The following is a 72,089-nucleotide window of genomic DNA, read 5'->3' as shown; positions in this document are numbered from 1 at the left end:
AAGTCTCAGAACTGACACAGGCAAGAAGAGCCTAAGGAGGCATCACTAAATGTAATGTGCTACACTGAGTGGAATGGAAACAGAAGAAGGACATTGGGGAAAAAAATCTAAAGAAATCTGAATAAAGTATGGACTGTATTTAATAATATAGCAATGTTAGTACATTAACTGGGTATGCAGGAATTCTCTGTACTATCGTTGCAGTAAGTTTGTAAATCTAAAACTGATCTGGAATAAAAACTATTAAAAATATGAAGAACCACCCATAAATATAACAAATGCTCAATTTCAGCAATCATTAGAAGAATGCAAACTAATGCTGTGAGACAAGATGACTGTCCACCTAAGAACAGCTTAAGAAAGACAGGATGACAAGGTTTGATGAGGATGTGGAACGGAGGGAAAACTCATGAACCACTTTGAGAGTTTTTCTGTCAAATCTCTTTGGAAAACAGAGATATCCATTAAAGCTGAATATATGAACATCATATAAAGCAGCATTAATATGTTTGCCAAAGAGATATTCCTAGGAGCACTGCAGAATAGGCTCAGATTGAAAAAGCATGCAAATTTCAATCAGACTACAGCAGAAAAATAAATTATGACATAATCACACGATGGAATACATTACAATAAAAATGAGCTACAACTGCAATAAAAATCCTATGTGGTGAACAATGCTGATCAAAAGGAATCAGACACCAAAACGTGCATTCGTTATACTTCCATTTCTAAAATAGGCAAAGCAAATGTGTAGGACATGATCTTTGGAGTGGCGGTCACTTGAGTGTTCAGAGGCACTGGCAGTAGTCTGTGTGGTGGTCTAAGTCAGCTTATGCGAGTGTATTAGAGAAAAGTTCACTGACCTAGACTTAGGGTCAGTTCCTACTGATGCTCTAGTTTGTCCTACATAGTGTTATGCTCTTGTCTGTGTGATGGAGCCTCAAAGGATTTCTTCAAACTTTAGAGGCAGTTGCCTAAATTCATTTTAAGTACCAGCTAATATTTATTGCATATTTATTGCATGGTGCCTTCGCTGGTTCATCCCATTTAAATTCATGACAGTCCTATGAAGTGGATATTATCCTAATTTTATGAATAGGAGGAGTTAAATAATATGCATAAAATGCAGCTCATGAGTTACAAAACAAATATGCATGTGTTCGCTGTATCACTTCCTAAATAAAACTTGCCATTGCATTTCGAGAAAACAGTATTAATTGGAAGTTTCTGTGCTGAAACACAAGTGATGCCTAAATTTATCAGATTAATATTGTTTCTGATTTCACACATAATAGCTCTGAGAATCCTTGCCAGTTGCCCCTTTTCATTCAGAAAGGAACGCAGCAGACACGATGCCTGTCCCTATGGAATTTTCAGTATTGTGGGGAACACAGAAATTATGTGTGATAAGAAAAATATAGATGTTGTATTTCTGACTTCTCTGTCACAAACAGTTTATGGACATTAGAGAGAAAAGCATCTAAAATTATTGAAAATGGATGCTTTGCAAATGGACCCACATTTTTCTATGAACTAAAAGTCTCATTTCAAAAGTTATAATGATAGATATGCAGGGAGGAGGTAGCTGAGCCCTACCAGTCATTTTATAATATCATAAAACGTGCTTTGCTTTATTGCTGTCATTAGCATAAATCAATGTACCATGATGATTATCTATAGAGGAACTTTTCATATCATTTAATGCGAGTGTAAAAAAAAAAAAGCTGTTTTAATTTTACTGTTTGCTCCCCTAGTGTGAAAGAGGAGAGTTGAATTCCTTTAAAAACCTTAATGCCACCAAGAAGGCTTAGGATAAGGTAAATAAGTCATTGTCATCACATCATGAATTTATTTAAATTGTAACATTTTGGTAGATATTTACCCCAGGATTGGGGGTGGGAAGCACAAAATGGCTAGTGAGGAATTTTCCACCTTCTTTTTATTGAAGAACTTATTTAATCATCAATATTTGTATAAACTCTATTGTTATTGGCATCTATATAGAAGCTCTGCTTGCAGCTTTGAAGTGTTTACAGGGAATTAAGCTCTTTAGAGTGGATGAATTATGGGCAGTATAGTCGCCATTTCAGATGTGTTGGTACTCAGAGCCCTATTTTATGGCTCATTCACTGTTTTGTGAAGTACTTATTGATAAACTGCTATGCACTAGGCACAAAATGGACCAAGATCCCTGCCCTTGAAGAACTTACTTTGGAGTGGCAGAAGGGAGCAGGCAATGTACAATAAACATAATACAAAATGTAAAATATAGGTAACTCAGTAGGTAATAAGTACAATGTAAAACTGGGAAGCACAGAAAAGAGTTGGGGGAATCAGAAGTGCTGGGGGCAAGAGTTTTTGTTTAAAAAAGGCATCAAGTCAACCTTGTTCAGGAAGTGAGATTTAATAAGGAAAACTGAGGTACAAAGAAAGCCATGCAAATAATTGGATTACTTAGTTGTATTCCAGCCAGAAAAAATATTTAGAACAAAAGTTCTGAGAGCACAGACTGTTAAGCCAAGTGCAAGGAGGTCAAGTTGACAGGGCAGGAGGAAGAAGGGGAAATGTGGTAAGGAATAAAATAAAACCCAAATTATGTGAGGGAGTATTAGGTGTACCATATGGTTGACTCTCTCATGGGTGCTCTTGTCAATTAAATAAGAAGTTAGGAGTTAAAGAGATACTGAGAGCAAAAACTGTTGGACATATGCATAAATATGCAGTGTATCATGTGGAAACTGTATAGAGGTACATCAAATAGTTTAGCTAGATGCTGATGACAAGTGTTAGGATCAATATTTATCAAAAAATAAATATCACTGTTACAGAATGAAGACAACAATAACTAGAATTTTATCAACATTTAATTTGGTTTTACAATTACATATTTTAAATGTCAGAGGTTTAGCATTACGCTGCAGGCAGAGTAATTCATCAGCACCGTCGGTGGTTATAGTGCTGATGTGTTCACTTTGTTCCTTCTTTGCACAACCAGATGTACATTCACTTTTTTAATTGTTTTTTTTTTTTTAAATTGGATTGCAGTCAATGTGTCAATTTCTGGAATACAGCATGTTTCAGTCATACATAGACATACATACATTTGTTTTCATATTCTTTTTCATTATAAGTTACTACAAGATATTGAGGATATTTTCCTGTGCTATACAGAAGAAATTTGGTTTTTTATCTATTTTATATATAGCAGTTAGTATTTGCAAATCTCAGACTAAGTCACCTGGAGGAGGGAGATACTTTTGGCCAGGTGTGTCAGAATGAATATGTTTCCGTGAGGTTGATCCTCTTCTCTATAATTGTCCCCGACTGAAGGTTGATTTATTAGATTTGAAGATTACAGTCCTGAAGATGATGACCATGCGGAAGGTGATGTAACTGAGGCAGTCACACCAATGAAAGCTTTGGTACTGCATTCACAAGATACTTCTGAAAGATTTTTCAGAAGTAGAGTTGAGGTTTATTCTCTCATTTATACTTTCATTTCCAGTAATTTTGCATGTATTTGCTGCCTAATCTAGTCAGACAAGAAAGTTTACCCTTAAACCTTAAATGTAGAAATGTGGCAATGAAACAATGTAATTGGCTTTCAAGATAAAGAAAATCATCTTTGAATTTCTTTCTGTGTCTTAGCTTTCAGGGCTGTACAGCAATTTCAGTCTGTCCCAGAGAGTAGGTTCTTTATACCAGAGATCATGTAGAAATACGTGCAAGCTCTGGAAATGTCACTTTAGTTATTTCCTCATCAGGTTCCAGGAAGCAAACTAATTGGTTGTTAGCAAGTCCTGCTACATGCTACGTTGTCATCTGTAAGATGTGAAAGGTTTCTTTTCCTCAAGCAGCCCCTTTAATGTGTAACATAACTCATCTTATTTAAAACGTCTTGTTCGAGCATCCTGCATTCAAACGTGATACACTAGCTTTAAAGTCTCTTGTGGACCATGCAGTCTGTCTTTGACTGAAGATAAATTATGGAAGCCAGCTCTTATCTGTCTGCTTATAGCCAAGGATTGTAATTACATCATACTCTTCCTACACTTACTTCTTAAAATATTTATAGCCTTTAACATGTACATTTAGGTGAGGCTATGGCATGAAAATGGAGAAGTTCTAATTACAGTCACAGTAGTACTGAGACGGACTGCCTTTAATAGCTTCTTTCTCTGACTGATTGATACCAGGCATGGCCCTTTCATGTGTTTTGACCAATTCAATGTGTGTAAATTACCGAGGCCACTTCTGCGGAGGGGCATTAGGAGCTATCACGTTGTGCCCTTTTCCCTCTTTCACGATGATGTCGTGTCCCAGGTCTGTAATATTCTTTTAGCCTATCTCCCCAGATGGTGTAAATATATGAAGCAGAGCCCGGTAGTAGACCTGTAGGCAATAAGAACAAACCACAAGCTGATGTACAATGGACATATATTGTAAGCAAGTGATAAACTGTCATAAGGCTTTGTTTTATATGGTAATATTTTGCCTTGTTACTACAGTATAACCTAGCAGAAGCTGACTAACATATGAATGGAAGTGGAGTTACCTTCATAAAACATAAAAATTTATGGTATATAGCATTTGTTTGGAGAGGAATCTGTTAATGGTGGCTAGAAAAAGATGACAAAATCTCAACTGATATTGTAGTAAAACATTCCGTAAATTCTTTGCCTGCAAATGTTTAGACGATATATTCTGTACCTATGACGTTGCAGTTCCAGTAAATCAGTTAGGAAGCAGGTTGCTATGGTGTTTTGGTTGAATGTCTGTAGTATACAAGGAATGAGAGAGTTTCACAAGTCCCCGTGGGTCAGGCGTACAGCTATTAGTATTAAACTAATTGCTGCTTTTCAAAATGAGTGTCCGTGGTAGTTACGCCAGGAAAGCCAAAGTCCAGATCCCCACGGTGGAGGCTCTAATTGGCAAAATCACTAGTCACAGAGTTTGTCCTGCCTCTAACAGGCAAAAAGTCCAGTAAGGTCTAGATTTCTTTTTGGGTGATAAGGGATCTGCGAGACAGCAGTTTTTCTTTGACTGCTGTAAGGAGTGAGATGTGTGAGTCCCTGCAGAAAGCTCCTGAATTTTCTTAGGGTTTATTAGCCACTCCAAAGACTGTCCCAAGGGTCTCAGTGTCCAAGGGTTCTTCATTTTCAAGTTAACTTGTACTCAGCATTTAGCAATTTGTTAGAAGTTGAGTTGATTTTATTTTATTCACTTGTAAGCTGTGCTCTGCCCTAGGTCAATCAGTGCTTCTGCCCCGTCTCTCCTTGATGGTGCTTGTCTTCCCTTAAATTTCAGGTGGTTAATTTCAGTATGACCTCAGCTCTCAGATGTGTTCAGGAGATGTTACAGTAGTACAGATTATCTGATTTTCATTGTAGTTTTTCTGTGACAGTCTCTCTAGGTTTCTAAATCTTAAGCAGAAGTTTGAAGTCCATAAGATAGGTTTTTTTTTTCACTACAAATCATGATTTGAAATTTATGTATACGTGTATTAATGAGGCAGATCTTTTGTCGACATAGATCTATCAGTCATCATAACAACCAAATGACACAATTTGGTTAAACACAACAACACAAGAGTTGAGTTTAACCAAGTAGGGGTGGGAATTAAATTGATGTGATTCCTTCAAACCTAAAAGATAACATATAAACTTCTAAATATTTCTTGACAATAAACCAGCAACATTTAAATAAACTTTACTAAATTCTACTGGTTAACAACTTTTAGTTTTCTAATCTTTCTTTCCTAGAATCTTTATTTTCTAGAGAGAAAGAAGACCCTTTTCTCCTATTCCATTTCAGTGTATACTTTACCTGTGTTTTTTATTTTTACCACTGACTCTGTATTTGTAACTTTGGTTTTACGGTTCCTATTTTACCCAGACTTAATTTAGTAAAGGATCAGTGCAAAAAGGAATAAAATTGTATCAAGGTTGATTGAATCTAGATAGATAGCTACCTTGCAAGTAAAAGAAGGAAAGCGATGTATTCATCAGTAGACTTTGTAGGGCAATGGAACCACAGGGGTTGAAGACAAGAATGAACAGTGTGTCATTGTGCCAGTGTGCCCCCAGTCCTTCTATAGACCCACCATCTCAGGCTCTTTTTTTTTTTTTTACTGAGAGAAATTGAGAGTAATCTGATTCCTATAGGAAGGTTGGTATCTTAATTACAGAATGGGGCATAAAAGGAATGTTGACAGAAATTAACAAAGACATCTATCACAAAGATCATACTGGATCAACTCTAATAATTAGTAATGTCCAGCTATTGCTTCAGTGCCCAGTACTTCAATTATTTTAATAGTTTCTCAGTCATGTTACTTCACAAAACCATTACTCACTCACTGTGGTGAAGCTGACAGCTAGTGCATCATTAATATTTATAGCAAAGAGGAATGAATCTGTAAGACATGGTCATATAAATCATTTCCTCAAATATTTTGCTTACTGCTTTGCACTAGATTCATAAAACTCATTTTCAGCCATATGCATGAACATTGAACCATTTGGGGGGGATTTAAAGTTGACTTCAATACAGCAGTGTATTTGATACCTTCTTAATCTCCTTAATTTAAACTGACTGCATGCCTTTAAGATTAATACTTGTGTGGTACTTATGTAAACACCAAAGGTCTCTGAAAAACATTATAAAATTTTATCATGAACGGAGCGGTATTCAACAAGTTCTGGTGAGTGTTGGGTGTGTGAAGATAGCAAAACCGTATCCCGAACACTCAGCTGATAGTTGTTCAAACACGACCCATGGGAATTTTTTTAGCTCTTGTGGAACCAGAGCTGTTGCATTGAGCCACTTTGATAATGCCCCCCATTATGTTTGCACCTGGAAGCAATGTGGCAAAGAAAAGAAGTTATGCTGGTGTGAGGGAGGAGTAGGGGCAAAAAAAATCAATAAAAGGATTTCAATTCCAGAGGCATAGAGGATGTCAAAAATTCTTTCTGTTATTTTAGGCTACTCTTGCAACTCTCAATAGTCTGGTTGACCTATCTGTAAAGTACAGATAAGAATATTGCTTCCTGTCTGTCTTCAAGTTCTGTGAAATTCTTGAAAGGAATGAAAGTTCTAAAGGATCATATATTAGTGAAATGTGGCAGCTAATGTCTAATTTAGTTGAATTATTCTCAGAATGAAACCCATTCTCCACAACATAATACAGAATTTAACTTCACTGTCATAAGGATTTTTAAGGAGGTATTTGTTTTTAGCATAATATGATTTGTTAAAAAAAACAGTAACTTTCCTGAAATTATTAATAATCTTTAAAGGATAATAAAAACCAACAGTATTTAAAATTAAATACATCTATATAACTTCAATTTTTAATAATTTGTTGAGTATTCAAGGATTTGTTTATTCTACACATTTTGTATTTCTTTCTTAACACCTAAAGGAGATATGAAAATTGCTTGCTATATAGAACTATTCACATAGGAGACACTATATTTGTTTGTGGCCAGGCCAGTTGCAGGGCATTATTTTTTTTTTTCGGTTGGGGTGGGTGCTATAAAACTCTTAAATAGTCATTCCGAGACTTTTCTTTCACTGTCATGTATTTCAGCTTTGAATACACATTGATTCTCTTGCCTATCTCTGTTATGTCTGGAAGAAAGTCAAATCCATTCTTTAGGGAAATAATAGAATTTAAAATTTTTACTTATTGCTTAGAAATAAAGGTAACAAATAAAGGACAGTAAGTATTCATGATAATTTGAGGTCAAAAAATTTAGATCTTTTTAAAAATAAAAAAAGTGATTTCAAATATGTAACTTATTGTAAGCTGAATTGTGTCTGCCCCGTCCCCAAAACTTCATACATTGAATTTCCATCCCCCACGACCTCAGAAGTTGATTGTGTTTGGTGATACGGCCTTTGAAGAGGTAACTAAGTTAAAAAGAAGCCATTAGCCTGGGCCCTAATTAATATGATTGGCGTCCTTATAATAAGAGGGGATTAGGATACAGATATATACAGGGGAAGACATGTGAAGGCAAAGGAGGAGAAGACAGCCAACTACCAGACAAGGAGAGAGGGCTCAGAGGAAAACAAACCTGCCAACACCTTGTTCTCAGATTTCTAGGCTCCAGAATTGTGAGAAAATACATTTCTGTTATTTAAGCCATCCGATCAATGATTCAGCATTATAAAAAGGAAAATGTCTTCAGAGGGATGAAGAAAGAGATTTCTTTCTTGTTCTAATACCTGAATAATTAAAGTGTTTTCATTTAGTTATCAAAGAGATATACTTTTATACCAGAACAGTTGATTTCAAAATATGACAGAGATCAATTGCTAACTGTTAAACATCATAAAATGTTCTATTAACAAATTAGTAAATAAAAATCTAACAGTTATATTTCAACATTGGGAATTTTCTTTTTTTTTTTTAACATTAGTCAGTTGAAGTGAAGAATCCAAATGAAACATAAAAATTCACTTGATGAGATTTTCCTAATAAAAGAAATTCTCCTTTTTTTTTTTTTTACCAAATAATTTTTTCCCTTCCTCCAAACTATTTTAATTAATGTGCATAGCTAGTATTGACTAGCTATGTATTTTACCTCTGGACTGGACTCATTAATTGGTAAAGTAAAATGCTGATTAGGCTTTGAGTGTTAAAAACTGAGTATATGGTTTATAAGAAAAAATAAGCACATAGAAGAGATAATAAATGCAATATAGAAGTTATTAAGTGCTATTAATTAATCAAATCAGCAGTATTTGAGGCAGAGTAGCAAGATACTAGAAAATACATCAAATTCATTAGAAATACAATTTCAAATAAATTTTATATTTTTCACATGTAACTTATACACAGGTTACTAAAGACTAGCATGTTCTTTTAAGTCTTTTGTACCTCACAAAATGTAAGGCATGCAGTATTAAACAAATATAGGATTGAATGAGTACCTCAGCTTATTATACCTGTGTCCTAATCTTCCACTGCTCATTTATCTTTAGCACATTTATTTTTTTATTTTATAGAAGGTGATTTTTTTCCCCTTCATGAGCCAGCCAGTGGTCAAAATGACCAGTCACTTAGGCTGCCATTTGTAACTCTGCTTTTGAAAACATTTAGGGTTATGGCTTCAACTGAAGCACATGTTTTCTCCAACATATAAATTCCATTCTCATGTATAACTTCTGTGGAGTCTTATTTGCATGAGCTGGTTTTTTGTGATCTACAGCTAGAATGATTTTCACAGAGATGAGGGTCCTGTATTGAATGAGTCTTCAAATGTCAGAGTTCACTCTTGACAGTGTTTTGGCTAATGATCCTGCAGGAGAAAAGTGAAAATTGATACGAGGGAGCAGAGTTTTTCACTTTTTAAAAAATCACGTCTACGTGTGTGAAACCTGTAATCGACTATAAACCAAACAGTGTACTTTATACTTCTCCTGTTTTCTCTTTTAAAATTAGAGCATCAGAGAGATTGCATTTCTGACCTGTCGTATGCGAGTTCGGGTTGCATCTAGGTCAGCAGCAACAGAGCATTAAAGTAGGTGATAAGTATGCTGCTTATCCTTCCACTCTTCTATCTTGTTTTCTCTATCAGTTAGCTCACTAGGGGAGCATTCGACAGACCAAGAAACTTTACAGACCTACTGGCAATTTTCCTAAGCTTCTTTGCTGCACAACATCCCAGAGGAGAGGCCCTTTGAAATCCCAAATGTTGGGTAACAGCCATTTAATTTTACACTGGACCTTCTGATATCCTCTATATTTTAGTCAGATATTTTCAAGCAGATGAAATCTTTCTGAAGTTTCTGTTACAGCGAGTTTGTCATTTATCAGACCATTCCACCTGACTGAAGCAATTTCTTCTTATAAAGAGCATGCACAAAATCAAAAGATGACTGTGGATAATACTAAATAATGCAAATCATTTTTTGATTGTTCCCTGGAGAGCCCATATAACCATTTTACTATTTGGTTATTTTTCCATTTCCTCCATCTTTTTGCTTTCATTTATCTGTAGATGATATATATATTAATATTGAACAAGTAGCCACTGTTCAGAGAACAAATAGTAAACCACCAAGGCCAGTGGATGTCACTTTAAAGATCTGATTCTGTAAAATGTTAACACTCCAGAAACTGTTTTCTCCTAGACACTGTGCTTACAACTTGAATAATCCATTTCTTACTGACATGTTTAATCAAAAAGAGTCATTTCTTTATATATTACACTCTTCCTATCAAGAACTAAAACATTAGCTTTAGAAAAAAAGTTTAAAAAGACATTTACTAGTAACTGTATTTAACTTATTAAAGTATGCTGAAAACGTAAAGATTATTAAATCCTAGACACAACATTTGGCAACTTTATTACCAGCCTTTAATTATTATTAATTTGGCTTAATCTAGCAGGAATCTTGCCTTATTTCCTTGTAAAATATTTCATTAAACTGACTCTAAAACTTCTATCAGAATTAGAGGCTTTTATATTTGTACATGTAGGTTCATTTTGTGTGTGTTCAACTACATGAGACAAAAAAAAAATCCTTTAAAATTCTCTGTCAGAAGTATTAGACTTTGTCTTAAATATCCTCTCTCTTAATAGAGAAATATCCATTATTTCTAATATAGTCATAAGGAAGTTATTTTTAATGATTCCTATATTAGTCAGGGTCCTCCAGAAAAGCAGAACCAGTAAAAGATAGATAGGTAATAGATAAATAGACAGGAGATATAGATATTCATATATCATTAGGAATTGATTCATACAGTAATGGAGGCTTGCTGTCTGGAGGCTGGAGACCAGAAAAGTCAGTGGTGTGATTCAGTCTAAGTCTGAAGGGCCTGAGAAGCAGGGGAGAATGGTGTCTGATTCCAAGTCTGAGGGCCAGAGAAGTTGAGATGAGATGTCCCTGCTCAGGCAGTTGGGGAAGAAGGGAGTAAATTCCTCTTCCCTCTGCTTTTTGTTCTGTTCAGGCATTCAGTGGCTTGGCTGATGCCCACCTGCATTGAGGAGGGCAGTCTGCTCTACTGAGTCCACTGATTCGAATGCTAATCTCATCTGGAAACAACCTCACAGACACAGCCAGAAATAATATTTAATCTAGGCCATCCATGTCCCAGTCAAACCAACACAATAAATCTGCCATCACAATTTCCAACCTCTAACAATTGCTTCTATGACTGTTCCGACATTTCTTGCAACTGGACATTTAGTGGGTGATCCTTCAACTCTAAGCAAAGTTCCAGAGTGAAAAGAGGGTTACAGAGCATAATTATGAAATTCTATATGCATAGCATAACCTTTTTCTATAGCTGTAGAATTCTGTAAGTATAAAATGGCCCTTCCCAATCAATTAATTACTTCTGTGATCCTAATTACCATGGCTCATGATCTCCTTATGCAGAAATTCTAGCCTCAGAAAGGTTCCTTGCAGTATTTCTGAGAAACTTCAGGTGATGGGTTAGAGAAGTTAAGGAACAAAACCACTGCCAGGATATTTATGTCTATGTGTGCTGCCTCCCCAGTCTCCACTTTGTCATAGCTCCATTTTGTCAATGGGAAATGGACAGAAGTCATCTTTGTCATTTTGGCCAAGGCATGAAATTTTTTGCATGTTCCTACTTACCTGCTTGTTCTACTGTGATCTGCAAAGAGAAGAACCTGCTTTAATTATCTGCTACTCCAAGGAAATTGTGGAAACATATGACCCCAAACCAGAAGCCCACATCCAAGATGAAATTTAGCCTAGCCAGAACCACTCAGACCACATGCAGTCTCAGAAGCTACTTGGTTGTCGTAAATCACCATGATTTGGAGTTGTTTGGTACATGTGATCATTGCGGTGATAGCTGAATAATACATGCCCTTAAAAATAGTCCATTTTAAGTAGAAAATGAATAATTTCTTCTCATAAACAGCTATGAACTATATTACAAATTTAAAAAATAAGTTTACCCTGATTAACTAACCCATGATAAGGAAACTCATTATCATGGAATTGACTCACCTTTAAGGTATTGAATTCAAAAGAAAATGGAATACTTGTTTATATGTTGTTAATTAAGCAGCAAGTGTTGCTGAGTGATTAAGTATATATTGGGGGAATATATGGTATATGATATTTAAAAATCTCATATTGTTTAAAATTAAACAAATACAATGAATTTCAGTAATTTTATGAAATTGAAAGATTCATATAACTATTCACATGTTTTCATGGATATGTTTTCATATCATACTATTCTTATTTTTCTCTATAACCCTGATAGAATTGCATCATAATTACTAATATATGTGTGTAATTAGCATATAGTAATATGTAATTAGCATATATAGTAATATATACACATAGCTTTTAAATGTGTTGGAAAACTTGAAATATAATTTAAATTCTGGTCAGATAGGGAAATTAGATTAGAGATACATCATTTTATATAGCATTGTAATATTTCCAAATAAGCATTTGTTTATTCATACTATCTGGTAAATGCAAATGCATCACTAAATCCTTGGAATTTTATTTCCAAATTAAGACATTTATTCTAAACGTCTTATATAAACTGCAAATAAATTTGTGATGGTTTTAGAAATAGGAAATTTGCCATTCTGCCAATGTTTTTACTATCTCTAAGCAAAACATAATATTCAGAGCTACATTTTTATTTTATAATAAAAAATTGAGTCCTGGCTTTAATAGAAGCATTCTTCATATGTGTAATTTGATATGACTGCCTTATGTTGTATGAAACTAAACCCTTGAGATCTGTATGTTTCACACATTGGCATTAAGAAAGTATTTATCTTGCCTGGTCTCTTGGGAGCAGGCAGGAAAGCAATCGTAGGTACTCGTGTAGGTGTCTTTAATAATATTTTGACCTCAATGAGGAAAATACTTTTTTTTCCTTTTGAGTAATGTGATCTGTAGCAATTCTTTACTTCAGATATCTAAGATGAAAGTCTGGGTCTTATGTACTGTAATTGGAAAAGCTTAGAAAATCTATCTCATACTCTCAAACAGACAATCCACAGATAATCACAGTTCACTGTCAGAAATATTGCTTTAACCCACATTTTCTATATAATATCTTAGTACAATCAAAAATGATATTCTGTAGCAGTCACGTCTCCAAGGATTGTGGTCAGCGGGGAGGAAAATGTCCAAATGTATTGTCACAAAATATAAAGTGAGACTTTGGAAACAATATTAAATAATTTCAATAAATGAATAAAAGAACATTAGGAATCAAGTTTAACCATAAAGAAAGTTTTACATGTAATGATTGAGACAAATGTTAAAGAAGGTACAAATTCTCTCATTCTCTTCCATTATTAGTAGTGCACTCATATTTTGTCATTTATTTGGCCAGTCTTTGCAGGATTGTAATTATTCAGTTCAAATGTATGCATGCATATTGGAAATGCTTGAGTAGTGTATACTGACTGATATTCTCTCAGGAAGCTTCTGATCAAATTGTCTTTCCCTGTGTCTGTACTATATGTTACAGACTCATTATTTACAGAAGCTTCTTCGGCATTGGAGAAATTATCTGGGGTCAGTATTTTTGATGAAATTGTATCAGTTTGCTGATAAGAGATGGCCAGCATCTTCAGGAATTTTCTCTTTGAGGTATGGTTTATTTATTGTACCTAATAGAAATATTTAAAGGTTTGTTTCCCACATCCACCTTTTGTTGAGGATGACTGCCTCTGCACATGCTCAAAAGAGGGAGTCCAGGCGATCCTGTCAAAAAATCTGGTTGTGGAAGAGGAGAGGGAAAGAGAGAGAAATGGCTGAAGAAAGATTTCAGCGTGTGTGTGTGTGTGTGTGTGTGTACGTGTACATACACACATATATAAACACACAGTATACAATTGGCAAAGACTTAAATATGTTCAAATTGACTTCAGTGAGCTGATATAAGTCAGTTGATGAGAATAACTTGTACTCATTAAAAGTAGTGTGTGCATAGTGACTTTCTTCCGAGTATGGAGTGGGATAGGTGTAAAAAAATAAGAGTAACTTCGCAGTGAAGTTTCCACTAAACACAAAAGAGGATGTTGGTTGGCGGTAGTTGCTCTGGTCTTCAAAGGGGAGAAAGGCAAATTTCATGGCGATGGAAAAGCAAGTGTTTGGTAAACAAATGTTTGCTGGGCCCTGCAAATACAGTGGCACACAGAGAGGAATTTTAACAAACAGACTCTGCTGGGTTCCTCCCTGTCTACACCCCTGGTTCATACTATAGTTGTCTATGGTGAGAGCTCCCTTCCTGGAACAGGCTCCCCCTCTACATTCTTTAGGCAGTTAGGAGAAGGTCAAAGGTTCTTCCCAAGTCTTTTGGGCTTTTAAAATATTCAGTCTAAATTAATACTTATGCCACAATTTGGTGTGACAAATTTTGCTGCCCTACACTTGTCACATGAAAGGATTCTGTATTGGTTAAAAAAAAAATCATGCATAAGTTCCCACTTTCCAAATACTGTCTTGAAATCTCTCACCAGTGCTCTGTATGAGGTACAGCTGTGGGGAAGTGGGAGATACAGTGATCACATTTGTACATGGTACTATTGGAATAAAAATTTTTTTATTCAAATTAACTTGAAATTTAGTTATGTCAGGTGTAATATAAAACTAAGCACATTAATAAGTTAGGGAATAAATTTGTATACCTGGAAGACCATGGGATATAATCTTTCTGTAAATGGTACATTAAATTCCAAGTATTTTGCACAAGCATGTATTCTGAGCAGATGAGTCATAGACTTTGTGATGATGTCAAGAAATTCTGTGATTAAACACATCCACTAAGGTAGTTGATACAAAAACTTTTTAAAATGTTTATGGTTCATCAGAGTTTCAACAACAAACATAAAACAGAATTGTATCAGATGACAGAGATTCTTATTGATCATGAAGATTATTATGAGAAAATGTAAAAGAAAACTGCTAAGAAAAAACAAAGGCATTAATAACAGAAAGAGGCACCACATTTCTTGATGGGGATACTGAATACAATTAACATGTTAATTTGGGGGAAAATAAATAATCACACTTAGTGAAATCTTGATAATTTTTAGGGGAAAATTTGTAAAAGTGATGCTGAATTAATCAGGAAATACATAAACACATGACTGTTTTTATTGTAGAATAATGAAGAAGATATAAAAGTGATTACGATATGTTACAAATCTAGGATAATCAAAATAATGGGGTTATAAAACTTACAGAGTGATTAATAGAACTGAATAGACAAAATACCTTAAAGTAACGAATGCAGTGTTATATTGAAAGGATGAGTTATCCAACAAATGATGTTAAGAATTAGGTAATTGTATTCTTGATTCAAACCATCATAAAACAGTATTTAAATGGATTGACAAGTTACATGACATTGAGTGCCCCGTGTAGGGCTATATCCTACTATTTGGGGTGAGAGAGCCTTTCCTCAGGAGTGAATGGAGATGATTAGAACAAACATCATCTTTGAAAATGCATCACCAATAAAAACACAAAGGGATTTAAAAGTATGTGTTAACTAAGATGATTAAAGTAGTAGAAAACTTTAAGTCTTCTATATGGTTCATTCTTTGTCTTTGACCAAACTAATTATCTCTGGCAACAACTGAGACTGAAGATATTTTGACCATTTTAAATTAAACACTATTAGAAACTATTAATAAGATTGTTACCATTTTCTCTATTTCTTCCATTTATTTCCCTCTTAAAATTATAATGGGCTGATTCTTTCATTTCTTTGATGATGCTGAAGGAAGCACACTGTGAAAATCTATTTTAAATTAAGATCAGAGAGTAAATAAATTATAGTTCTGTGAGATTAGTATTAAAATAGTTACTTAATGCAAGTCTGTATTGTATTATTGCACAAAATTTAAAATTTTAATTTTAGTTGCTAATTGTTTCTTTGTGATATTAGATTTTAGAGTCAAGTAAACAATAAAATGGATTAATTCTTACTTCAGTTTCTAGAAGCCAAATTTAACTGGACTGCTTTATTGGAAGCCGCTAAAAAGTGTCATTATTGGGCATTACAAATATGCTTACAATGACTCTGTAAATAATCAGAGTAAGAGTTCTCATTAATTAATATGCTACACAAGTTCAATGAGTTGCTATCTAAATTAAGATCAATGTAAATCACTTGTAAGCCCAAATAATCACTCAACAGTTTTTGGTCATACATTCCATGCTTTGAACGTATACATAAAATATAAAATTTATTTTACAAATTACAAAGCTATTTCTCAACTTGACAGGTAGATACATGCAAGTATATAACTCAGCATGAACTTTATATATGACATAATGAAGTTGGTAATAACTTCTTTACATTTTTGTATGTATTTATATGTGTGTTGCTTTTCTAATAGTATATAAGGATATTTTAAAAAGCAGACATTGTTACAGAAAAAGAAACTCGGGTAACAACCACTAGAGATAGGGAATAAGGGGGGAATATGTACATTTGTAAACAGATATCCCCACATACAAATTTTTAATTTACTCAGTAAAAGTTAGTGTTATGTTTTTCTCACAATTTCTATGAAGTATTACCAGAATTGTTGAACATTTCAAATTCTTAAACTTAAAGAATAATACATGATACTTCTTTACTTCGAAGCTCACCTAATATTTTATACACTTCAATTGGTACTATGTACTTGTAAAGATTTTTACAAGATATGGTACATATATGAGACAAAAAAATAAATCACTAGCTTCTTTTCTAACATTTTTAAAATCATTGTCCCCCTCTCTGTTTTCAGTCCTAAGTTTGTAATATCACCAAAAGAAGATTAACAAGAACAGAAATAAAATAATGACTCAAAATTAAAAGATAACTTAGTGAAACATAAAGAAGACCATACAGAATCACTATATAAAAAAATCCCAGTGGCATGTGGAACCAAACAGACCCAACATCTGAAATAGTGCATAATCAGAAAAAATTCAAGAGTATGATGGCTTGCCACATTTATACAATTGCATTACATAAGACAATACTGAAATAATCATCCACGTCTGTTCTCAAAAGCCAGCTATAATTCCCATTCCACTGGATTGTCATGAAGTCAGCCCATACACCTAATTTTTAGAACTGATGATTAACACATTTCACTATGCTGTCTTCATAATTGCAAAACCTTTGAGATGATTTAAAAGAATTATTGAAGAGCTGAAACATTTGAATCTTTCATATGGAGTACTAGCTTGGGGTACTCAAGAAATAACCAAATGTTTTATGTCATCTCTAATTTCTTTTAGGAAAAAGAGTGAAACAGATGGATAAAATAAAGATAATTTAGCATATTATTGATATGAAGAAATTTATTGTATATTTTATTTGGGAAGACATTTCTAAAAACATGTTTAATTGTTTATTCTTTGATATCCAGACACTGTAGTAAGCAGAGCAGAACCATAGGTGAGCAGAACAGATCCAGTCTGTACTTATCCTCACCCTGTTTTAGAATTTATAGAGAGAGATTAACAAATCCTGGACATAATGGCCCCTGTTACTGCTTCAAGAAAAATAGACCTCAGATGATCAACTTATGTGCCAAAATCATCATGGCCACGAGCAGTCCTTGCACTGTTCATCCTTAACTCTACTTTTGGTTTCTAGCTCGGCTTCAATCTTGGAATTTGCTCAGGCTTTTAAATTTAATAGTTTGCATTGATTATAATATAGTACTTGTGAACACAGGGGTAATTTTTTCAGTGTTTTAACAGCTTTGTTACCTTAAAAAAAAAAAGAAAATAATTCTACTTTAAGAAACCAAACTGACTTTACTAGGGTTTGGCCAATAAAAAGTTTCATAATTTGCCCTTCCTACTCACCTACTTTCTCCCCACAGAAACATAGGAGTCCTGCAAAACAACATGCTGAGTAGAAAGCAAAACAATCACAACAAAATGTTGAATATAAGCCACAAAACATTTGTGAAATTTTCTAGGCAAATACCTTATTTTTCTGAAAGCCCATGATACATACACTACTGCTGTATTTTGTCACTAATTTCTTTTGTCACTAATCTTCTGGTCAGAAGTTAATTTAGTGACTAGTTACTGTTTTATTCTTCACTGATATGTCTGCCTTTCCTTCTCTCCTTTTCAATTTTTGTGTGTATAATGGAGTAAAATATAATTTCGGTTTACTAGGAAGTACAGTGAGCATCCCAGAGGGAAGGTGATGTATTACTTCGACAAACACATAAATAAATGATGTGATCATTTGTCATGAGCTGATGGACTCACCAGTTGAGTGTTAGAAACAATTTTAATAGCGTACAAATTTTGAATACAGTTCTTGTATTCGTGATTGCAGTGAAATAAATGAATGGGCTCTAAGTTTGGCATGTTACCAGAAACTTAAATTGGGATAGAATTACCTAGTTAAACTTAATCATCATGTCAGGATTTTTATGACTAATGACAATTCAGATCCCAAGACTCAGCATACTTTCAGAGAAGTTGCAGTGGCTCATCCATCTGTATTGGAGAGGTATTAATTAGTGGCTCATAGTCATGATGCATTGCCTCTGGTGAAGCACTGAGGAGTCAGAGGGATAGTGTGTAGAATAATTTAATTCTCTTAAAAAAATCAACAAGTAAGGGAAGAATCAATATGGACACGATCTAAAATTAGAATTAGGGTAACAAGCAAGTTTTTCCTTGTACATTTTATGAAGTATCATAAGGCTAAGAGTGTTAAAATGAAGCATCTGTTTACAAAAGAAAATACTTAAAGTTATAGCAGATTAAAGTGACTCAAACTGGAGAAATACCCATCTCTGAGGGAGAGCTTGTGAATATAAGCAACTTTTTTTTTTTCTTTTAAGAATATAGACTCAAGCTTTTCCAGATCCTAGCCACTGTTCAGATATGGCACAGTTAATAAAATACTGTTTCATTTCAGAGACGTTCAATTTAAAGGTGTTCTATGAACTTTGTTTATTCACTCCAGATTCTTTAAAATTCAATTAGCAATTGAGACATTGTCCTTGGTAACAAAGACAAGAATGACTACATTTCAGCTCAAGCATCATCTGCTCTAGAAGTTGTTTTTTGATGTCTCAGTCGTGCTCTGATAAGCCTCTATGTATTTCACTATCATACAAATCCATATTTTACTATAATTGTGTATCTTTTTTGTTATCTTTTTCTTTGGGCCAGGGTGGTGTTTTGCATCTTTGAATCTCTAGGACACGACACTGGGCAGTCTAGTAAATGTTAGTTGAATGAATTAAAGGCATGGTCTCTCCTTTTAAAGCGTGATATGGGAAAATCGCAAATAAGAATAGGTCAGTGTTAGGTGGAGCCTTGCACAAAATGTGATGCGCGCATAGGAAGGTGGGACTCAGCTGCGGTGGGGTGGGGAGCTCTTGTTAATTAAGCTCTTGTTGAATCAATGGAGTTTTCTGGTGGAGGAGCCCAAGGAGAAGGGTCAAAATAGAAAGGCTTTTTATAAACATGAATTAGTTGTGTGGGACTGAGGATTGAGTGTGAGGAGAGTAAAAGAGGGGAAGCATAGTTCTGGATAAGTTGCCTTGGGACAAATAGTGAAGGAAGTTTTTAAACACCTTGACAAAAAGTTTGGGCTTTACAAAAAAAAAGTAAAGGAGGATTGTTAAAGAGTTTTAAGGTGCAGGTGGGGGTGGATTATCATAGCATTAAGGAATGCTAACTTCACTGGAGTACTTAGACTGGGCAGAAGATATTAATTCCTTAGAAGGTTATTTCAATTTTCAAGCAAGACATTTGGACGTCTGTATTTCAAGCAGCTTACAGGGCCAGAGACAGAATATTCATGAATTTATCTAAGATTAGAGATTAGCCGAGCAGGTGTGATGAACTCATTTCAAGTAATGATCAAAGTTGTTTAATTTATAGCCATGGGATAATAGAGAAGGTCATGGATTCAAGCTGAAACTAGGTAAAAAGTTTGTAAGATAGTTGATGAGGCCAATGAAATAATTAGATAAAGAGTTATTTTGTATCTCCATCTTTTCTTCTGACATTTAGAGAAGATTGCAAAAAATTATTCTTGCATCTTAAAAGATAATTGGTCCCGTGCAACAGAGTATCATGGAGTTTCTTTTTCTTTTCTGTTGAAGGCCACATATCACGAAGTTAATGTGTGATTGGTTTGTATTGGATCAAGTTTTATTATTTTAAATCAATTAGATCTCTGTTTGAATAAGACATAAATATTTTGATCATTACACACTTCTGGGCCATTATGGACTTCTTGTACATTTGCAAAATACTATAAATACTGCTGAGCTCCTGGGGGCACTTTTCTCAACATCTGATGGATGCCTTTTATTTAAATTAATTTGGCTATTGGTTTAGTTCTCCCAAAGCAACTGCCTTGAAATGTAGTTAAATAGAAAGGAGCCTGGCTGTAGTGGCACATACAGAGATGGAACAATATGCAGGAAAGTCACCGATATGAAGCAAAGCATTATAAAAACTTAATTTTGAACACAAGGAGATTGAGTCAATCTACTTGTCAAAATCTGCAAACCTAAACATTTATGAAATATCATATAATTTCAAAAATCAGAACCCCTATCTCTCCCTCTCTCTCCCTCTCACACACGCGCACACATACACGCGTGCGCGCGGGCCACCCACTCACACAATTTTACATAACAGGAGGAGTTAACTCAGTCTAAGGAGGGTGGATTGATTGAAGGGCGTTGCAGGCAAAGAGAAAGCAAAATGAATACTCTCTTAGAGATTAGGTGCAGCATCATACATTAGGGTAACTGCAAGTAAATTTTAAGTTGTGAAGGAGAGTGAGAGACTAAGCCCCGAGGAGACTTGTTACAATATTAAGGAATTTGGCCCAAAGGAAGTAGACATTAGGAAAATAAACAATCATTATAGGATTTCATCAGAGGAGGATATGATCATATTTACGCTTTCAAGGTATAATTTGGACTGTATTCTGTAGTGGGTATTTCTAGAGGTAGAAAGAGATAGAATGATTTGTTTGAAATGTAAATCCAGAAAGAGATTGACAAATCCAATAATGAATCCTCAACCCTTAGTGTATCTATTGGCAGAATATGACTCTTTTTAAAACTAATGCTTTCTTAATTTGTTTTCTTGGCTTTCAAGATATCACCCATTCTCGATTCTCTTTATTTAACTGGTGGTTCCTTTTTGTTGTTTTGTTGTTTTTTGTTTGTTTGGTTTTTGTACTTTTCCAAACCTCAAATATTGGGAGGATCCACATGCTTCAGGAAATTATTCTCTAATTCTCCTCTAATTCTGTTTAGTCCTGAGAGAATCTTATCCCATCTCAACCTGGATTTATATAGCATCTATAGTAGATGTCTCTGGTGTCCTGTGCCATGTTCCCGCAGGCCACCTCTTAATTTCAGACTTACCTATTGTGAGTAGTTCCATGCAAGACAAGAACTATCTTATGGTAACAGTGATTCCACCTCAATCCTGTGTATCTGTTTTCTTCTGCAGATCTTCAGGAATATGTTTGACCCAGGGAAAGAGTAGCTGGATTTCTAGGGTGACTTAAGTCTCCTAGATACAACTCGCAAAAAACGATGGAGAACAGGAACTAAAAATTAAATTCCCCAGACTTGCATCTTTGAGGTGGAAATTTGCGGGAAATATCTGTACACTTCTCCAGAGGTTCTTGTGGAATCAACCCCCAATACTTGCAAGAACAACGTCAACAATGCACATTTACTTTGGAGTTTTCTCCCTCTCTGTCTCACTATGCCTGCATTCTTATTGCCACCTCTACTTCCAGAGGCCCCCTCATAAAGTGAATTACTACAAATAATCGGCTTTTGTTGCAACTCAAATTAAGACATGATCTCTACTCTGAAATCTTCCAAATTTATGTCTAGAGCATGGACCTTGTTGCAAGCTTCAGAATTTTCAGCAACAAAGCTAACTGCCTATTCAGCCTCTCCCCTGGGCTTCCAATAGGCATGTCACACACTATTACCAACCTGGTTTAGGCCACTATCATATTTTGCTTGAACTATTGGACTAGAATGCTGACTTCTTTCCATGCTGCAACTTTACTCATTCTTATTTTCTCCACTCCAATGCCAGACAATCTTTTAAAAATCAAAGTCAGTCTTTTAATATAAGATTCTCATGATTTCTTGTCTCATTTGAAGTAAAATTCAGTGTTTTTATCCTGACCTATGAAACCCTAAGTCATTGGCCCCTGACAATGCCTTCTACCCCATTCCCACTCAGACTGCTCAGGTTTCTCTGGCTTTATTGCTGTTTTTCTCCCGCTCAGTGTCCACTTGGCTAATGTCATGTGCTTCAGGATCTCTTCTATAACACCTTACCAAAGAGGTCTTTCCTGATTATCTCTTATAAAATAGCACACCCAAATTGGGTCACTCTTTTTGGCCTTTTATCTTGTTCCATTGTCTTCATATAACTAATCAAACCCTGACATATTATAGGATTCTTTTTATTTCTAATTACTTATGGTTTATTGTAAGGTTCATTAGGGCAAGGATTGTCTGTTTCTTGATTTTTTCATTGTCAAGTAACTTATTCAATAGCTAAAACAATAGTTGGTACTCAACCAAATAGAACTAAATGAACTAATACTGAATAACTGCTTCGTCATTGATTAACTGATAAATGTGTGGTTCAAGAAATTGACAAGAAGTTCAAACAATGCTAAGATCATAGAAGTAAAAGAAATTAAGGAGATCTTTCCCTTTGTTTTAGCAGATTTCTATGTTATGTGTTATTTTGTCTCGTATTATATATTTTTCACACAAAGAAGTTAAAATTTCCATAATATGTTGTTTGCGAATTCCAGTGAATAATCATGAACATCCACTCAGCACTTTCTGGACTGAGCACTCCATCACTTTGCCTTTTTTATTAATCTCCCTGGCATAGTAACCCCTGTGCAGCATGATAGCTGCTGTTGGGACAGAGCCATGAAATCACTCCAAGCACATCTTGTGGTGCAGTGTTGATACCTTCACAATCTATGTGAAGTGGGAGCTGGGGAGCCTGAGGGAGTTTATCAGCATGCATGAACATTTATTGTAATTCCCTATTACTTTATCAGACAGTTGATCAAAATTGTCCTTAAATGTCATTACTCTTCTGATTAGTGAAATAGTATCTTGAGAGTGGTTCAGTTGGGAGTTTGAAATTATCAGTGGGGTTGAAAAAGAATAAAGAAGACAATATTCTCTATTTTGCCACAGTTCATTATTTAGCACTATTTATTAAGGAGCTAAACATTTATAAATAGACATCAATGAGCTGTAATTTTGAATGCTAAACTATTTAATTTTAATGCTAAACTATACATTTGTTATGTATTACATTGTATGTTAATAGATATATGTTGTATATTAAGTAATTATATAGCATATATAAAATATACATATTTTAATTTTAATGCTAAATATATATCCTGCTATTGGAAGTAAAAAGTCATTATAAAATGTGTGAAGAACAAAGATATCAGTATAAAGCAGGAGCATTTGGATTAAAAAGTCTAGTACTTCATTCTACTTTTTAGTCACAGGGTTACATTATTTGGAGGAGATTCTGTTTACATAATTCTTACCTCAAAAATAAATGTAGGATTATACTTCAGGTTATACTGCAGGAGAGCTAGGGTTTAGAATAACATACGTCATTATACTAGATCTCAACATTTAGTAAACTGTTAGCATATATTTTCAATCATGTGCTTCTCTACAAGCAGATCAATAGTTTCCTTCTTCTTAAATATGATACCAATTGAGTTAAAAAATAGGACCCTTGAAAGAAAAAGTTTTACTTGCTTGCCACAGAATGTGATTTAATTTTAGGACCCATGGGTGTGTATGTCATTGTGGAATTATAATTTTGTGTCTGTTCCCTGAATTTTTCCTATTCCCACCTTCCTTCTTCCCCAGTACAGCTCTCAAAATAGAGTAGCTGTCACAATTTCAGTAAGCCAAGTAAAACCTTTCAATCATGATAGCCTTTTTTCTAGTTAGTTGGTTTATTGAATTTTTATCCCTAATATATTGTGGTGCAATGCAATATTACATTATGATTATGTAAAATAATTCTAAGAAATGTATATAGTTTTAAAAATAAGCACTCTTACATATCACATTAAGGTGAAATCATATAAGGCATGTATCTTTAAAGATAAAGGTACTTATCTTTAAACCACAACATTGCAAAACATACAATGTGTATATCTTTATAGGTAAACGTTGTAGAACTTCCAAATTTAATTGAAAAATTATGTGCATACACAGGAAAGCATAATGTCTTAAAATCAGAATATTCATATGTCCTTTAGGTAGTTATCATTTCGTTGGTTGGAGTGATCATGGGGAAAAATCACATCGAACTGACGTTGGCAAAATAGAAACAGGTACATAATATAGACATGGAACTCATTATGTCTCATGTTAATGCTCATAGCATTTCTCTTATATATTGTTTATTGCCAAAATAATATAACAATCCTATGAACAGAAATCAAAAACATAGGAAAACTCATTTTTACCACCTCTAACAGATCACACTGTTCTCATTTTCCCTGCTGTCCTTTTAGTCTTTGCCATCCAAATGTTAAGATAAATTCTACAAAACCTCAACTATGGCTCATATAATTAAATGATAAATGTATTATGATAAGTTCCATATTTTGCTTTTCACACATTATATATTTGATCATTTGTATGTTCATTCAACACCAAAAGCATTTACTGGATGCCTACTATGTTCCATAAATTGCCAAAAATGAAGTAGTGAAAGATTAATAAGTCAAGTTTTTTGCCTTCAAGTAGCTCCTGGTGTAATAGGGAAATTGACATGTTAACAACATGCAAATTTATTATAAGAAAGGCTATATTGTAATATACACTTTGTGAAGGTGATAAAAACTAGAGGATAATCAACTCTGCCACAGTGTTTATAATTGAGTATTTTTTTAAAATGCTGCTTATGCTACTGAACTCAAATAAGATAATAGCTTGTTATACAGGAACTGAATTTGAATTGCCATGATCCAATAATTAATATCCTTACACAAAATAAATTATATATGTTAAACACTAATGTCAGTATTTAAGAGATGAATGGTTTAAAATGAGGCATGGGGAGCTACGGACTGAATGTTTTTGTTCCCCCCAAATACATATGTTGGAACCCCAATCCCCAATGTGATGATATTAGGAGGTGGGTCCTTTGGAAGGTAATTAGGGTTTGATGAGATCATGAGGATGGGATTAGTGACCTTATAAGAGAAGGTAGAGAATAGAGTTTCTCTCTCTTTACCAAGTGAGGATAGGACAAGAAGATGGCCACCTGCAAATCCGGAAGAGGATTTACCAGGAACCAAATCAGTCGTTGCCTTGACCTTAGACTTCGCAGCATCCAGAACACTGAGAAATGTGTCTCTTGTTTAAGTCACCCAGTTTATGGTATTTTGTCTTAGAAGCCCAAACTGACTAAGACAGGAGTTTAATAATGGGGTGGGTTTGGGAGGATTCTTTTAACCATGGGTGTGTTGATGCCTGGTGTATGGTGAAATGCTCAGAATTCTTGCACCAAGAGGGTTAATTTGGATTTGCATACTGGTTAAGTACTGATCCAAACCAGGAGTGGCTGGAGGGACAATCTGCTCAAGCAACAAGCCAGATTTGGTGGCAGTAGTTAAAGTGCCACAGTCGTGAGTCATGGGCTTCCCTTTGTTCACTGGAAAAGAAAACCCCTCTTCTGGTGTGTCTAGCAGCTGAACCAGATGGCACTGAAGAGGGCAGCTCCAGCATCCCCCTGTCAACTAGGCTGACAGGCATAAATGGGCTAGGTCCTCAACCATTCTCAACCCTGAAGCAGAATTCCTGTCAAGCCAGGGAACAGGAACAAGATGCACTGACAGGTATCACCAATGGGAGGGTACGAACAATCCCCCACAGGCCATGTACTGTCTGTCACAGCTCCTCCAAGGAAAGCAAACATGGAACTAGCAGGCATGGCAAATCGAATCCACTTTACTTATTAAGACGTGGTCACCTGGGCACACTATTTGTGTCCGGGAAAACTTTGAAGTTATCTTCTCTGGAATAGGTTCCCACTTTATTTCTCATCCCCAGCCTAACAAAATGTTTTCCCTCATTGGCAATATCTATATCAAAATCCTATTTACTATCATGATATTAAATTTAATGCATAGGAAACAGAAAGATTTTACTTTTCCAAATTAAGCTTAGTTTATATTTCAAACTATGTGAAAACATTTGTAATTAAATCAAACACTTTAATGAAAAAATGTAAACAATGAGCTGTAGGAAACAGCCACAGGAAGTTGAGAAATGCTGATAACATATTACAATTTATTCTTTTGTACTCTGACTGGATTTAAGATTTATCCTTCCTTTTGCTATCCTTTAGTAGAGAAGGAATTTTTTTTTTTTTTTTAGGTAAACATGAAGGTTTTGAAGTTAACAATGCAATAGATTCATTATTTTTATAGAAGAACAGTAATTTGTTCCTAAATTATATTATGAATCTACATTTGCTGTTGTATTTTGAATACAGTTTCCAAATCTTAAATACTTTAGATGAAAGTCTGTGAAACTTTATAATAATTCCACAAGCATACACTTAAAAAGGAATTACAAAAAGTGAACATTTGAATGGCTGTGGGTTAGTTATAATTTATTTACATCTTGAATTTTAAAAATATCTGATTGCTTTATTGCAGGATAATATTCTCTCAAATAGGATTGTTCAACTTCTTTTGCATGGAGAAATAAATGATCTAAAACCAAAATACTAAATGAGTTTTCCTTTTAATAGTTTTTTTCCCTCTTTTATACAGAATAGATATTTCTATCTGCATCCTCCAATAGTCAAAAATAATAAAACGAAAGACAGTGGAATTGAGAATCAATTTAAAAAAATGTTAAATTGACATAGCTTCCCAATTCACGATGTTAAATAGGTAGAAATTAAAGCAAGTAAGCACCCTGTTCGCTGGTTTTGATAAATGTAATACACTACATTTTCACCTTTCAGATGATAATTTATTCATCATTTAATACACTTGGGCCTCAATTTCAGCTCCATATCATTTAACTTATTAAAATGAAGTACAGTATTGGTTAAGAACACATTCTCTCACCCCTTGCAATGTTCACAGTTTTTTTTTTTTCCTCTTGGCAGGAAAACAAAGTGACGGGGAAGAATTGATTGGCAATAATATCATTAATGGAATGGTAGAAATGCCGCTTTCTTACAAGAAATACGATTTAATTTGAGAGGTCCTGCCTTTCACATTGTTCTTTTTAGTTCTTCAATTATTTCATTCTTTAATAGTTTTTGATATTTTTAGTCTATATAAAATTTAAAAGCTAAAATTGAACTAATATATGTGCACATAAAGACCCTGATTTTACCTATATTTGTGTATTTCACTTCTGTAGCTATACCTAAACATCTATTTATACCCCTATTTATAAACAATCTTTTCTAAGCCCATTTCCCTTTATTATATTTTAACCAACAGTTGGCAAGTTAAACTGGATGGTCATATATTTTCCAAAACCAAATTCCTATATGGTCATTTTATTTTAACTATTCAGTGAGAAGAAATAAGTGAAACTAAACGACGTGATCTGGTTTAAGTAGGGACCTGTACCACCTAGGGATGGCTGGGAACAAATAGTCTTTGCCAAAGTTTCTGCAAAATTTTCATTATTACGCAAAATGTATGGTTTCTGCAAAACTTGAGGTAGTCTTTCTAGGTCAGTATACAGGGAAGCAAATTAATTGGGAGAGAGTGGTACAGCACCCATTCTGAATGCAATATATTTGTATTTTTTAGAGTGGTGCCCTGACATGCTTCCCTGACTCAGTCAAAACTCTATTAATGATTTCTAGAATATTAGGACACACTAGCTTTTGTCATTTAATTCAGTTAAGTTTTACCCAACAGCAACTATGTGTAATATATTCAACATTAAGGTTTACAAACCAAATCATCCCTAAAATGAAATATATCAATATATTAGTTAGAACAATTTCTTTCTTTTAGGACACCACTCGCATTTTTCTCTCTCTCAATAAAATGGTATAATTTATTCACTTATTTATTTCTCTTTTCTTTGTCTCACCCCTAAAGAATTTAAATTTCATAAAAACAAAGGCTAAGATGTATTTTATAACTTCCTATTTTCATAAGACTTCACACTTAAACAAATTGCAACACAACAGTGAGCTCTTGTACAATGTTTATGTACATTGCTAAAATTTTACCTCATTTGCCTTTTTGTTTATTCATTCTCTGTCTCTGTCTCTGTCTTTGTCTCTGCCACTCATTACATTCCAAGCTATGCGTTTTTGGTAGGGAAAGAACATACCTGAAGTTATGTCATTCTTATTGCAGCATATCAGGAAACATATGATGTACATTTGTCTGAATATTTAGTTATATTAACTTTGACTGATTACAGTGGCATCCACTAATGTTCTTTATAATCAAGTCTGTTTTCCCCATTTGAAATTAATAATAATTTTTAGAGTGATTCAGATTACAAATTTTCATCCAAGAGTTTTTAACTTCCTTTAATTAATATTATAGCTTAATCATTTCAGCTGTAGATGTTAAGTAGCGTCTTGCTGAGTTTTCCCTTTTCCTCCAATTATTTATTTACTCATTTATTTATGACAGCTTGAGCTCATAGATTATTTTATGCCGTGAGTTATAATTGGTTATTATCATTATTGTAATGCTCAGAATGTCCTAGTTTTGGCCAGTGGGAGTCCTACCAAGCTAATCCTTGTGGCCTTTTTAATGTACTTCTCATCATTGGAACTCTTTCTTGTTTTCTGATATTACAGGATGCTCCAGGTCTCTCTTGTCTTCCTGGTCCCAATCTTTTATCCAAGGAGCCTATTTTTCATAATAAAGGATTATATTTAGAAACCAAGATCTTAGCTAGATGTGGTCATTTTTTCTGGGCAAATAAGGCAGACAAAACTAGGAATTAAAAAATGAAAATAAATAGCTCACACATATATATTCATTTCTATATCTGTTTTTATTTTTTTCAAATGAACCTAACACAAATGTACCACCAGTTCTAATCCATGGAACATGGAACGCATGGTGCAATCTAGCCTTTTGGTTTTCTCTGTGTGTAACTCTCTTTGTGAGTAATGATAAATCTGGCTTCCGTTATCCACAATATGTTTATACATTTTCTCAACCCCAGAATACAAAGAAAGTGCGTCAGAATTTATAACAAAAATTGTGATCATCATGCCTACTAATTAAAGTTCAATGTTTGCTTAGATTTACTTTGACACAAAATTTAAATACACTAAAATAAAAGATCTAATGTGTATTTTCATATTTTTCACAAATAGACCTGTACAATTCCTAACCAAATATAAAATATTTGATCACCCAAGAAAATTCCTTTGTTTCCTGTCTCTGCCAAACATCTCCTCAGAGGTGACCATTTAAAATTTTTTTCTTCGCCACAGATTCATTTTATCCATTCTAGAAATTCATCTGAATGAAAATACACTATGTTCTCATGTTCCCAGCTATTTCACACATCATAAAGTCTTTTAGAATCATCCATTTTGTTTCATGTATCAGCAGCTTGCTAATTTTTACTATTGAGTAACATCCCATTGTATGAATACAGCACAATAAGATGTCCATTCTTCTGTGGTTGGACATTTGTGTAATATTAAGTTTAGGCATATTATAATATTATAGATGAATTGTTATGAACTTTCATGCATAAGTGTTTTCGTGGGCTTCTAACTTTATTTCACTTGGATGAGTATTTAGGAGAGTATTTTCTACATTATAGGTTAGTTGTATGTTTACTTCTATTAGCAACTGCTCCCCAGCAACGTAGGAGAGTTAGATTTGTGTCACACCCTCACTGACTTTTGATGCAAGTTTTTTTCATTCTTGCCCTTCTGGTATTGTGTGTAGTGTGTAGTGGTGCCTTATTCTTGTTTTAATTCACATTTTCCTGATTTAATTTATGTTTATGTGATTATTGGTCCTTCCTTAATCTCAACTTTGGGAAATGTGTGTTCAAGTCTTTTCATCATTTCCCTGTCGTATTTTTTGTCATTTAATTATTGAATTAAGAGGATTTGATTGTATGTGACAAAAGTTCTTCACCAGGTATATATTTTGCAAATTTTTTCACTCAGTTCATGCCTCATTATTTTTGTAATAGTGTATTTTGATGAAAGGAAATATTTAATCCTTATGTAGTTTAACTTTTCAGTTGTGTCTTTAAGGTTATTTCAAACAAAGCTTTGCCTACTGCCAGTTCATGACTTTATTCTTGTTCGTTCTCTTCTAGAAGCTTTATATATTTAGCTTTCATGTGTAAATCAGTGGTCTATCTCACACTAATTTACGTATGATATGAGGTAAGGGTGTGGTTTATTTCTTGTGTCTTTTTTTCCAAATGGATATCCAAGGTTTCTAGCACTGTTTATGAAGAAACTTTCATTTCCCTATTGAATTTATCTGACATTTTTTTTTAAAAAGTCAACTGATGTGTGTCAATTTCTGTTCTATTTCTTTGTTTACTTTATTGCATATTACACTATTTTGATTGCTATAATTTTACTGTATACTTGATGTCCAACTTTGTTCCCCTTTTTGAAGAACATCTTAGGTCCTTTGCCTATCTATATGAATTTTAGAGTTACTTTGCCCATTTCTATTGAAAAACATCCTGGGATGATGATTTGGGTTACCTTGAATCTATAGATTATGTTGGGGAGAATGGACATTTTGATAATGTTGACTATTTTAATGATGAATATAAAATATATTTTCATTTATTGAAAACTTTAATACTTTTTCTGTTTTGATTTTAGCTTTCATTGTAGATATTTTGCATATCCTTTGTTAAGACTATTCCTAAGTATTTTATTTTAATGATATTTTAATGATTTTTTTCATTTTTCTAATCATTTAATGCTAATACAGGAAGAAGGTGATTAATTTTTGTTCTTAAATTGTATGCCTTGCCAATCTCACTTATTAATTCCAGAGGCTTTTGTATGTCCCCTAAGACTTTTTAATTAAACAATTATGTCATTTGTGAATAGGTAGTTTTACTATTTCCTTTACTAAGAATAAAAATATATTCTTATTTTATTGCCTTATTTTACTGGCTAGGCCATCAAGTTAAATGTTATATAAAACTGATACAAGAAGATATCCTTGTATTTGATCCTGATCTTAAAGGAAGACTGTACTGTTAGCTGTAGGTTTTGCCAGATGAGTATTTGTTGGAAAGTATCCAGTTATTGTTACTGTCTATAGATACTGTAATTTATAACATTAGTAAATTGGTCAGCATACTACTATTTTGTTTATTCTTTCTCTTTTTTTCTCTGTCTTGACATGTCTATGGCATTTTAAAATAGATTTTATCAGATGAATGTTTAAATATATTTTCCAATTTGGACTAGACCAATTATGTTGATCCCTTGTTAGCTGCATAATTATTGAAGTAAGTGTATGGAAAGCTCCGAGTTGTGTGTATGCATATAAGGCATGTATTTGTGGGATGGGTATGTATATGTGTGTGTTACAGGTATGGGGAGGCAGGTAAAGAAGATGGGTATTGAAGACACCTTTATTTAAGCTTCTGTTGAGCAATTTTGGAAGATGTAGAAATACAAAGATATAAACCTTATTTAGTTTTTCTCCATCCTGTGCTCTCCTGATGAGACAGCAGAGTAATACACTCATTAATAAAAGAGAACTATTAAATCTGACAGAATATTTAAGTAAATGAGGGATGATCTGATGGTTGATGCAGAAAAATCAATGAGCCTCACAATGGACACATTAGTTATGTTCTTCACAAATGTAAGGGATTATAACAGATATTCTTAGTATGATTATTGTTCGTGGTAGGAATTTTTGTTGGCAGATAAGTTCTTCCATATAATTTCTTACAGTAGCAATCCTTCAAGGAATTGGCCCATGTCATCAACATCAAAAAAGGATGATTTTCTTTCTCTGTATTTTATCCCAATAAGCTAAAAGGGAGATGATTTATGTTTAAAAGATAAAGTTTGAGGTTTTAAAGTGACCACCATTTTCCACAGCCTTGCTCTTTTCCTCTCATTCAGGCACTAGCTGAAGGGAAGAGCCCATGAGGCTTCCTACAGAAAAAGTCAGCCAAGTTCTAAGCTCTGTCCCTTTGTCTGCTAAATAAGCATGTGCCAAGCTGTTTGGAGCTTGCCATCATCCTTTTACATGTTTAATATTTCTTTAGCTGTTTGATTTATCACCACCACCACAGATATTCTTTATAAGAATTTTCATCAACTGAAATGATACCTCTTCATGGGTACAGTTGTTGATAAACTGCAGGGCTCACCATTGTTATAAACAGTCCTAGTGCTGCTGCTCACTCCACAAGGGGAGTTTGCATGGAGTAGGAAGAGTAGAAGTGATGTCCATTTCCTCTATTTGCAAGGGAGTCAGTGGTGATCCGGCAGAGACCCAGAATGGATTCTTCTAGAAGCCAGATCCAGGATGCTCCTCTCAGAGTCCCGTTATGCTTTGTGCTTCCTGACATTGGATTGAGGCTCAGGGTTCAGGTTTGACAAAGTGACTTCACTGACCTCAATTCTACAGCATTATTCTTCAGGACAGTGAAAAATAACTAAATTTTCCATATGGAAGCACCTGAGCAAACCCTTCATGAGTTTCCTTTAAAAATAAGAATACAGAACCCTTAAAAAGGTCAAATTGGAAAAAAAAATGCATTTCTTAAAATAAGAAACAATTTCTATGTAGTCATACATAGTAGCTTAGGTGTTTCACAGTTAAACTATCAATGGTTATTAAACGTTAGCCAATTTTTTTATTTATAAATGCACCCTCTTTTAAAAAATGAAAATTTTAAAAATGTTAGTTATCTTGATTGTGGTGGTGGTTTCATTGGTGTATACATCTATCAAAATTCATCAAATTGTATCTCTGAAATATGTGTAGTTTACTATATAGGAATCATACCACAACAAATGTGTTAAAAATATGAATTGACATTTTTAGTTTTAATGACTATAGGCCAAAGAAGATTGCTCCATTTATAGCTAACACAACATCAGTTTGAGTACACCCTTATTTTCAGGCATTCCATTTTATTGATTCATTAATTATATTAAATTATGAATTTTAAAGTATGACCATAAGTATCAGTTTGCTGGGGGTCCTAGAACAACTTAGCACATCCTGGGTGATTTAAACAACAGAAATTTTGTTTTGTCACAGTTCTGGAATCCACATGGCTGAGATCAAGGTGTCTCCATGAATGGTTTCCTTTGAGGCTTCTCTTCTTTGATTGCAGCTGGTCTGTGTGTCTGCACAGCCTCAGTGTCTTTATAGATATTGTGAAATTAAAATTTGGATTTCATCTTTGCCTCAGATTGTTCTAAGAGAGAGATTTTCTTTTTCCCTTAAATTTCTAGATGAGAAAAGCCATTTATTTTCTGATTGTATAATCAAATTACACTTTTAGTACTTAGAGATTTTCACTGTCATCTAATAGTCAATTTTGGTAAATTTTCCATGGGTTCTTCAAAAGAAATTGTATGCATTTTATATATGCTCTGCTTTATTCATTATGCATTTGAGCTATACAGCCTCATTCCTTACTCTTGTCATGAGATGAGAGGAGAGAAATAAATTCTCTAATCACCAATATACTTCCATATTTCTTTTAGAAGTCTATACCTGTATTTCCTATAGATTTTTATTAGAAGATTGATATTAAGATAGCTGTCATATCTTCATTATGAATTACTCATATATAAGCACTTATATCATATTTAACCATGTTTCCTGAACTTAGGGCCTTTCTAGTGCACGATAATCCATTCAATTACTTTTCATGTGTCAGGCAGAGAAATTTTCCATTCTTCCCTTTTTGATTCTTTGGCCAGTCTAAAAATTAAATTGACATTCAGACATAAATAGGAGAAAAACAAATTTTATATGTACAAAAGTCCCATAAAAATGTGATCTTCAAAGGCGGTCAGGCATTGAGGCTTACATATCATGCTGAGTTATGGGGAAAGCATGTATATATGAACACATAAATATGTATATGTGTGTGTATACATGAACACATAAATGTGTACGTGTGTGTATATGAATACATACATATATATAAAAGGATAAAAATAACTACATTAAATTAATAAAACCTCAACTCTAAAGTATCTAAAGAACAAATCAATAAAGTTACAAGAAATAGAAAAAGTAAGGATAAAATCTGAGATCAATGAATTAAAAAAATTCAATTAACAAACAAATGTTTATGACTGAAGCATTATGCTGTCCATCAGAAATTTATACAAAATTGTAAACTGACGATACTTCAGTAAATATATATATATATTGTGTGTGTGTATATATATATACACACAAAGAAAAAAAATAAGTCTTTACAGATGTGAAAAACAAGTGGAAGAAATTTGATTTATCATAGCCAAGGCTATTGTAACAAGATGGCTGATGCCACCGAATGTGTACAAATGCATGAGTGAGTCCAGATATGACTGTCTAATTTAGCCAAAATCAGCAAGCAGACTGCTCAGATATCATGAAAATTATGAAATATAAATAAATGGCTGCTATTTTAAGCCTCTTCATTCTGGGATGCTTTGTTACATAGCAATAGTTAGCTGTTACAGTGTTCTTTCAATATTAATGTTTTGAATGTTGTGAAAATTTTATCTATTTAAAAATAATAAAATTTAAATACTAGTTGAAATAATAAAAATATACAATTTTCATCCAGCATAGGGGAAAAACAATTTTTAAATACTAATTTTCAGTATTGATATATAAGGTGGAAGGGAAATAGTCACAAATAATCATAGGAGGAATATTGTTAAAAAATCTCCACTTGAAAATAATTCAAAGTATTTTGACATAGATATGAAAAATGTAAGAATCTTACATAGCCTTATACCTAGAAATACCATTTATAATTTGTCTAAAGAAAGTAACCCTTGCTTATAAAATCATAACTATAAAGATGTTTCCCATAGAATATTTGACAATAGGAAATGTATGTTATTAAGAATAAAGTACTAAATGCCAAATGCATGATACTTTTACTTTATAAACTATAGGCAACAGGCACTTAGCTCATAAGATGTCCTTGGATTAAAAGAAAATCTACATTTAAAAATTTTTCATAGTCACCTTTTAAACTGTTTGAATTTATGCACTTCCATACTTCCCAGTTGGAAGTTAAGGTTTCTCCTCAACTTAGTCTCCATTAAACTCAACTAGAATTGAGACTTTTATTTCCCTAATCCATTCAGATTGTGAGCCCTGTGAAACAGAAAAAATTAATAATTTCTGTACCACAATCCAGCAGAAGATTTAGTATATGTTAGACATTACACAAATGTTATATGAAAAATGAAATTCTAAAGAACTTCAAAAGAAGAACAGATTTGCACTGTAGTTCTGTGATAGGAAATGAAGAAAGGAGGTAAAACTTACCATCAATTTTAAAACTGATGAAGTTTATGAAAGGTAAATTCCAGTTCATAATGATTATGATAATAATAACTACCAACATGAAGCATTTGCTAAGCGTCAGGCACTGCTTCAAACAGATGCATATGAGTGCTCACTTAATTGTCTCTGCAATTGAATGAGGTAGGTGCAAACTACAACACTGGATGCCCTTTTTTCTTTTTTTTTTTTAATGAAGTGGGCTGCAGCAAAGGGAGTTTTAAATATTTGCCTAAGGTCACACGATGTGGTGATGGACCTGGGGTTTGCACCAAGCAATCTGGCCCTAGTGTCTGCGTGTTGAAATTCTTAGAAAACATTCTAGACTGTGGGGTAAAGTGGCAAGTTTATGTGCAGAGACACAAAAGCCTCAGGTGTGTGGGAAGAGATTTCAGCAGATACCAGGGGCACTTATTCAGTATCTACTGGGTGAAACGTACGACACTATCTACTGGGTAATCCGCGGAGGATGTGATAAAATACAAATTAGGAAGGCAAACTGAAACCCCAGTTTAGAGACTTTTAAAAACTAATACGGTGAGGAGCCACCTGAAAATGTGAGTGAAGTACCCGAGTGCATCATGTAAAATTATACCTACACAGACAATTGACAACGGCTCAAAAATAAAAAAATCACACACTGATCAAAAGTGATTTAATATTTTGAAAACTTCTGAGAGAAGTGAAAGGAACAAAACTGTGTGAACAGATTGGGGCATCTGTTGAACTTTTAATTAAAGCTTTTGATTTAAAATTTTATGAACAGGTTTTTTTTTGCTCAGTATTTTCCCATCGTTCATATGTCTGCACATCTGTTTATCTGCTTTTAACACCATACATGACACAAATATTGAATTAAATTACAGAAGCAGATAACATATAACACATTACTAAATGTCATTTATAGTAAGTATCAGGGAAAATGAAGTGAAAGAATGTCTGATTGAGTAAATTACATGCTTTGCATCTTTGTGTTTGGTTAGAATACAGTATTAATAAGGGTGGGAAACAAATTTAAACTAACTGGCCAGTCAACTATCTTTGGTCATTTTTTAATAGGGAAGTCTATTTAACTTTAATAGTTCAGTCATACATATACATACATATATTTGCTTTCATATTCTTTTTCATTATAGTTTACTATAAAATATTGAATATAGTTCCCTGTGCTATACAGTATAAACTTGTTGTTCATCAATTTTATATATAAGTTAGTATCTGCAAATCTCAAACTCCCAATTTATACCTTCCCACCATCTTCCTCTGCTGGTAACCAAAAGTTTTTCTTTGTCTGTGAGACTGCTTCTGTTTTGTAAGTAAGTTCACTTGCCTTTTTTTTAGATTCCACGTGTAAGTGGTATCATATGGTATTTTTCTTTCTCTTTCTGACTTACTTCACTTAGAATGACAATCTCCAGTCCATCCATGTTGCTGCAAATGGCGTTATTTTATTACTTTTATGGCAAGTAGCATTCCATTGTACAAATATACCCCAGCTTTTTTATGTTTTTAAAAACCTTCCTTTCTGACAAAAGTAAGCAATGGCTTAAAACCAAAGGAGACTAATTAACTAGGCTTACCTGTGAATGGAAATTCTTTTTTGCAACTTCAATTACGTATTTAAAATAAACCATTCACTCAGTCCACACTTATGTATTGAGTACTAATTGTCATCAGACAGCTGTTCTGGGTTCTGGTTTACCAGCATACAAGACATTATTGGTCAAACTCTTAATAGCAATGGAATCCTGAATAAATAGAAATATTCTGAACTTCGGCACAATTTTATGTAATATATTACACATTTTTCCATGTTGAGATGATCCTATGTCTTGATACACCTACAAATGCTTTTTTAAAGGATGGATGAGATTTTCCTAGTAATAGTGATACTGTCGTAACAAATTGTTTAAGTGTTTAATTGTTTAAGTGTTTAAGTGTTCATGCAACTCCTGAATCTTTCAGTCAGGATGTTTATTCTGATGATATTGTCACATATCCAGCTTGAAATGAAACAATAATATGTAGTTCTGTTCTCTACATTAATACCCTAGTAAGGGTATGATAATTTATAAACAAAATTATAAACATTAATTATATAGAATGATGTTTTGTTCTTTCAAACATGACCAGAATACACTGTTCTATTACTTTGATGTCTGAAACAGTTCTTATAACCTCTTTTAAAAACCTTGATAGTTGCTGGGTAAAGAGTGGATATTAAGCCACTAGTGAGGGGTCTCTAATTAGTGACTGACTTCTCATTTACAAAATCGTTCCATGCAAACTATTGACTTCAGCTCCATTTGACAGTCTCCCCACCAGGAAGTGTAAAAACAATATGTGAAGATAATAGTGAATGCAGTATAAAAACTGCACAGCAAGCACCCTGCCAATCTGGTCCTGACAGACCAGACATATTGATTGGCTGGTGCTGGCAGAAGATGAAGCAGGCTGGACACAGAGGCCAGTGCAGGCGGATAACACGATCTACATGTTACGCTTCCTTCTTTAAATTATGTACCAGTCTGAAATGACTGCTGCTTGGGCTTGTGATTTTAACTCGCGGTGACTATAAAATGGAAATTGCCTGCAAGTCCCTCCTAGAAGTAGCAATAAAGTTACATTCAGCCTAAGGTAGTGGAAGGAAAATTGCTGTCACCAGTAATAGAATTTATAGCTATCTTTGCCCTTGTAGATAAATCTTGGTTTTTGACTTTGTGACCACTGAAACATAAAAATTAAACCTTTTAACATGGTCAGCCCTTTTGTACTCAATAGTAAAAGCCAGTAATGACTGCTATCAGGAAGCTATTTCTAACCATCATTTCTTGGGGGAAGAAACAATTTTTAAGCATGCCTGAAGTTTTATTTACAGTGAATTGGGTATTCCATAGGAAAGACATCATGAATTGATTTATGAAAAGAACTTCTAGAGACCCACGGCTCAGCCCTACGCTCTTGGTCTGAGTGTACTTTGTTTTTATTATCGTTGCTAATGCACTGAAGGAGGACACTTTTGTTGATAACAAGCTTAAAAGACATTTACTTTACCTTGCTTACATGTTCGTGGAGGATGTTGGAATGGCATTTTGCTGAATGGCTTGGCTGCAAATCAAATATAGCATCAGATGCTTCCTTCAGACTGTTCAGAGAGTTTATGTGGAGTAATAAATATAATTGCTGCTTAAGCCTCAGTTGAAAGCCTTAGAATACTACCGTTTAAATAAATTATGTCTTGTAAGTTAATATTAATTAGTTTCACCAAGGCAAAATGAAACCGACACCTGAGGTGATTTTCCAGATAGTGTATATATTTTTTCCTCTTCCCTCAAACAGGGAGTTCTTGTTAAAATTAGAGGGAGGGTGTATAAATGTTGACTCACTATGTTGTATACCTAAACTAACATACAATTTTATGTCAACATACTTCAATAAAAAAAGAAAAAAAATTAGAAGGAAGGATTAGAAATATTATTTAATTTTTTTTTTCCAAATTAAAGCATGTCAAAGGTTAATTAGAAACACCTATAAGAATGCCTCCAAAATCTGGGCAGTAACCAGGAATAAACAAAATGAATGTTACGTGTGGCTTATTCTAATTTTCAGTATGAAGCATATAAACCTTCAGATAGTCTTCAAAATATTCAAGCTTGCCTTTGAATCATATACAGAGTGTTTCAGTCTTCCAGAGGGGGAAATATGAAAATAGGAAAGCATAATAGGGTTATAGGATAAAAGACTAATCATTGATTAAAATTCTATGCTGCTGGGAGACCTGGGACATAGGAGAAGAGAAAATCCTTAGCTTTCATACAATCCACTCTTTAGTCCTTAATAACTGATATCCTTGAATAACTTTTTCATATCATATTTGCACTAATGACTCTTCTTTGCTGTGACATGATGACACCGCCTGACACTGATTGAATTGTAGCAGCATCTTTTTCTTTATCTCTACAGTAGGGCATGAACAAAACGTTTGCCTATTTTATTGTACTTTGCCCGTTTTGCTTAACATTTAAAAATATGTAGAGAGGAGGAAAAATGGAAATTCTAATGCATAGTAATATTAGCCATCCTCAGCTTTGCAAGTTTAGATACAGAATGTTTTTGCCATGTGCTCTAATGCAAAAGGAAATAACATAAATTTAAGACCTTGTATAACACCCTGGGAGAATGTAGCTCAGAGTTTCATTTAAAAAGTGAGGTGTGATTGGAAATTCATATTATATTTAGCTCTCAGAGGAGTAACCTCCCCACCCCCAAAACAACAACAAAAGCAAGAAAAAGAAAACCCACATAAGATTACTTTTCAGCATTCACATATTTGTTTTTGTTTCTGAGCACTTCATATATTCATATGAAGATTTTATGTAAATGAAACTTACTTAGGATTTAAAAATTAAACAATTCATGTAAAAGAAAGGGGATTCTTTGAAACTTAAGGATTTTTTTTTTTTAGATTAGCTGTAAAACATTAGTATCGTTAAAAGCCATAGTATCTTTAGATTAGCTATGAAATCATAGTATCTTTGAATTAGAACACTATACTTTATATGTTAACGTAGAAGACAGAATTGAAAGTCTATCTATTCTTAAAGAAACACTGTAATGTTGAGATGAAAATACTGCCTTAACCCAGACACGTGGCAGAAGGAGAATTTAAAGGAAATGGGCGGGGGGATCATAGGCTTTCCTACAGAGAAAATTGCTGCTGAGCAATCCTAATAAGCCAGTATTGTTTTTGCTACATCAGACAGATGATTAAATAACATATTTAATTATGCAAAGAATGAGCTAATTACAGGAATGCATTAGTTTTCTGTGGCTGCTGCAGCAAGTTGTCATAACTGGTGACTTACAACAGAAAAAAAAAATTATTTTCTCATAGTTCTGAAGGCCAGAAGTCCAAAACTGGTATCACTGGTCTGAAATCAAGGTGTCATCAGGCTGTACTTTATCCAGATACTCTAGGGAAGAATCTGTTCCTTGACCGATCCAGCTTGTGGGGGCTGCTGGTATTCCTTGGTTTGTAGCCACATCAACTCCAGTCTTTAAGGCTAGCATCTTCAAATGTCTCTCTCCTCTATCTCTGCACCACCTTCTCTGTGGGTCTGCCTCTCTCTTATCATGACAATTCTGATCTGGATAATCCAGTATAATCTCCCCATCTCAAAATCCTTAATTCAATCACAACTTCAAAAACACTTTTTACATATAAGGTAACATTTACACATTTCAAGACTTAAGATTTGATATCTATGAGCGAGTGTAAGTCTACCTAACACAATAATTCAACTCCAAGAAGTACTCTGGTCCATGAGGCTTCTGGTCATTGTGATGCTCATACAATTAAAGCCCTGAGACTAAACCAGGAAAACGGGAGTACTTCGACTTTAAAACACAAGATAGTTTGAAATCTGTCTCTAGAGGTCAGATAACTAAACAGAAATGGAAGCCTTGAAAGGAAATGCAGGGGGAGAGTTGTAATAAAAAAATAAACATAAGACAGAGGGAGGAAAGCACAACCCAGCACTAAGAGAGAGAAAGTATGATGGACAGTGAATAAAGTCTGAGGAAAACAACCCAAGGATAGCAATATAAGTCTAAAAAGTGTTTTTAGTTGAGATGGTCAGCTCTTTCTGTATAATATAGGAAACATGAAATAAATGCAGAGGACAGTTTAAGACCCTTTGGCACACATGCAGAGACTTACACATGATGACTCACGCCTCCATGCACAGACCCTAAGTAAGACGACTGGTGGAGACTCACTCGAGTCCTTTTCTTTCTGATCTTACTTCTTCATTGTGTCTGATACCACGTGTTAACCACCTTAGGCTCAGCCCTCACCCCAATAACTGAACTTATCTTATGGGAAGAAGCACATACACAAAAGGCCTGCAGAAGAATAACTGTGCTCTCTGATGGGGAATAGGATTCAAAACCGGAACAGGACCTGGTGGACACCGTGATACTGCACTGTTCTAAAAATTGACCTGCTGCTTCTAACAACAGTGGCTTTAGAGACACTTTATAGATTCCCTACTGCTTCTAAGTCCCAAGACGTTCTTTTATTCATGTAATGGGGTCCCTGTTGAGAGAGGTTCTTATGTGGTAGAAAAAGCGTGGCCTTTGGAATCAGTCTCGTGAAAACCTGCTTTGCTAGCTTGCTATCTAAGTGGCTTTGGATAATTTTTTCAACCTCTCACATTGTGATTTTTGTAAAGATTCAAGAGAATCATACATTTGAAAGGTATATAAACACTTACTTAGTAGACTATTGAAAATGTTAATTTCCTCTCCCTTTTCCCTTTGCTAAGGGAACTCATTAGCTCCAACTCATCCCTCACTCCGAACTTCCAGATCACGTCTAAAATAAGCACCCTGCCCTAAACCAAGGCTGAGACCCTATCGTCTGCCGTCCTTATGTCAGCAGGACTACAGTATGAGCAGGAGCCTGCCTGAATTTCCACCAATAACTGCTGCCAGGATTCCCATGTGACCTGACATCCCTTTCTGCTTGACGGTTGTTTACGTTTTACCTAGAGTCTCACTGCCTTCAGACAGTCCCCTGTTCTCCTTCTGGGACGTCCTGTTCTAATCGGTTCCTGAAGCCCACAGCTGCATACTTAGACACATCTCTTAGGGCAGGTTCTTTTCGGCTGGCTGAGCCTTGGAGAGGTGGAAGGAGGTTGATCTCACCCTAAGTGGGCTGGAGTTGGTCTTGTCTGCCGAGCCCAAAAGAGATCAGTCATATTTGTTGAATTAGTGAAGGAGAGTAGATAAGATTGGGTGTGAATTGTGATATGCAGGCCGGATGAATAGCTTATGCAAAGACCTAGAAGAGAGACAGTTTACAATCAATTCAGCATGTCTGGGTCATATAAAAGGCCAAGTTAGAGAATAGTAAGAGATGAGGTTTACAAAAGGCCAAGTAAGAAGGAATGAAGTCATGAGGGACTTGTAGCAGTTTTAGGACTGTGTATTCTCCCAAAAGCAACTGGTGATTTATGCTTTCAGGAAGGAGTTGGTCAGATAAAATTTGTACACCAGGCGGATCATTTTGATCTAAGTACAAAGTATGGATCGGAAAAGGCAAGACTGAAGATGGGACATTTATATAATTTTTTAAAGTAATATAAATGCAACACAAAGATAGTTTGTGCTAAATTAGTAACACGTAGTTGGAGAGAAGTAAACTGATTTGAAACAGAATTATGAGGATTAGCTGATTTAAAATGATACAAAACTTGCCAGTATAACTTAAAGAGAATTGATAATAATATAATTTATAAATTGCCTATAATTTTAGCTAAATCTAAACATCATGTACCAAAAAGCAGCATTTTTCCAAACTTACCTTACTAATTGGAAATGACACAAAGCCCTAAAAGGTGATTGTTCTGGTAAGTTTAGCTTAAGTTAGGAGAGAGTTTATATTTGCTTTCCTATCAGAATTCTTGTCCTATTTTGTTTTAGGAAGTTCTGAAGGTTTATATGAACTTGAATACAGTCTGAATATATGACCACTGATTTATAGATATGCTATATGAAATGGACATGTTTTTAATTTAGATTTGAATCTATGGTGACAATTTTGATGGTGCTTTTTATTGCTCTATTTTCCACCTTTCTGTCACAAACACCTAGTTTTTCTGGCACTGGAGTGATACTGACCTCTGGAATCTACAGTGTAAATCCACACAAAGAAAAATCTTGAGTGTTTAAAAGTGGTCCTAGTTATTTCTTTATAGGCTTTTAAAATCTTCTGTTTAAACTGAAGTATCTTTCAAACAGGTATTTTATGAAAATGACATTTTGGCATGTGTATATTCTCATTTTGTCTCATCTGACATGTTCTGCTCAAGTTTTAAATCAAAACATGTCTCTGCAACTCTCCAAATCTTAGGTTCAATGTCATTTATGAACATGAAGTTTTTCTTTTCTCATTGTTCATCATTGACAAGAGGGACAGGCAGATAACTTTAGAATATCAAATTTCATGAAGTTCACCCTGAAATTTCTTATTCCAAAGAATAAAGCACAAGTTGTATAAAATAAGAATTTAATTCTTCTAAAGCATTGCTCAAAGATGAAAACCAGTAAAAACCAATTATTTCAATTATATCCAGCTTAACTCTGACATAATAAAGAGAGCCTATTTTACCTGTGTATTGATGGAGGACAGCCAAATGTACCATATGGCCAACGTCCAGGGGTCCATTTGTCTGAAGAGAGCTCCTGGGTATAGAGTGAGTTGATTCTAAAGGAATCACATCAATTACTACAGTGACATTCAAATCAGTTGGGAAGAGAGAAGTTTGTTTGTTTGTTTTTTGATTTCTCATTAAAAAAAATTATATCTTTTTTCTTTCCAAAGCTTTATCCTCTTCACACTTACTCAATCCCGTTATGAGCTAATTAAAGGATATATCACATGACTATTTCATCTTTTTTTGAGGTTATGTTTCTTACCCTGAAGTTGGAATAGGGATTCACATCAGTTCCAAACCTCAGTCATGAGGCTTTGTTGTTATGGGTAAAGGTTGAGGGTATATGGTACCCAGGTCAGGCAACCACTCCAAGACATAAAGATAGGTCAGCAGACAGATGGAATGGTTCAGGAGTCAAAATTTGCCTGTTGTATTGTACCTGACAACTAAATAATTCATTAGCATTAAATAGCAAACTTTCTTTAGGCTTAAGTTGGCAGTAAGTAGAGACAGAATTCTTAACAATTTTCTCAATTTATAGAATTTTCTATCTCTAAAATGTATTTGTCAGCATAATTGACTTAGAAAGTGCATTTCTTTCCTGCCATTTTAGGTGAATAAAGAATGTAATTGGCACTAATTTTCCGGAATATTCAATATTATTCCACCAATTGTGATGGGTAGCCCTTATTCCTATTAGACTTCACCCTTTTTGCAGGTACTTCTCTATTTTACCTTTTAATTGACTATCAACATTTTAAATATCAAGAAAAAACCTATCAGAGAATATGCCAAACTTCTGTATTCATCAGTGACATTTTTCAGCTTTTTAAAAATTATAAAATAAGACATCTTTAAAAAAAAACAACCAATGTACAACTCTCTATTCATCTAACCTTGTTCAATAAATTTTATCCATGAATTAATCCAAGCCATCAATCTATAGAGTCCCCCAAAATCTGAATGTTGCTGATTGCACACTCATGGTATAGCTCAGTATGTTCCTCTGTTGTCTGTATGTCCTGCAAATTCGCCACTGGACCAAAAGTCTTGAGCAAACTTAGATTCAATACCTTATTGTGAATTTGGAGCCTACAGAACAAAGAGACCAAAAAAAAAAAAAAAAAAAAAAAGGAAGTATGTTGTCTTAAGTTACCCAGTTTGTAGTTTTGTTTTCACAACAGTTCTCGGAAGCAAAAACATCACTCTAATTAATGGCATGTCAGGAATTGAAGTGCTGATATCAACATATATAGAATAGCCCTGAGTGGCCCATGACAAAAATGGTTGATGGAGGTCAACAGTAGATGACCAAGACTTTAATAAAATAGTACCACATAATAGCATAAACGGTCCTTGATGTGGTTTCAACACTGCAAAGCAGACATCAGGCTAAAGGAGCGTGGGCCTCAATCCTTGAATTTGCAAATACTTTTTTTCTCTATCTCAATCTTGGAAAGGAGCCAACAACCGTTTGCCTTCAGGAGTGAATGATCCCAGTTTACATTTACTGTATTCACAGGGTTACTTGAATTCACTGGCTTACTGTCATTACTGTAGAAGGGTTTTGAACTTGATGCAGAAATTCAGATAGTGAAAATACACTCACTATACTGATGATAGCGTGACAGTCATTGAAGAATAAGCGAGGACTAACAGAGGCCAGCTCCTGGGCAGGAACCACCTATAACATTCCACAGGCAACTGAAAATAAACTGCTGTTGCTGGCTACTCTTGGAACAAAGTGAGAAGCGAAGCACTGGGTTGGGTTGTTTGGATTTTAGAAGATGAATATTTCACATGTGGGGCAATAGTTAGCTCTTATTCATAAACCTTCCTGAAAGAAGTTCATTTTGGTACAGAGATCTGAAATAGCAGGCTGTGTCTGATTGCAAAAAGTGGTGGCTCAGTCAATGCCTACATGATTGACCACCAATTAAAACCCTGGACACCACAGTGCAAGTGAGCTTCCCTGATTGATAACATTTCACATACGTTGATACACACAGTTGTTGGGAGAATTAAGCATATCTATACATCTCCTCTGGGAGAGGACACCTAGAAGCTTGCACCTGGTTTCTCCTGGACGTCACCCATGCACCTTTTTCCTTTGCTGATTTTAGATTGTGTCATTTGTTGAAAGTCACTGTGGCCATAAGTATAGCAGTTTTCCAGAGTCCTGTGAATACCTGTAACAAATTATCAAGCCTGAGGGTGTTTCCTGGGGACTCCTGAAACAGTAGCCAATTGTCTTTTAAAGATAGTTAAATAATCATAACAATAACAATAACAATAATAATAAATCCCAGTGAATTGCCATTTCCAGTGTCTTTATTCTTCTGTGTATATCCAGATTTCCATCTGGTATCATTTTCCTTCTAACTAAAGGACTTCCTTTAGCACTTCTAGCATGTAAATCTGTAGGGATTCATTCTTTCAGCTTTTGTAGTTTTGATCGTCTTTATTTTGCCTTCATTTTTGAAGGTTTTTTTTTTTTTCACTTGGTATGGAATTCTAGATTGATAGGTTTTAAGGAATTTACTTTAAATACATAATTCAATTATCTTCCTGTATTATTTCCATTGAGAAATTCCTCACCTGACAAATTCCACTGGGCTCTGCCTGAGTTCCCCCTCTCCACACCATGACCTTGAAATTCTCCCCCAGCTCTAAGTAGGGGCAATCATAGCGTTCACTTTGTTTGTTTCCCATGTTTCATGGATTGCTGTCCTTTGTTGTCTGATGTCCAGTGTCTTGAAAACCATCAGTTCATGTATTTTATTGTTCATGTATTAGTTATTTCCAGTGGGAGAGTAAATCTAGTCCCCATTACTACCTCTCAAGCAGAAGGGGAGGTCTCCTCCTGGTACATTTTGGACAAATCTCTATCACTGATGGGTGCTTCCTTGCTTTCTAGAACAAGTAGTGTTCCAGGATCACTTTGTACCTTTCCTGTGCCAACCCAGGATGGAGGAGCCCTGGTTCCTCTAAGTGGAGATGTTAATAGATATCTGATGTTCAGTGTTCTTACTGCTTTTGCTGTGTTGCTGTTTCCCAGGTTTCAAGTTGGCTGAGCTAGGGGAGTTTTGTATGTAGGTTTGTATGGACTATGTACAACAGCAACAGCATCTTAAATTACACTTGGAAAGTTGCAAAGATATCGAGAATTAAAATTGTTCTAACAGTGGTCAAATAACCCTAAGTAGTACGTACATGTAGTAAATGTTGACTACTTTTTCATGAAGTGATGTTGAATCTTTAGAAAATACAAACATGTAACAGCTGATTTTGTGGTATAGTTACATAAGTTGAAAATAGCAGAGATGTAAACATGTTTTATCTTGTGTTCTGGCACTGATACTGTGCCTGAGCTTTTTCCCAGGAGGATTGTATGTTCCAGATACATTTCAAGATAAGTCATATGAGAGAACAACTATCGTAATAGCTTCAGTTACTTCAGTTCCTATTGAAGTCTGATTTTCTTATGTTTAAAATTATATTTGCAAAAAGTGAATAGAAATAAATGAACAAAGACCTTCCTGTCGGTCATTATATGTTGCCTAAGGCACATTTCAGCTATATCCATGTTGGTTTCTAATGTTTGGTTCACAGAGCCCTGTGTTTCCTTCTACAACAGTTGGGGAATGCAACAAACCACTTACAGAGAACCTGGATAGTGGCCTAATCACTCTTTAACTTCATGTCATGTTGTGCTATTTAAATGGAAACATGTATTTGATATAATATTATAAAAAGGTTGTCTTGCAAGAACTCCACAAAAATTGTAGCTAGGAAAAAGAAAACTCAAACTGAAAAATTCTTCTGTTGAAAAATAAAATTAGGAAAGATATAGAAAATGCAATTTTTTGACATATTTACAGTTCTTAGAGTGGTAGCCCAATGTTGTCTTTATAATATAATCATAGTCTATGAAGTTACGGAAACTATGTGTCCAAAGGAAGTCTGCATGTAATCGTTCAAATAACTTCACAAATTTTAATATTTGATTTTAAAATACCTCCTAATTTACCCTCTCATTTGCTTTTAATATCCAGATGGAAGTTAAATTTCTTTGCTTTTTAAACATTTTTGATTAGCTGCTTTTATGTAACATTAAGGCTTCCATAAAAGTTATGTGTAAAGGAGTCAAAAGTACTAGTTTAGTTGAAATATTTAAAAAAAAATAGAAATAATAGAAAAAATAGAAATAGATTGAATAGAAATAGATTGAAATAGAAATAATAGAAAAAATAGAAATAGATTGGCCTGTTGGCCAAAGATGGATGATTTTTCCAGATGAGATTAATTTTCCATAATTATATGGCTATTTTTTGAATAAACAGGTTTTTGAAAAGTGCACTTTGACTATAATGTTAGCAATCACTGCCTCTTTTGACAATTCTTCTCCTTCCCTTCGTTCCTCATCTCTCGTCAGGAAGAGGAAATTAGTAAACAGAAAGTATGACTCTTTGAAGGTTCTAGATTTTTTCTTTATTTAATGCTTTGACCGTCCTGACCTCTGTGGATTATTTTCAAGCACTAAATCAGATAGTTGAAACTACTCTGAAACCAAGCATACACTATTGATTTTTCTCTTCTTATTTGTCAGAAAGGGGTAACTGGTGCCATCCTAAAGTCTTATGTACTCTTGAGTTTCCTGAGTTTCACTTTAGTTATTATTGTTATGATTTTCTCAGTTATTTTTCAACTCTGCTCCACTTCTACTTGTTTCTGAACCAAAATTTGACATGGTGTCATCAGTTAGAAAACTTGCTTCCCATTTTTAGATGTTAATTTATAACTTATTTGTAACATTTTCTATAATGTCTCTGGATACTATTAATTTCTTCCATGTGCTCATTACTTGCAGGAAACTTTATTAGATTCTTCCATTATCTCCCTCTAATTTTTGAAGCCATCACCTCAAATCTCTTTTTCAGACTTTGTGTCAAAATACCTGCCACAAACTGAGGGTGCATAAATATCTCTAATTTAAATTAGACACATATTTCATTTAGCAATGTAGCCTGAAAGTCCCACTGGGGATTCAGTCACTTCCCTGCTAATGATGGATGTGCTTAATCGTTGCTCCTCAGGTACTACGGCTGCTTTTCAAGTGGGAACCCCTCCAACTGAATCATGAAACTTGCTTGTGTTGCTGCTTAAAAGAATTATTTCCCTAAACAATCTAACATAACCTGCGTATAGAGTTATATCTTTGGAGGGGAGCAAGGAACAGTTATTGTTTCTTCACTTTCCAATGATTCGTACATTTCTTACCAACATATGTAAGGCTCACTCCAGTTGTCCCTAAACTTGCCTTTCATGTCTTTTACTTGATAATACATGTTATTTACTTGGCATCCCTGCTTCCCTGAATTGCCTGACAATTTGTCATCTTTAAGTATGCCTTACTCAATACCTCTCTAAGTCATTTTTCTCTTTGGTACTCCTTCTTCAAATAACCTTCACCCAGTTTAGTCTGAGAAAAAGCATACTTGTCTTTTAAGACCTTTCTCAAATATCCTTTGAAAGTTTGTTATTCTGTTTAGTTATTGGCATATAAAATGAATATATATACATTCAGGAATATATATTCAAGGTAATGTGCTAGAAAAAAGAAATGAAAACTTGAATCCCAGCTCTACCACTTACTGGTCTTTGTGAACTTTCAGGCTCATTGACTGTCCCTGAGCCTCAGTGTCTTCTGCTGCAAAATGGGAGTATTTATAGGCTCCTCACAGTTGAAAGGAATTACTGAGGTAAGGATTAAAGTCACTCTTATAGTTTTGACACACTGTAGGCCCTCGATAAATGTTGATATTAATACCCACATTGATTTATATTATCATCTTCCATGAAGACAAATATGGGAAAGCATATATCTGCCATTGGAGAGAAAGATCATAGGACAATTTTAAATTTTAAAAAAATTCTATATCCTTCAAAACCAGTTAAGCCCAATAGCAGATGTGACTTGTTTGGTATTCAATTCACATTAAGTCCCAAGTTAAATGTTTTCAGTCCCGTTTCTCCAAGGGTAGAAATGCAATAATTGCCAATGATTGTGGACTGCATAAGATTACTGTGTCATAGAGATTAGAAGGTTATGCTATTTTTCAAGGCACATCTTTTTGTTTCATTTATCAGAGAATTTTATCTCTGTGTCAGTGACCTGGCTTGTATTTTAAGTAATTCACTATGGGAGAAGCTGGAAATCTAAACATATGAATGCAATGCAAGTATTGATACCTGTCTTGATGTGATTCGGAAAGTAAAACTTTAAAGTTAAAGCTTCCATGCATAACTTAATGATTTGGCGTTTGTATTTTATATACAAAATGATTAGTGGCATAAGATGAGGTCTTTAACAAGTCATCATGGTTCAATTACCTGTGATTTAGTTTTAATTATTATACTCTCTTCCCAAATGAATAAAATATAAAAATATAGTTTTATACGTGATTTAATTTGAAATTGCGTTGTGTCATTTATGCACCAGAAAATAGGTTATGAAATCGCACTACATTTATTTAAGATATGATGATTTTTCAGATGAGTTAGAAATATTTGATTTGCTTTAGAGAGAAATTGGAAATATTTGAATTGGTTACTGATTTTGCAAAATTAAATCATCAAGTAAAAGGGGCTTGTAAATAATATGTAACACAATATATGTTTTAAAATATTAACTCAAAGTAACAGGAATTCAGAGTCTCAATATTTATTAAAATGTATTCATCATATGTGGATGGAGAAGTTTTTGTCAGGCAAACTTCAGGTTAGCTATCAATCCTTAATCAAATGGACTAATCTTTTTTGTATTTCAATATTTTCATCAGTAGAATGAGTTATTTTTACAACAGAAGAATTCAGTAGGCTTTCATTTCTCATATTTTATATAACGAGAGTAAGTCCCTTTTCAAGATGGAGCAGAAAACAAATACCAGAGAGTAGAAATCAAAACTAAAAATAAATAAATAAATAAAGCAAATAAAACTCAGAAAAAATAATAAAACTGTTTCAGTTTAGATCATGACTATGCCACAAATTATCTCCAAACTTTGTAAAAGATAAAATTTACCAGATTCAACCATAAATTCAAAACTCATTGAGAATGGTGACTGAGAATCATCCAGACATACATAACAGTAGATCAAACAAGCACTTCTCAACTGGGGACTTTTTAACCCCCAACCAAGGATGTTTAGCAATGCCTTGGGACATTTTGGGGTATCACAACTGAGAAAGAGAATGCTAATGGAATCTAGTGGACAGAGGCCAGGGGTTCTGCTAAACATTCTACAATACACAGGACAACTTCTCCCCTACAAAAAGCAAAGAATTAAATAGCCCAAAATATCAGAAGTGCCAAGGTTGAGAATTTCTGAACCAAATCAAGGTAAAACAAACAAACAAAGACTCTACAAAAAAACAGTTGAACTTACTCTCTACTCCAGGAAAGGTATGAAATCAATCAAGGGCTACAACCAGGTAAAATAACTGCTATTATCAAGAAAAAAACATTTTTCCTTTTAGTTTGATATCAATTATTTAGGTCACCTGTTTATTTTGAAATCAAGCTGGATTTAACAAACACTCGCATATCCCGATTGCCCATCAACTATTTTTCAGCGTGGTTTCAGTACATACTTTGTCATGAGGGATCAATGATTAAATGGTGGTGGGAGGATGAGATAAGAAAAAAATGAATTGTATGTAGGAGAAATGGAAAAGAAAAAAGAAACAAATTAAAGACTAATCAACTGAGGTAAGCAATATGAGAATCATTGTCACTCCAAACAGAGAAAGTAGGGATCTCCTAGTTTGGATCTTGTGTGGGTTTATTATTATTCACTATTACTTATCCAAAAATTTACATGCATCTTTGGATCAACAGTAAGTTATTTTCATCATGACTGTAAACATTATAGAGTAATAGCATTAGCAGCAAGTAGAACTAGTCTCAATTTTGTGTGTGCTATTCACTGTTATTTTTGCGTGTCAAATTCTCAGTTTACTCATCTGTAAAGTGGTGTTGATAATATGATGTACTTCATAAGGTTTTGAGGATTAAATCCTGTAACATACAAAAGGCACTCACTATAATGTCCATCTTACTCTCTGGACTCATTAAATATGGACATTATAAGTTTGGATGATGATATTGGTGATGATTACCTATGACACTTAAGTGGGTAAAGATGACCAGGGAGAAAGAATGAGTCAAATCTGGCCAGGAAAGCTTGATAAAAGAAACAGAGAGTGGACTTGTGTAGAGAAATCAGTGGTTATGACAAGATCAGTATGATATCAAAATTGCAGGAGTCCAGGAGTCTACTAAGAAAGGTCATTACTTACCCAAGGACTAAGACCTCAGAGATCATGTAACTATAGATCTCACAAGCAGGAGACTCAACGTCTAAAGGAAAAAAAAAAATGCAAGTATCCTTTACCTTCCCACTGCAACCTGAGCATAAGGGTATTACAACAAAACTGGTCTACCTTGTTGCTGATTAAGGAGCCATCAAGTGAGCCAGTGCACTCCCATGTGCAATGATCTTTAGAGCCAGAGGAAACAGTATTGTGTCCTAAATGTCTTACCCTCAGGCTAAGGATTCTTAGCCTCATTCTAGGATCCTTAGTGGAAAAGTACTGTTGAGATGAACAGTTCTAGAGAAAGAATAGGGGCCTCTAACATGAAAAAAGCTATAGTTAATTCTTCTATAAATATTAAAATGTTTTTCTACATTGTGATTAAAAAAGGAATTAATGTGTGGGGGGGCAGGAGGAATATGGGAACGTACTTTCTGTTCAGTTTTGCTGTGAACCTAAAACTGCTCTAAAAATACTATCTTTTTTTTCAAAAAAAAGAATTAGCATGCCAAATAGCTATCAATCTGAGAAGCCATGTAGGAAATTGTTTTTAAAATCTAGAAGAAAAAAGAATCTGTCCCACTCATGACTGAAAAATTATCATTGTATGTTTACCTATGTGACATGAATTACACATTTGTTATTCTTACTTTTCACAGAAACCTTGAAATATTGTTAGTATTTCCTTTTACAGATGAAAAACTGAAGATTAAATAGGTTATGTTGCCAAATTTCACATTCCTACTACATGACAGAGCTATAGTTAGAACCCAGGTCTCCAAATGCCTTTCTTCAGTCTTTTCCACTAGCAGTGTTACCTCAGTTGGGTCCAATTAATACATCATTTTCTTCAGGAGATGGCAGCAACAGATTCACACAAAAAGGGAAGGTTGTTTTCATCTTTTTTCAATACCCAAAGAATAGACAGTCGAAAAGGTTCTCCAAGTTTAATAAAATTGAAATCAAACCAATGTTTTTAAGGAAACTTTGTGTATATATTTTTCAACCACTTAAAAATGTAAAGGCCTCTTGTAACTCAAAGGCTGTACAAAAACAGGTGACAAGCTTAATTTGGCACAAGCGCTATGGTTTTCCTACCCCTGAATTAAAATGTTATGCAAGCACAAACATTAATCCCTCTTACAGTTTATTTTTTCAAATAATTCGTCAAATTGAAGATAATATAACATAAAATTAATCACTTTACATGGACACTTCAGTGGTAGTTAGCATAATGACAGTGTTATGCAACTGCCACCTCTGTCTAGTTCCAAAACATTTCTATCACTCCAAAATAAAACCCTGTACCCATTAAGTAATTTCTCCCAACTCTCCATCCACTCTAGTCCGTGCCAGCCATCAATCAGTGTTCTATATGGATTTTTCTATTCTGCATAGTTCATATAAATAGAATCATACCATATGTGACCTTTTGTGTCTAGATTCTTTCACTTTGTAAAATGTTTTCAAGGTTCATCCACATGTAGAATATATCAGAATGTTAGTCTTTTTTTATGGGTGAATATTTAATTGCATGTATATACCACACATTGTTTATCCATTCACCTGTTTTTGGACACTTGGGCTGTTTACACCTTGTGGCTATTGTTAGTAGTACTGCTATGAAGGTGTGTATACATTTACTTGTTTAAATACTTGTTTTCAGTTATTTTGGTTATAGACCTAGGAACCGCAGGGTGAAATGGTAGCTCTGTGTTTAACTTTTGGAAGGAACCATAGAATTGTTTTTCAAAGCAGCTGAACCATTTTACATTCCCATCAGCAATGTTCAAGTCCACGTGCTCATCAACAGTTGTTATTTTCCATTTCTACCTTATCACACTCTATTGAGTATGAAGTAATGCCTCATTGTGGCTTTGATTTTCATCTCCCTGATGACGAGTGATGTAGAGGATCCTTTTATATACTTGTTGGTTATTTGTATATTTTTGGAAAAAATATTTAAGTACTTTGCCTATTTTTTAATTCGATAGTTTGTCTTTCTGTTGTTGAGTTCTGTATATATAATTTTTTGAGTTTTATATATAATATATATATAAAATATATAGATTCAGGATACTTGTCCTTCAACAGATATATGAGTTGATGATATTTGTTCTTATTCTGTAGATTGTCTTCTTGCTTTCTTGATAATGTCATTTGATGCACAGTTATTTTTTAATTTTGATGAGGTCTAATGTATCTATTTTGTCTTTTGTTGCTTGTGCCTTTTGTGTCACATATAAGATGCCATTGTTAAATCCAAAATTGTGAAGATTTACCCCTTTCTTTTCTTCTAAGAGTTTTATGGATTTAACTCTTATAATGAGGTCTTTGATAAATTTTGAACTAATTTTTGTGTATGGTATGAGATAGGGGCTCAATTTTTTTCTTCTGCATGTGAATATCCAGTTGTCCTAGAAGCATTTGTTGAAGAGACTTCTTTTCCCATCAAAAATAGTCTTTCCCTCCTTGTCAAAAAATTAATTGATTGACTGAAGATTATCGATTTTTGTGTGTAATCTCAATTATCTTCCATTAGACTATATGCCTGTACTTTTATGCCAGTATCACATTGTTTTGACTACTGTAAATTTGTAGTGAGTTCTGAAATTGGAAAGTATAATATATTTCTTCTTTTTCAAGTTTATTTTTGCATATTCAGGGCTCCTAGAAATTCAAAAGAATTAGAGGACTGGCTCTTATATTTCTGAAAAAAAAGGCTGTTGTAATTTTGATAGAGATTGCATTCAATCTGTAGATTACTTTGAGTAGTATTGACATCTTACCAATATTAAGTCTTGCAATACATAAGCAGAGAATGGCTTTCCATTTATTTCGGTTTGCTTTATTTTTTCTCAGTAAAATTTTATGGGTTTCAGTGTCCAAGTCTTTCAACTACTTAGTAAATTTATTCCTAAGTATTTTATCCTTTGGATGTATTATAAATTAAATTGTTTTATTAATTTCCTTTAGGATAATCCATGGTTGGTATGTAGACAGACAACTGATTTTTGTGCGTTGATCTTGTAGCCTGCAACTTTGCTGAATTTGCTTATTAGCTCTAGTAGCTTTCTCTGTGGATTCCTTGGGGTTTTCTCTCTATAGGATCATGTTATTTGTGGATAGAGACAGTTTTATCAATTCCTTTCCATACTGGATGCCTTTTATTTGCCTTTAGTTTCTAACCTTCCTAGATAGAGTTTCCCATATAATACTGAATAGCAGTGTAACAGTAGGCATCCTTGTCTTGTTCCTGATGTTAGGGGAAAATCTCCTCTGTTTCTGCACAGATCTGTACCCTCCTTATGATGTTGTCACAAATTATATACACATGGATTGTATGCCGTTTCCTAGGATTTGCTGTTTTTGATAATTTAAGGCTGAAGTCATTTATATGTTTAGTAACTATTCCATATTGGCTTTTTGCAAAGATTGTGTTCCCTATCATACGCGATCCCTGAAGTCTATGTGCTTTCAGTCTACATGTTTTTACAGAGATTTTCTTGCATGCCTGGCAATATAAACACGCGAAAGCAAAAACACTCTCCCAGATTTTGTACCATGGCTCTGTGTTGGGGCAATGCTTTAACACTTGGGTTGACTGTTTAGAACTCTGCTTAGCCTTCACTTCCTACTTGCACTGAAGCTGTAGATCAGCCAGAGATGAAAGCTTAGGGTCTTCCCAGGTATTCTCTAAGCATACGTCCTTCCTAGGACATGCACAGGTCTTTCTAAATTCCTCAGAATATATGGGGGATTTTGAATGCCCTAATTCTCCAATGTATTCTCTGTCCAGATTTTCCTCCTAGGCTTTTAGATGGTCTGTTTTATGTCTTAATCTTTTGCTCCAGGGGACTGTGAGTTTTTCATTCACTTTAAGTTATTTTAAGTAGTGTCTGCCATTTTTATACCGAGTTAATTTCAAATTAGGTGGACCAGAGATGAGTGCCTTACATCGGTATCCCTGCCAATAGGTTAGAACAGATAAACACAATAATTTGTGAATAAGGTTTTTCTGCTCCTTCCAGAACCAGGGACCAGGGTTCTATACTGGCAGTGCAGACCATTGTCTTCAGGATCATTGCTGAGCCATGCAGGGGTAGGGCAAAGGAAGTAAAAACACCACAAAACTTGCCTGCCATTTTTTAAGTCAGCTTTTCTTGATTTAATGTTAGTTTGGATGATGTAAATATTTGGCTGCTTTCCAGAATTTGGAAAAACTTGGTTCTGACAATTTTGGCATAATTGTTGTGGGTGGATGTTAGTTTGAAGGAGCTGTTTACTGTGCCATTTTGCTAATGTCATTCTTTTGGATTTAGTTTTTTTTTTTTGAAAATGAGTCTTCATATATTGTAAACAGGGCAAGAGTATATAATTTCTTTATATTATTTTCAAATTTTCTTAAGATTTCTGGGAACATTATAGGTAACAATGTATTTATTAACTTGATTCTTTATCCTTACCAACATAGATAAGCATAAAGATAATTATTTTCCAATTAACAGTAATTATATTAAGCATGATCCAATCTTCAGGTAATTCTGTTTCTGAAATAATTTTTTGGTTTTAGAATTTGGGTAAATGCCTATCAATTTAGTGCTCAGCATGTATTTTTTATGTTCTGCAATTATAGTGAAGAACATATGAGAAAATAATTTTCTTCTTATTCAATTAATTACTTTTCCTAAATGTGATCATTTCTGACCTCCATTTGTCTATAAAGATCACTAAGAAATCTTTATTACCTATTTCCCCTAAGAGCCACCTTAAGTGAACAAAAAAGATACATTGAAAAATATATACTGTTTATATGTTAATCCAGATATAACTTAAGGCATTTGAGTGTTTATAAGTGACATGGTCTTTTCCTCCACATCTACCTGTCCCTATAACCTGTTCTAATCAATCATTCCAAATGACTTACCTGCCCCAGTTCCAGTACAATTCTTCTGAGAACTGCTAGCCAGCCAAGTGGCATACAGGGCTTGGAGAGTATCACACCCATGGCCTTGTTAAGTCAGCACAACTTGGGAGAAGTGGTTGAGAGAAGGACTCATAAACTTCTCCTTAACAGAGCTAAGTGTATCTGTGTGAAAAAATAACAGGGAAGTCTTTTTTTTTTTTTTTCTTTAAATGATTACAAGACTCAAAGTTTTGTAATAAATAGTAGCTCTTTCATGGAGATTTCAGGTTTACTAAGTTAGAGTATTTGATATTGAGTTTAGTAGATCAAATTGTAGCTTCACCATGTTATTTTTAGTTCTGGATCAAAATTAAAATGAAGCTCTAAGAGTTGGTTTTTATGCAGATGAATGTCCTGTAAAAACTGTATCACACTTACAAATATCATTATCCTTACATTTTGATATTGTGATTTCTCATTATCAAGAAATTTTCTGGGGAATTTTACAACTGTAAAAAGCTGCTTGCGTAACTGATTATTATGGGGATCTTACTGCTTTCTTCTGCCTCATTTCTCTCCAAAGAATTTTTGACTTTCCCAATTATATAACCAGGAAGTCATATGTTTTATGGATTGCTGTACATAGTTGTACATGTACACTGGCTTTTTAAAATTTATCTTTAATGGTTTCAATTAAAAATAATTTGAACTTTGTAAAGCTTGATTGAGAAGATATCAAGGCTATGGACTTCTCTTTCTAAGGAGTGTTAACTTTATCAATTTCAGTACACCATCATTGATTAGGTGTACTTTCCAATTCTGTGTGTCTGCGAATACACAGGGAGCCATGGTAAGTGGGAGGTAAGTGATGAACGATCTGTCAAAGGCAGCAGTTATGCTTCAAGATGGAAGGTATTGTTATGCGATATTGAAGGAGACTTTCTAACAGACTGATACTTGAACTGTTTTGAGAGGACCAAAGTGGCCTCCTTGCCTAGGCTTTCATTCTTGCATGTGTGAGCCCCTTAGGGCTGGGTGCAGCCACAAATTATTTGATCATAATCAGTAGTTATGGGATATCCAGTGTAGAAAGTGAACTGTACTTAGGAACTGGAAGCTTCAAAAGTGTGATACAAGGCTAACAGAATCTTATAAACCCTTGTCCCTACAATTGTTTTTCTGTGTCTAAAAAAAAAAAAAAACTCCATCTGACTGTAAAAAGGTAAAATATAAATTATATTTACATTTAATATAAATAAATATGTAAATAAGTACATATAAAAGATCTATGATATCTATCTGTCTGTCTATCTATGTAGCTTATTTATACATAATATACAAAAAAGAAAAAAAAAGAAACCTCAAAGAAACACTACGCAAGATCTGGAAAGTTTAATAAATTGCTCTGGGAAAAGAGTTGGAGAAGAAAATGATAGTATAGGAGGCTTCCTCTTCCTAGGATGACAAGTGTAACTCAAACTTAAATAGTATTTTTAAAAAGTAGAACTTAGAAATCAGAAAAGTAGTAGAGCAAAAGCATGAAGAGGAAGACAGAGCACACTGTAGAAAAACAACTATAGCATGAAGACAAAATGTAAGAGATCTTTATAACTTTCAAAGTTCAAAATCTATGGAAAAACAAAGATTCTTCGCTCCCTCAATTCTCTGAACTTTCCTTCTTCCGCTAACTGGTCCTCTAATCATTGGGAATTAATTCTCTTTTGAGTTCCGACACTGCCAGTGATGAAGACACAAGTGAAAGACAAACCAACCTTTTGTCTGCAGCTGATTTTAATTTGTGTAGAAAGCCCATTGCTTAAGCAGCAGGACGGAAGTATAGAGGTAATGAAGTAGAATTAATGCATTGGAAAGTATAAATCAAATAGCTCCCCAAAGTCCAACAATGTAAATCTTTGTGTATAGTTTCACTATTGGTAGTTTTATGACTGTCAAGTGGATTCATAGAAAATATCAATTTAATCTTTCTTTTCCATCTCTCCCAGTGATTATAGCCTAATACATATAATTATATTCCTCATGGAATATATAGTAGGTATTAGCTGTGATGATAATGCTTCATGTCCATTGCAAGAACTAAAAACTGTAAATTTATAAAAAGAATACAGGGCTGTGGAAACAATGAGATTCTAATCCTGAGTCTTACTAGCTCTGATGCCTTGAACAATTAATTTACCCCATTAACTCTAAAATATTTCTTTTGTGGTCCTTGTCCTTTTTGAAGATTTCGCTGGTCCACAGTGAATAGAAAGACATGAGAGCAGTATAGTATTATTTCCATAAACTATAATAGATACTGATATTTATCCTTCTAAAAATTTGTTTGAATTAGCCTCTATCTTATGAAGCATTAATGATGATAATAGTCGATAGGATTTTCTTGCTATTAACGTGCTTTCTTGATAAAATGTTTAAAATATGTCAATATTATGTTAGTTTTTCTCTCTTTTACATTTACAAATATAAACATATGTTCACCTTTATATACACACAAGCATTTTATATAAACACATACATCTATCTATATTTGTTTCGTATATATATATGTTGTTTTGTTAACATGAAAATTCTTTCCACAAATAGCTTAGAAAGTCTTTTTAATTCTCATTTTGTAAACAAGGAAACCTCTGCTTGGTTTATTAACTCATTTTGGATTTTACTACCTCTACTTTAAGTTCGGCGTTCTTTACATTAGGCTGCACCTGCCCCTGACTTAAGGCAAAACAAAACAAAACAAAACTTTAATGATGCTACAATGGTTACTATTTTTTAAGTATTAAGACTTTGAAAACTATATAGAAATGTTTATTAGAATGGCAGACTGTACTCTCAATCACTAATGGTCCACTTTTATGGAAAATAACATAATGGATCTAGACACAACTTAATGATTGACCCCTTGCAGCGTTATCAGGTCCCTGTCCAACAACATAAATTTTATAGGGTCATTATTTTTCTCTGTGAAACAACAGAAATTACAGGTGAAGTGTAACTTCATGAAGCTGATCATGACAAAATGTTTTCAATCTGAAGTTCCCAAGGTTTTTCCATTGTTTGGTTTAACTCTGCTCATATATTTGCATCCCTTTAGGATTTTAGTTGGTAGACTCAATTCTGTAAACTCTAGCAGGAGAATGAACAGATCAACCTCATCCAGAGATTCGCATTCCCATTCCCATTTCTTCTCTGTGTCCAAACCCAGGCAATTAGTAATCACAATATAAATTAGAGGACTAGATTTTGCAAACTCTAGTATGGTGTCAGTGTACCCAACAGTCCCTGCAGTTAATTCTGGAGCACTAATCTCCATAAACTGTAAGTACTTGAACAAACCCAAATAACTAGAAAATACCTGCTGCATGTTTGCACTGAGTTATGTCATGAAGGATGAGGTACGTGAAAAATAAAATTCATAGAAAATTTAGCTATATCTTTGAAGGTTAAACAGTGACTAAAAGAAATACTACCATCTTGAAGAATACTCTTTTTTGATATTTGATATGCTTCTCTTCTTATTTCCAAACAATGTACATTGCTTCTAATCTGATGGGATGCAGTGAAGTGTGACATTGAAATATTGTCAGTTTCAACAAATGTGCATAAACAGATAAGTTAATGTTCATTGATACTGAGAGCACCAGTAGCTCACTGTGGGTGTGCACATATTTCTACAAACTATGGAAGGCAGCAAGACGAGTCACATTTATAATCAAAAACATTCCGTACACATTACCCAGCTCATATTGTTGTTAAACATTTCTATCTCATGCTACTTTGCTGCTGTTTTTTTTTTGTTCTGTTTTGTTTTGTTTTGCTTTGTTTTTCACTGTTTTGCTTGGCACTCTTAAGGATATAATAAGAGATTCTGATCAGGAATTCCAGACTCCTGAGAAGTAGAGTACTGAAAAATATAACAGAGTTAGAAAAATGGCATTGTTGCGATTTGATCTTGTTAGCCTGTTAATGATGACTGTAAATTCTTTGTTATTCCTCCCTATGACAGGTGCAGTTTAATTCTGAACTGGCCTATATAATTAGACGATGTGATGATGTGATGTTCTTTTATATATATATGTATGATTTACAATATTATATTAGTTTCAGGTGTAAAACATAGTGATTTAATATATGTATAGATTATACTCCATTTAAGTTATTACAAAATAATGGCTATATTTCCTTGTGCTGTACAATATATCCTTGTTGCTTACATAATTTATACATAGTAGTTTGTATCTCCTAATCCCTTACTCCTATATTGCCCCTCCCACCTTCCCTCCACCCACTGGTAACCACTAGTTTGTTTTCTATACCTGTGAGTCTGCTTCTGTTTTGTTATAAACAATGGTTTTTTAATGATGATGTGATGTTCTAAGACTTCTAAGGCTGGGTCATAAAAAGTCTTGTATCTGGGTCTCTTGGAACACTTGTTCTGGGGAAAGCTAGCAACCATGTAAGAAGACTGAAAACTTTATATTTGAGAAGCCAAGGCATGTGGAAAGAGACCATGGGGGCTGTGATGCCAGAGAAGGAGAAAAAGAGATGGGGGAGGGGAAGGATCTTTAAAATGCCAGATATGTGAGTGAAGAAATCATCTTTGAAGTGGATAGCCTAGCCTTATCCACCCCAGCTGGTGCCACATAGACCAGTGATCAAATCACTAGCTAAGCCATCCCCAAATTCTGGATCCATAAATTTGCCAGTGAAACAAAATGGCTATTTTAAGCCACTAGCACAGTTGACCCTTGAACGACCCTCTACGCAGTCAAAAATCTGCATACAACTTATAGTCGGCTCCAAATTGGTGGTCCTGCATTCCCAACTCCACCAGCCACAGATCATGTAGTACTATAGTATTTACTATTGAAAAAAAATTCATATATAAGTGGACCCTTGCAGTTTAAACCTGTATTGTTCCAAGGGTCAACTATAGTTTCTTTTGCAGCAAGAGAGCAGACTTTATAACCTTATTTGGATATCGCGCTGGTCTTGCAAACTTGCTAGCCCTATTGGAGTCATATAACTAGAGAAAAAAGAGTGTTTAGTGTTCATGTTGTTTAATGCTTTATTGCTAAGCATGAGATCGAGACAAGTAAAGTGACTTAAAACATGTCCACACATGTAGTGAGTAGCAGGGCTGGAGCTAAAACCACAGATTCCTGGGTCCCACAGACCTATTTCTATTCACTTTACAGAATATCAAATGATTTCTAAAAAAACAAGCAAGCAAACAAACAAACAAACAAAAAAAAAACCAAGTAGTTCTAGAATTCAAATGTGTTTGTCTCTTTGAGAACTTCCTGAAAAAACATGCATATTTGAAAAATTACCTTGTTTAATGATGGAAACTGAAGTGGTAAAGATAGATCAATCAGGATAAAAATGTAAAGTGTTCACAGCACTTTATTTTAGAGTCATTGGATTTATATTGAAATATTTGGTTATTTTGAATCTAAGATTACACAAGATAATTAGCAATTTCATAATTCATGATTAATAATTTAACAGTTGATATTTGACTTTAAGATATAAATGTAGAATGAAGGGACAGACAGAAAATTACCTGCATGCATTCAAGGGATTTAATGTTACTATCTTACATAATTTAAATGAGGAGAATGGCAAGATGAGAAGAGAATGGACAGCAGTTGAGTATCGAGTGGGGCTTGGCTTGAGTGCCCTGTAAAAGGTTTTAAGCAGAGGACAGATGTGGTTGGACTTAACATTTAGAGAGGCCATCTTGGTGGTTAGGTGGAGGGAAAGATAGAAAAACAAAAAGACTAGAGTAAGGATACTCAATTAGATGGCTATCAACAGACTATAATCAGGAGATAGTGAAAACAGGAAATGAGGTGGTGGCAATGGGATAGAAAAAGAGAAAATATTTGAAAAATAAGAGATAGAAATTGCAAGGAGATGTGATCAGCTAAATTGCTAACTGGGATCAGGGAAAGGCAGGGGGAGGAGGGGGTGATTAGGATGGTGCCCAGACTTCCGGTTTAGAAGCCTTGTTGGTTCCATGAACTCTTCTAGGGAATGCAGGAATAGATAGATAGATAGATAGATAGATAAAGTAAAAGGAGTTCCATTTCAGGTATTATTTTTATTATTTGTGGAATAATCTATTATCATGGAACAATTAGTCATGATTATGCTTAATTATCTCTGCACTGTGAAGCCTTTTCTCAACTCTCATTCTCTAAACATAGCCAAATGCTTCCTGCCTCATGCCAGCTCTATTTCTCTGCATACTTTTATTTGTATCCATTAACAATGATCACAATGTATTTTGGTTATATTTATATATCAATGTTTCCCTCTATGTTACCAGTTACTGGAGGCTAGAGATTATGTCTCACAGTAGGTAATTTTACAAATCACTCAGCACTGGGATACAGTAATGATAAAAAAAAATGATAGCAAGGTATCTCTTTTCTGAGATGTCCTCCTACCACGTATGTGGCTCCAACTAGTGTCCCCAGACTTCAAAAATGGGTTTCTGAGACATCATACAAAAAGTACGGTTTCCTCATTTCCAAATGGCCCAGTGTGCTCCCAGCATATTTCCATATGCTCCCAATATTTTGCGCCAGTCACCCTGTTTTCTGCCAAGTATGCCATTCATCTTCACAGCTGCTATGCAATTACATTTTCTGGGGTTCCTGGAAAGATGCTCAAGAGTTACTCATCTGTTTCTCACTCCACATGCCTCTCTTGCATTTTTCCCTTCTGTCTCACGGTGACAGCTTCTCCTGGGATTGAAACTGCTTGAATGTGGAAAGCATACTGGACTGCAGCACATCCCAGCATATCTTGATCTTGGTATATGAGTTTGATCTTATTTGTCTGTTCACCCCAGTACAAGTGAAGTCCTCAGGGAGACAGGCTGTAAAATTTTGTATCATACATTCTTATCCCTCAAATTCCAATTGTGGGAGACTTTTTAAATACTTGTTCTCAAGAGAGAGTTGTTCAAATGTCATCTAATTAGGTCTGTACCTTTAACAACTGCTTCCCATTTCCTGAGCCTGTGTGGACATGGGCCAAACTAGCAGAAGCCACTCATTACTGAGCAAGGGTATGAGGAGTCTTTGAACAAGCATCTAATAGACTCAGAGAATTTCTCCAGGGTCCGTTACTTCAGAGGTGCACTGAACTCATTCATTCTTATTACACATGGTAGTTTGTATCCCATTTGGATTCTCTATCTTTGCTATCAACAGTTAACTTTCAATGTCATTGCAAGATACTGCTGTCATGCAAATACCCACAATTTTACATTTGATGACGGCTCACAGACCAGCCCCACCACAATAATTACTTACGATTTACTTTAAAAAGGGGTTTATCATTCTGTCGACCATTCCCAATCACTGGTCATTCCTGTCACCCTCTGATTTTCCACCTTCAGAAGGTTACAGGTTTCTTTCTGATTTTTATCATCCGTCAGTTCCAAAAGCGAATATTCCAGGTGTATTTTAAGACTTTCCTTTTATTCATCGTTGGACCCTCAGTACTATTATGTGCTTAACACTAATTACAGTAAATGCTTGACAAAACCTAAGCGAGTAAAGTGTTTTTCATCAAATCAGTCCAACTGCTGGGCCAGTCTGGACTAGATTCCTAACCTGGGTCTTTTTCCTTGCTGTGTGCCTCAAGGGCTCTACTTTTAACCTTTGTTTTTAACCTACTTTAATGCTTTCTCCACTTTTTCTCTATTTCTGGACACAAGTTTTCAAGTACTGTATCTTTCTCCACATGGCAGGAGACCTGTTGCTGAATTTACCTGTCTTGGCTGGGTTTCTGCAGTCTGACCCAGTCTGAATGTCTGCCTTATATTCCATCCAACTGTAAGCAATCAGAAGTCAGAATTCATCAAACTGCCAGAACTTGTTACTTGTTAGTGAACTTTCCTTTCAACACTTTAAATCTGGGCTCATCTTTCGGCTTATCACACGATGCCACAATCTGATTATGCTTTACCTGCTGTCCACAGCCTTCCTGTTGCCAGGTACTTGAATGCTTTCTATTTGCCTGTCTCACCACAGGAATGCTGTTGATGACAGATTGAAATTGTAATGGGTAGTCATAGTTCAGGCATACAAAAATGGAGCCAGGTGGCCACTGAGGCTCTGGTCATAGACACATCCCTGCACCACGAGGACTAGCATTTTCTGTGAATGTTATCAGTCCAAAGGCACCACCAGCTGTACCTGGAACAAAATCTGCCAGCTGCAACTCTGTGGTCTCAGGATACCCCCCTTGTAACTATGTGATCATTTCAGACTTCAACCCATCCTTGCTTAACAAGCACCCTTACTTCTTGCCGGCTCCAATGATGATTCTTGACAAACAACTCATATAACTAACTGTGGCCTTGCAGATTTTGGCTATATAAGCTTCCTCCATTTTATAGTCCAGCAGAACACAATTCAAATGCTTCTTGAGTCTGTGTCTCCAGGGCTGTAGTCCTAATGAACCCCAAATAAACAGCTCTTTATTTCAATCAGGCCTCTGTTTTTGCAATGTTAACACTATCATTGCTTTGAACTTTTGTTATCTCCTCCCCTGCTGTGTCCTGCCTCAATTTATACCAAATCTTTCTTCTAACAACACAAACTCTTACCTTGTTATGTTGAAAATTAGAGTTTCAGATAAAGGTCTTATAACTAAGCAGCAATAAACCCCCCAAAATTTTGATATTTTGGGGGATATTGTTTTATTTTGCTTTGGACATAACGGGTCAGAGTTCAACCTTCTTTTAACTTTACTGTCTCCCCAGCTTCCACAGGTTAGTTAGCTAACACACACACAAATACACACACACAGCATCCATACACATTTCATTTCAAAGTGAAGACAAAAAAATCAGTTTCATTAAGTTAATGGGTCCTGACTTTGAAAAACATTGAGTCAATTTGCAGTATCAAAGAGATGGTCTAGCTTCCTTGGGCAGTGCTGACTCATGGAAGACAGATGTTAACTTAAATGAGCTCTGAAATTTGGACTAAGCCCAAATTTATCATTGATAAGCCTTATGAAATGTTTCTTGGCAAACAATGGAGATACACACACACAGCAGGCTGACTTAGAGCTTCCAATTCATTCTATTCCATTCTGATTTTGTTTTATTGCATTGTTCTCTGCTTGGATATTATTTTCCATAAACTAAACTTAAACATAATTATTTGATTCTCATACAGGAGCTAACTTCTTAATGAAATGTGAATTTGGGTACATCATGTAACAAAGGAAACTTTTTGTTTCCTTATCTGTAAAATTAGGTAGTGATTCTGCCTAATGGTGGGGAGAAGGAAACTCTCAGAGAGTTATCTTGGTGGAGGTTGGGCAAGGAACTGTGGTTGCTGAGGGAAGTGCCCAAGTTTACATCACATACCTAATGAACAACGTGGTTATTTAAGCTAATGCTTTCTTCTGTGTTGGGTTCATTCTTCTTTTTGTTGGGTTTATAATTTCAGAAATCATAGTGGGGGACAGGAATAAGACTGAGGCATAGTAGGGATCCAGAGAATTGTTACACGGAAACCACTTCTTGTTTGTAAATACACTGCGAAAACCAGATGGAGTCAAGTTGCTGCTAGAAAGGCGAGAGAGGAGGAAGAGCAGCCTGCGCTCCCCTGGTACCCAAGGCTGATGAGAGCGGTCGCAGAGGAAGCGGGTGCAGAGCCACAGTCCACTGCCCCGAACCCACAAGAAAAGCCGTCCATCCCCGGAAACTCCAATACTGTTTGGGTGGAGAAGAGCGCCAAGACGTAAAGGAAAGGAAGGGCCTGACTAGGAGAAGCAGCAGAAATGCAGCCAGTAAAAGGCAACATCACTGAAAGAAGGCAAAGGTCTGGGGAAGGTTAAAAAACGCCTTAATGAAACCCACCTGCTTCCGTTTCAACAAGGCGGGAATGAGACCCAGCTGCGCGGCCCCGCCCAGCGCCCGTCACGTGGCTGCCACGTGAGCGGCGCTCCCGGAAGAGCCCGGGAGCCGCGGCTGCGGCCGCTTCCCGAGGTGCAGCGTCGGCGCCGGGCTTCTGGCTGCGGTGGGACCACCTTCCCGCGCCGGTGCCCCTGTGGGCTCGGGCGGAGGCGCGGCTGCAGCGTGGGCCCCGCTGAGACGGCCCTGCCCCTGGAGCCGAGGGCAGGAAGGTGGGTGGCGACCGCCCAGCTGAGCCTGGCCCCGCTCCTGGGGCCTTTGGCTTCGACCCCGCCCAGGGCTCTCTGGCCCTACGTCAGGCTGTGGCTGAGAAAAGTGTTTTATGAAGCTTTTTGTTTCGCTTTTATAGCTTATAATTTATTTTACAGTTCATAATATTTTTATAGTAGTTCTAGAATTTATAATTTTTGTTTTGTTTTATAATTTGTTTTGCTTTACAAAAAAGCCAAATGCCTTGTTTTCTGGTGAACGTGGCTTTTCTCGAATTTTGGTACCCACGTTTTCGATTATCCTACAACCCCATGTCCCTGCGTGCTGCTAGTCCTGTTTCACGCGTGAGGGTGTTTTGAATGTTACAGTGAATTAAAAATTAAATTTGCGGAATTGGAGTCCACCCTTGAGGTAAACGGAGATACCTGGAACTTCCGTGAGCAGGGATTATGACCTTTTGTTGCATTTTGATGGAATCCTGCTTTAGGGAACGGGTGAAGGTTTGGAAACCCTTGAGCCTGAGATCCCTGTTAGCGTTTGTTGAATGACTGATCCATGCCTGGCACTGTTCTGGGTCTTTCTACAGGATCCAGAAACTTTTAAAAGTTTGTACATTGCCTTTTCCTGATTGAGTAAAAGGGCTTAGAAGGGGGAAAAGAAAAGACCTTGAGGTCTTCTCTTCCTGTGTAAAGAACGTCTAGAATTATTTCAATTTGGTAACATCACACAGTGACTAATGTATGCTTCTGGGAAGACTGTGTTTTGAATTTTAGTACAAGCTGTTTTTTGTGCCAAGTTCACAAGAAAGTATACTTCCTTTGGATGATGCTTACGTATTTTAAAAATGAAGTGTAGCTATTGAAAATGGAGGCCATTATGCTATGTTTTTGAATGTCAAACTTTATTTCTGGATATGTTTATGGTAGTGAAAAAACCCTGTATTTGACTTGTAATACTGTTCTAGGTTGAGTTGATTCTAACGAAATGGTAAGTTTCTAGAAATATTACTAAGACACAATTATCCAACATCTAGTACTCAAAATGTTGCAGCATGTGGAACGTTAGCCAAATAACTAAATAAACGTCAGTTACATGTTAATTTAATCTGCAGTTTTTGTTTTTGGCTGTCATATTAGTTAACAATAGCTATTAAAGTATGACAAATCTCATGAATCAGCCAGGAGGCAGTTTGATCAATAGCTTGGTTACTGGTCTCAATTAATCTGAAAAGAAATACGTTTTATGTCACAAGGATACCTTGAGTATGCCAGTCAAGCTATGAACTAGTTGATAAATGTTTATTCTGACTGCAGTTGCTTGATGGGCATTATTAAGTCAAGAGCCATTCTAGAAAAGAAATGGTGAAAAAATTATTATAGAAAATTAAATATTTTACTTTTTAATATATGTTCTTATTACTATGGAAACTGACAACCAGGCCTAGAAGCAATTAATTTTTCAGAAACACATTCCAGAGTCTGGTGGTACATTATCTTCAAAAGTTATAGAACTAACTGCCCTAATATTTAGTCACTCATTTAAAATGATTTTTTAAAAATTAATATTTCATAATATGCCTTGTCTAAACTAGTATTGATATGCTGGGTATATAATATCATTAAGAGCCCAGACAAACCAGAAATTTCATTGGGACAGCAAACACTTATTATTATTAGGGATTAAACAGAATTTAGGTAAATTAAGGAAAAATTAAGCCTTATGGCCACAAAGAGATGCCCTTTAGTATTACAGATTATATCTAGTAAATTATTTATTAATATTACTGATCAATAACAGCAATATTAACAGTAATAACAGTTGTTCACATATTGTGACTGTGATTTCATAAGAGCTACATGACAACCTTGTCACATAGTTGTGAGATAGAATGATGATGATCTTCATTTTATAAGTAATAAAATATATTAAGATAACTTAAGGCATTGACCCCAAAGTAAAACAGTGTTCAACAGCTGGTTAAGTAGTGAAGTAAGTATATGTAACATTTCCAAAGCTATGTTTTGTCTGCTGTGAACCCAGTGGTAGAAGTGCTTGTAAAGGGGACTGGTCTTTGAGGAAAAGACACAAGCTATTTATGGGATACACAGTTAAACCCAAAGTATTTGATGAAGCCTAACTGTAACAGTGTCACTGAGATAAATTCAGTCCGCTTCCCCCTTCCACATCCCCAACTTAGGTGTATTTATTTAAGAGTGAAGGGAACACATTTACTGAACATTTTATGTGCTAGGTATACTTTCTGACATTTTTAGCTATCTAATTCAATCAGGGTAGGTGGGGAGAAAGCCTTTAAGATAGATTAAATTTGAATTAAATTCAAAATATAAAATATGTACAGGTAATTTTTTTTTAAATCTATTTTCAGATAATTGGTACTAGACGGGCAAAATGAAAGGAATGAAATGCCGTAGTAATTAGCAATAGTAAGCTTGCATTGGTACTTTAAACATTGAAAAATTAAAAATAGCTCTTATCTGATTTTACAGACAATAAAGTATAGGTTGTAACTGACTTTTACCTTACATGTATTGAACTAAGTATAATAAAATATATTTAATAAAATAGGTTTCTTTGTATAGTTAATTTTGAGCATAATTGTTATGAAAAATATTTCATATTAAGATAAGATATATTCAATGCCACGTTTGATTTGCAAAATAAGACCATAAAGATAACTTATTTTCAAAAGTGTAAAAATTTTCAGTTTTTACAAAGTCCTTCCTTAATCTTACGATTTTTAAGTAATCCTGTTTTGAAGAACAAGTACTATTACTATTTTTGAGATGTTTTCTTTTTCAAACTTTATCATATCTAACGGTGAGGCATCCTTCTTTAACTCCTTTGAGTTTAATTTGAGTAGTTTTCAGCTTAGTTTTCATAAAATTGATCATATTCTGTACTTTTTGGATCGTTTGAAAGTTTTCTTTGCAAATTATTTGAGTGGATTTTTTAAAATGCTAATCAGTCACTCAACGATTACTGAATTCTTATTAGAGACTGTGTGTCTGGCAGTGTTCTAGGTTCTGAGATGAAAAGCACAGTTTTTTAACCAGTTGAAACATACATTTTATTTGGGGAAAACAAGTATTAATTAATCAGTTTATAAGATAAACTCAGATAATAATGGGTGCTATGCAGAAGTATTATGGTTATATGATAGAAATTGACTAGGGGTATGTGGGGGACTGCTGCTTTAGCTGAGGGGTTCAGGAGAGATCTATTGAGTGTACTCTGAAATGATGTGAGGGAGTCATTTGAGGATATTGAGAAGATCATTCTAAATAAAGAGACTAGCAAGTACAAAAGCCTTGAGTGGGAACATGATTGGTGTGTTTGATGAGCAGGATAAGGACAAGTATAGGTGGAGAGTGCAGAATGGGAGGTTGGAGAGATTAGGCACATGGTAAGGTAGAATAAGACCGTATTAGTGAATTTGGGTTGTATGCTGATAAAAATAAAGTTTTGCATCGTTTTACAGGGAAAGGATGGGATTTGTTTTTTTAAAGGATCGCTTTGGCTGATATGTAGGAGAAAAAAGTGGTAACAGGGAAAGTAATTAGAAGACTGTTAGACTGGGAGTGAGATTATAGCAAAATCCCTAAGTGTTGTAACAGGATACACAGCATGATTCAGGACACACTTGAAAAGCAGAGCCAACTGAATATAAGAATAGATTTTAATACATAATGAGAGAAAGAGAGGAATCAAGGAATAATCCAGATTCATGGGAAGAGAAACTCACTGCCTGGAATTTCTATTTCTGAGGTGAGAAGATTTGGTTATAGGTTGAGGGCAAGGACTAATATTCCTGCTTGGCAATGTTAACTTGAATGTAAGTGTTAGACCTCCAAGCAGAGACAATTTGTAGTTAGTTGGCTATAAATGAAAACTAGAGCTATAAATATGAAATCAGTTACCAGAGTATAGGTAACATTTAAAAACATGGATGTAATGGGGATAAATCATAAGAAATGACCTTCAGTGGCTTCTAAAATCATTGGTGAGAGGTTGATAGAGAAATATTGTAATGGATGGATAAGATCTGAACCAGCTGATCAATTTTACTTGCTTAAAGAGATCGGCATAATGTATCTGTTGATTTGAAATGTACAGCAGATGAAAATAAATGGTACCACCTGTGAAATGTCCCTGTCTAAAAATTTAGCATGAATTTCATCATATTTCTATTTCCAATTAAATTTACAGAAAGTATTGAGGTTGTGACCATGTTGGCACCAAGGGGATACAGTTAGCCAAATAGAGGATGTTGGCATTTCTACAGGACTAGTTTCTTCAAGAAGTGAAGTAGAGAAATAAAGGAGGGAGATATGTCCTAGAGTAAAAGAAATTAAAAGTCTATGTAAAAAAAAAAATCAACCCATGGAATTTATTAGGCTCCTGATGTAAAGCAAATGTAAAGAGAGATTTATCAAAATGGGACAATCAAGGAGATTTGAACACTGACTGGATATAAGAAAAAAATAAGTAATTGTCTTATAGCTATGCTTAAAAAAAACTATGGGTTATTTAAAGGAGAAATGATATATGCCTGATTTAAATGGTTCAGCTTGGGGTGGGTGGTTAATAGCCATTATAAATGAACCAAAATTTATCAGCTGTTGGTCATTGAGCAACTGAGTTATAAAAAGTGAGATTTATGAATTGTTTTGAAAATTCCTATAATAAACATGTTTGTATCTAAACAAACAAAAGCATAAATATAATATTAAAAAAATAAAGCCATGGGCAAACTAAAGAGAGCATGTAGATAGAGGAAAGGGTTGAGAAGAAAACCTT

Source organism: Camelus dromedarius, chromosome 7 (assembly GCF_036321535.1).
Source record: "Camelus dromedarius isolate mCamDro1 chromosome 7, mCamDro1.pat, whole genome shotgun sequence".
In the NCBI taxonomy this organism is placed as follows: Eukaryota; Metazoa; Chordata; class Mammalia; order Artiodactyla; family Camelidae; genus Camelus; species Camelus dromedarius.
This window is presented reverse-complemented; position numbering follows the sequence as displayed.